Source organism: Rhipicephalus sanguineus, chromosome 10 (assembly GCF_013339695.2).
Source record: "Rhipicephalus sanguineus isolate Rsan-2018 chromosome 10, BIME_Rsan_1.4, whole genome shotgun sequence".
In the NCBI taxonomy this organism is placed as follows: Eukaryota; Metazoa; Arthropoda; class Arachnida; order Ixodida; family Ixodidae; genus Rhipicephalus; species Rhipicephalus sanguineus.
Window position 1 is genome coordinate 109,587,045 of NC_051185.1, and position 72,089 is coordinate 109,659,133.

Genomic DNA, 72,089 nt, shown 5'->3' on the forward strand with positions numbered 1-72,089 from the left:
TTCGGGGGCCTCGCTGTGAAGGGCGGTTCGCCATCGCTCAGCAAGGCGCCCCGCTTCAGAGGGTTTTTCAGGTGTCCTCATCCTTTCTCGTAGTGTATCTACATTTTTGTTGCATTCCCAAAGTACATGGACCATATCGGCCCGTCTGTTCTCGCACCACGGGCAGCCAGGCGACGGGTGTAGCTCGGGCCACAGGAGGTGCAGGTGGTAGGGGTTGGTGAAAGTAGCCGTCTGCAGCCGCCTCAGGTCAACCGCCTGTGACCTGTCCAGACGCACGTGGGGTTCCGGATATATCTTGCGGTCTTTCCTATAGTGCCCAAGCACCTCGTGGTACGTGTCCGGAAACTCTTCGGCATAGCAGTCAGCGTACATCTGGTCCCTTGCTCTTTGCGCCACGACTTCGGTTGCCGCAACAACGGAGGTGGTGGTGGTGTCAATAGCGGCGGCGCCGGAGCCGGTGGCCTCCCACCGCCGTTCCTCCACCGGAGTCCCTCAACACAATGGCGGCACCTGCTCCCTGGGTGACCGCGTCGCGGCGGGGTAAGTTGCCTCGCGACGAGGTGGGCGCGCTCATTGTGGTTGGGCATGGTGCCGGTTGGGTCTTTGGCCATTGGCATTGCTGCTGTTGCTTTACGGCTGCTGGTGTAAATAGCTGCAATGTCCCCCATGTGTGCGGGGAACCACTTGAGGGCTTTGTCCGTAAGCGTGCCGACCTAAGTCCCCCAGCCCTGCGGTTAGCATGCGAGCCACCTCCTCGGACACCCAGCCTTTGGTTGTAGTTGCGAATCGCTGATTTGAATCGCTGATAATCAACGTGTCTTCCGCACCTCCATGGAGTACCGCGAGGGCTGTGGCCATCTCTTCCGCAGCTTCGGCCGACCGCAGCCTCGCAGATGCCGTGACCCGGACATTTTCCTTCGTATCCACGACCGCCTGCACTAAGCCGCGCAAGGCTTGAAACAGCGAAACTGGACGATTCTGAAGACTAATTTGGTTGCTTCTAGGTTGCTTCTAGGCATTACTTAGGTGATGCAGGTCCTTTGCAGGTCGCTTCTAGGTGGTTGCTAGGCTTTAGCTAGGTTTTTTTCTCCATTGAGTCTCAGCGCAGAGACGTTCGAGTTGAACCACAGACAGTCACAGATACGACACGCGTGTCCAATCTCCGGAGACAGAACCTCGCACTGAAACCAAGCGTTCGCACCCCTCATAGAACTATGGGCACGTCGTCGTTGGCCAGGACTTCTATCACTTCGGGGTCTTCTCGCCGCCGCCGTTTCGTTTCCCGTTCCCTAGTATTCTTTCGTTGTACGTACTCGGGGTATTCGGCTCGCCGCCACCGCTTCGCAGCCATTAATTGTTGGGCTAACTGTTGCCTTCTTCGTTTTAGTGGACCAGCGGTGAGTAGTGGGATTTACCCAATTTCTGTGGCACATACACGTTTACGATGATGATATTTTTTTGATAGGCCGCACGGTGGCACATACCCGTTGGATGACATTTTTCTTCATTTTTAGTGAATCAGTGGCGAGCAGTGGGGCTTCACCAATTTCTGTGGCGCATACCCGTTTATGATGATGATTGTTTTGTGATACGAGATACAAGGAACGATTTGCTAAAGGGCTTCGCTGTTAAAACCCTATAGGGACTTTAGGTACACTGAGAGGCGCAGAGAGTTGATTTATGTCACAAGAATAAACCAGAAAAAACCTAAACTAAATTACTACCTGAAGTGACTTCACGTTCAGATACTTGGCACATTTTTCGCAACGCTGCTGGGCTTCTCAAAAGTATTTCACGCAAGTCTAAGACACGGGGTGCCTTTTCAGAATGATGACAATTAGATTAATAATTTTGTTCGGTCAAGTCTATAACGCTTGACGCTTCTTCACAACGCTGACAAAGCGTCGTCAAGCAGCCGCGATGTTATTCACACTCGCACCGACAAGCTAATTGACACCAGTGAATTTCTGTAGCAATTTTAACAGCGGAGCAGCTTCAGCTTTTTGTCGCGCCGAGTGGTGTTAGCAAAAGCTGTGCCTAGCTAGGAAGTCGCCCCGCGTTGCCTAATAACTAAATGGCACAGCTGCGCCTTGCTTCGCCTAGCTCCGAGAACGCTCAGCACTGCCGCGCTAAGCTGCTACGATTGCGCACCTGCTCCGTCTAGCCACTGCGTCACTTGGGTGGGCTAACAACTACCTGGCAAAGCGTCATCCTTCTTGGCCTAGCCGAGTTATGGTTTCGCGCCGCTATTCCTGGCTACCGCGCACCTACTCCGCCTTGTCACGCCGACATTGTGTGCCCGCCGAGAGACCATGTGACTTCGCCAGATTTCCCCTCGCAGGAGAAGCCGCAGCCATGACGGCGTGGTAGCAGAACAAGCATTGATGGGAACCATATGATTGCGGTACTACGGACGAGCGAACGGGAAAAAGATAGAGAGAAACAAACATTGCAAGAGACACAGAGAGAGAAAGAGAAAAGGAAATATAAGAAAATAGAAAGAAAGAAAGAAAGAAAGAAAGAAATATAAAAAAGTCAGTTTCGCCTCAAGGGCGAAGCAACGAATGCGATAGCAAGAAGTTGGAATGTCACATGGAAGAACGGCAAGCAGCTAGAAACTTTCTGCGCGCTGCTTTTCCTGCTGACGCAGGAAAAGAGAATACGCAAGGCAAGTGTGAACTACCAACTGTCCCAGCTCGACACTTGCAGCGCGTTGCTCAAACACAAAGAAGGACGCACGAAGAGAACGCATAAGTATACACAGGGCGAGCGCGAACTGTCACAGTTGTTGCTTCAACTAGCCCCTATTTTGGCTCGTCTAGTCAGCAATTCCCTTCTTTCGCAAACGCAGCCGCTGCAGTGAGCAAAGTCACATTCGTGCAGTCTGTAGCTTCAATGCAAACTTTGCGGTGAAATCACTAGACGTACGAAACTCTCCCTCAAGAGATAAGCGCGCGAACACGGTCGACCACGCCCTGTATGTAAAAGTACAAGTAGGAGGCGCACATCCCAACTCCGGCGATCACTAGAGAGTTTTAGAATTGGTGACTCAAGCAATTTGCGAGCCGCCATGGCGCATGCACAGAACGCAAGCCACTCTCGGATTCTTGGGCTCGCGTTGTCCCAAGACTCTGCAGCACCTTCTTTTGGGCGGTCAAAAAACCGGAGAGCGCGCGAGCTCAAGAGAACAAAATAAAAACGGCGCTTGGCAGTGGCACTTGAAGCACTGGCTCGCGTTCCCTGCGGACGTCGATTGTGGTCATTAACATATAACTTCATTTTGGTCTAGTTGGTACATATTCCTGAAGCTAAAAGTACAGCGCAAACATTCTTTGTCCTTCTTACTTACTTATTTCCTTTTCTCTCCCTGCACCCATCTGAATATGATTTCATGTCTTCGCGTATCTAATACACTATCTTCATTGTTACACGTTTTGGTTTAGAGCTGCTATTGTGTGCGAATGTGCGGTAAGGTTGCCTTGGACTTATATATATGCATTGGCACATGAAACAATAAAGGAGTTGTTCAGCGTTTGTGTCGTACGTTTCTTTGCTTCGTGGGTGTATTGTGCGTTCGCGCTGTAATTTTAGCCTCAGGATTCTGGTCACGATGTAACATATATGCTGTGATTCTGGTTCAGCCGTCTCGTTTCTTTTTTCCTATGGCACAAGCCTACAAGAGCCAAAGCGTTCCCACAAGATCGCGCCACCACGAGCCGCGGGACGCTCTTCTCTTTCCCTGGTGGACTGGCCCCCAGTGGCACGGCGCTACAAGCCCAAAATGGCAAACTAGTGTGGGTCGCCAGCGATACGAGGCAAACGCAGCGCGGGCAACGATGCAGCATGGCCCGCGTCTCCCATAATTTTAATTTCGCCACGTGTGGAGTCCCGTGCGTTTCACACAACGCCGCGCGTGTTTGTATTATGCCGTTAGTATCCTGGAGAACGAATGACGCATCGCGTAATTGTCAAAGCAGCGCACTGCGGAGCGAGGGGTCGCTGGTTAGTACCCCAGGTCGCACGCTTCGAAACTTTTATCTTCTGAAATATCTTTTTTGTGGATTTTATTTATATGTACACATATATACGGGACATGACGGCGACGGCGACAGCAAAAATAAGCTGAGAGTGTCTATATAATTGCTATCGCAGTAAAAAGAAAGGAATGCCATGTATACTATTGTGTAGCAAGGCACTGGGAAAGGAAAGTGAGGGTGAGGAGGAGGGAAAGGAGGAGGGTAAGGCCACCAGCTCCTCTGAGTCCACAGTCTTCGCACCACATCGCGTAGCTCCTCCAACTTTAGGGGCGAAGCTCCTTAGGGTGTGGGTCGTTCCCTCCTCTGTAGTAGTATGTATGTAGGCAGCTCTAGTTTAATGAATTGCTCACTAGATAGCGTTTCATGTGCTTCTTAGAGCTCTAGTTTAATTAATTGCTTACTATATGGCGTTTCATGTATTTCTTAGAGTTGCTGTTTAAAGATGACATATGGCGCTTGTATAATGCGAAGGCGCATGTCATTGGACGCCTGCGATTGTAAAAGGTGCTCGCTCTTGGCGCGCTTTCTCTCTCGCTCGGAATCGCCGGATGGAGGCACACAAGGCTGCGGAAGCGGCGAGCGCGCAAGGCGGCGGCAGCGCGCGCTCGCAGACAGAATCCGGCCGTGCGACAACGACAGGCCGAAGCGTGTCGTCAGGCTGCGCGTTCACGCCACCAAGATCCGGCCGTACGTGAAAGAGAGGCCGAAGCGTGTCGTCAGGCTGCTCGGCGACGCCGGGAAAACCCCGCTGTGCTAGAACGAGAGGCCGAAGCGACACGGCAGCAGCGCGAAGAGGATCTCCAGAACGTCAGGGATCGGGAAGCGGCGAGAAAACGCGCCTATCGGCAGGCAGACCCCGATGCTGTGAGAGCTCGTGAAGTGTCTTCAAAACGCATCAGGCGAGCTCAGTCCGAAGGTGCCGATGCGCGGTTTAAGCGAGACGTTCTAGACGTTACGTTGGGACACAGTTGCAGTGTGTGCGACAGATTATGGTTCTCCAATAATCTCCTAACGGTAGTCCAGACTGCAATTTCACGGTTTACCGATCATTCCCTCCGGAGCTTCGCCCCACTCATCATCATTCAACCCGTGGATATGTTCTGACTTTTTTTTAAGGTTTACCCCTCGGCTTTGTTATATGGTCGTTTTAGGTAGGTGAAACACTTTATTGTTGAACTACAAGTAAATAGCGTGGGCTTCAGCCTGCCTAGGCATCTGCCACGAGCCCTTGGGCTCTGGCGGCGTCGTCGGCCCCCTAGTGTGCCCACATTGATCATTCATTCGATTATACAATCGGAGTCAAGTTTTTCGCTGTCGAGGACTTCGCTGCTATCGTCTCGGATGATGCGGCTGTCGTTGATGATCGGCCATGGTTCCCATGGCTTTCCGTCTTTGAGTCTAGGTACAGTCCTGAAAGTGAACACAACACAACAGCACGCTGACACATCTGATATTAGAGTTCAGACTTGCGACTTATTGCGTTTTACGGATTACCTCTTTCCTGCACGGCCCTAGCAAAGCAGAACATAGCGTACTAGATAAGGCCGACCTCTCCGCCAGTCCCTTCAGTTCAATTTATTGCCTCAAACGCACTCTCTCTTTCTTTTTTTGGGGGGGGGGGCAGAGACAGGGGGGACTGCATAAGGGTTATATTTAGGTTAATAAGCGATGAAGAGTGTTTTAGCACCGGAGGTTATGAACAACGCCGTCTTCAAAAGCAGATGAAGTTGTCCGGCGGAAGGTCGTTCATGTCACAACCCGGGGTAGGTCCTTCGTCATGTAGGTTTTTTTTATGATAACGGTGCCCGAGTACCCAGATATTGCATTCCAAGAACTGTTACCTTCCCACCATTACGACCCGAGAGCGGGGACCAAAAGCAAGCTACTGTGCGAGGCACGTCATCGCTTTGCTTTCACTTGAGCATCCGTTTCAAAGCCTCTTTTCTTTCAGACTCAGCCAATGCAGAGAAGGGTTGCGGGCGCTACGATGAAGTTCGGATCCCTCTTGGCATGATATAACACCATACACTGATGTTATACTACGCCGATTTTGGTACATACCCGCTAACAAAATGGTTAGCGAAATTAGCATGCACAAGCCAACACTTAGCAATCCTTACTACACACTGGCGACGACTAACCAGCATTAACAAGCACAAGCCACCACCAAACAACATAGGCCAATTGTAGTCAACCCTAGCTAATATTCAAAAGCACTATCCAGTCCTAGCTGACAACTAATCAACATTATGGTGTGGTCATTAAGAGTAACTGACTGGATTCCAAGAGAAGGCAAACGCGCGAGATGGAGACAGAAAGTTAGGTGGGCAGATGAGATTAAGAAGTTTGCGGGTATAACATGGCAGCAGCAAGGACAAGACCGGGTTGATTGGCCGAACATATGGAAGAGGCCTTTGTCCAGCTGTGGGCGTAGTCGAGCTGATGATGCTGGTATTGATTATGGTGGTGTGGCAGTGAACAGCTTGTCAACTCTATCACTATAGAACACTAGCCGATAGTTGGCCAACCAGTGTTGGCTCCACACGAGTAAATGCGGCACAGGTCGTGGCATATGTCATATTATTTGTGTTACGTCACACACATTGACATGTCCCATGACTAGGTCGCTGCATTGATATCTTAAAATACATGCCATTCATGCCATACAGCACATCGCCTGCATGTCAAGATATTCATTAATTTATATTATTTAATTACGGCCGTAACTTATGTCTCCAGCCATCTTAACATATCTGCCGCCCCAGAAAATTATGAAGGCAGCAAGCAAATTTTCAATTTCCTTTATGTTTGAGGGTTTGCAGCCACATTTCTTGGAACACGTTGTATACTAGAACGTGCGTGCATCCATGGCAGCAATTTTTAATGAACTTCTCAATTATAGGAGAGAAGTGGTCGGTAAATGCATAAATTAAGCCCTTTCTGCGAAGAGCCCATCGCCGCCTTGAGATTTCGAAAAAAGCTGCATCTGGTAATTATTGCGGAGTAAGGAAATTCGACCAAGTCCACCGACGAAACCGAAACCTAAGGCCAATGAGCGAAATTAGCAGACGACCAGAATGACGTCACTGCTTACGGCGACGATTGCAGTTGTGTTAGTTCTACATTCGTTAACGTACGTACGCCATGGGTGCTATACTATCAAGCGCAGCCCACGCACACACGAAGCGAAGTCGATCGATGGCTGATAAGTTACGCTCGATAATTTTGCACGTCTCGGAGGAATATGGTCGTTGCGCTCTTCCACGTTTCGGTTTTACCGGCGACATTGTTCAGTTGTCATCCTTTCGGCAAATTTACCAGTGGCAGCTTTTTGGAAATCTCAAAGCGGCAATCTGTTCTTGGCACGAAGGCTTCCAATTCTTCCATTTGACCCGATCACTTGTCTACACTAATTAGAAAGTGAATTACTTGTTGTTTAATTACTTGCTTTAATTGATGTCTGTGCCCATATTACCCATTCTGCCGCTATAGAAAAAATGATTATGAAGGCTGCGAGCAAATATTCCATTTCCTTAATTTTTGGGAAGTTCGGGGCACATTCCTCGAAATATTCTGTATACCACGTTACTGAAACAACTACGGCAGCTTCACGACGTACGTATCATGTCATTTGGTTTGTTTATATCAGGGAGAATACCTGTCAGTCGTATTTGTCATGCACGCACGTGATGCACAATCTGGTATAAATCTAGGTATGCAACGATCACCATGGCAACACGAGAGCTGCTTGTTATGTGTGTCATAACATGAATGGTATGTTTGTCTCGATATGCACGTCTTAACCTATGAATAATGTTATTCACGTGCTCATGTCATGTAATGCACTTTTGTGCATACCAAGTTAAAGGGACACTAAAGGCAAATATTAAGTCGACGTTGATTGTTGAAATAGCGGTCCAGAAACCTCGTAGTGCTACTTTTATGCCAAGAAAGTGCTTATATTGAAATAAAATCACGTTTTAGTGGTCCGCATCACCCGCCTGAAATCAGTCTTTCACACGTCACTGCTGCCGTGCCCAACGTTGCCCGCCTTTACTGCGCGGCGGCGTGCACTGGCGGCGTGCACCATTCGGGCATCCGGCAACATCCCATGCATGCGGTATTTTGTCGAACGTTCTGTCAGAGCGACTTTCACAAGCGCGCAAAACACACGCGGCAGTACGCGATACCGAAACTACCACTGAGACGCAACCGCGTGAGCGAAGCAGGGCGCCGGGCGAAGCGCAGTTCGGCGAAAACGGAACCTTTGAACCACGCGCGCCGTTCCCCATGGCAACGCCAAAGAGGTTTTTTTCTATGAATCAAACAGAAACGAACAAACAGCATTTTATTACGTCTCTTGATGCACGGACAGACAGACAGACAGACAACGAACTTTATTGGAAGATTCTTTTTTTATTGCTGCTAGCTTGATTACTAGTGATTAATTGTAGGCAGACTCTCATACGTCATCGGGAGCATTTTGCAAATGTGCCGCTCGTGGCGCTCATCGTGTGACACATTTAGTTTAATTTCTCGGTAAGTAGGGCACTGCTGTTGATAATATTGCCATTTTAGACGTTGTCATACATTGAGCTTTCACTCTGACATAAATTGTTATTTGCCTTTCGTGTCCCTTTAACGAAACGACGACGAGAGTACCGAGATTTAGGTGAACGGATAGATAGATAGATAGATAGATAGATAGATAGATAGATAGATAGATAGATAGATAGATAGATAGATAGATAGATAGATAGATAGATAGATAGATAGATAGATAGATAGATTTAGACACAAAACTCGATGCCTCACAGGCCACAGTCTTCGTTTCAATGGGGTCCCTCACACCGTAGAACCCGCTTATCCATCCATGCATCGAGAGGTTTATGTTTTCAATTTAACCGGGGAGGAAGGGGAGAGGGACACAGCCGCGGGATTGTGCGCCGAGGGATTCCCATACAAAATTTGTCTGTCGTTTTAGCACCAAATTTGGAGGTTTGGCTGTCCAAGGTTCATTCAGCAATATGCGCCTACACGTCTAGTCAAGGCCTTCAGCAGGGTCAACTAGTGAAGCCCTTGACTATTTAAAAAAAAAAACCCATTTTAATCACTTACTTTTGGTAAAACAACCCCCTCCTGCCAGAATTTCGGGGCAGGGGAGGGGGGGGAGGTGTCCCCCCCTCCCCTACCCGCTCTCCCCCCCTGGGTACGGGGCCGAGTAGGATACTGTAAATTTACCATGTTCCAGCATGTCTCCGCTGTGTAACTATTCATATTCGCACCAGGGACGTTACAAAGCTTTTCTGTGGTACATTACCCGTGAGAAATGAATCTGGCGACGTCGTCGATGCCCAGTAGTGGCTCGAACAGCGGTCGGCCGCCTCCGTTGACGACGTAGTGGTAGCCCCTGTCCGTGGCTCGTTGAGCAATCGTACGTGTAGCGCAGGCGGACATTATCGAGTTGAGGTAGCGCAACAGCCGTGCGTCGGTGTCGTTGCTTAACCGCTTCAAGAGAACGTCCAGGGTGAAGGGATCGCGTCCTATTATATACGCGATCGTGTAAATGCGGAGCGCTGTGGCTGTCTCCCCGTTGCCGCTTGCGTTCGCCCGAGGTTTCACATATTCCTCCAAGAATCCTTTAGTCTGCGAAGTTGCACAAAAGGGAAGAGCACATAATAAGCGAGCACAGAATTTGAAGAGGACATACCGCGAACGAGATTCATTTCGCTAGTGATATAGAAGTCAACACACCGAATCACGTGTGAAGGCATAAGCGATGAATGATGATGACTTAGCTCTACTTTTGTAGAACGAAGCTGTATATGGGTCATTTTTTCGAATTTATTCGGGTCCACCGTCAGGAAACCCTCAGGGTACAGTTCACGAACTAATGTGTCAAAATACCCAAGCAAAACTGACGCCGCGCCCTGTTGGGGGTGCGTGCCTCGATGGTCCTCCTCCACCGCCGCTCGCTGGCACGGGGGAGAAGCAGCACCATGTGTTAGAATTACTGTATATGCTTCCTACTGGAGCAGAGTTGCGCATAGGTCCGCCATCTTGCCCGCCGAAGCGTCCACGTTAAGCAGGAAAGCCACTCCTGTCAAATGGAGGAGCCGGCGCGGCTCAGCAGCTCCGTGTGTTTTTCGCGCGCTCATAACGCGTCGCTGACGCAAACACTTTCGCTTCGAAGAAATAAAAGGAAAACTCAAAGAAACGATGAATTTAGATTAAACTGCTGCTATAACTCGTTCGATGGATGTCACTATCGGAATCAATATTTTGTTTTATTTGTTTTAAATATCAAATAGGAAAACTCCGACAGACACGATTCTAGATAAATTAAGTTAAACAAATTGCTCGTTTCACGTAGCTTTTAGCGCAGCACTTCGAAAGAGAAAGTAGGTGGCACGAGAAAAGAATGAGTGGTGATAGAACAAGTGTTAAAATTACATCACTCTGTGTTTTACAAATAGCGCAACCTAAGGAGAATTTTAAGCAGACCTAGGTAGGTGTGACATAAAATGAATATTAGGTAAGAAAACTTTGATATTACACAGTGCTCGCACTGTGTTATGCTGTTTTGGCAGACCAGTGAGGTGAATATTCAAACATTTTTTATCTTTCGGTCCCGTTCGATTTTTGCCAGCGGCTATGTTAAGTGGGCGAGAAGCCATACATAACGTGTTTGTTATCGCCTACTCTTGTCACAAAAATATTACTATGAGAGTTTTGTTGTGCCGCAAAGGCACAAGAGAAACGACGTACAGCGAACATAGACAATACAAAAGACAACACCAACGAAAAACATTCATTACTCTGCCGATCGCCGGACTGCTTGGGACAGCAGTGGGGCGGCGATGAAGCAGCGGTGGTGGCACTGCGGTCGCCAGCACATGGGCAGCCGTGAAGTTGGCTTTCCCTCAAAAGGTTGCTTTTTGCGCACGTGAGCGCGCTCGGCGAATGGGGGCGCAAGCGGCGAGTTCTATCAAATGCGAAATTCTGCTACCTAAAGGTAGCATATACAGACACTGGATGGATGGATGGATGGATGGATGGATGGATGGATGGATGGACGGACGGACGGACGGACGGACGGAAGCATGGATGGATGGATGGATGGATGGATGTTATGAGCGTCCCGTTTATAACGGGGCGGTGACAAGTGTGCCACCAGACTCGCGAAATAAAAAAAAACGTTTTCTTTTTTTTTCATGTTGGCCAATTGCCTCTACTTCCATCAAATCTATCTCACTACATAAAAAACACGTAAATTGACCGCCCAGTTCTCTGCCCTTTACGGCAGAATGTCTTAATTTTCCCTTTGCTTATTTTTGTCCTTTCTCTCTAATGTTCGGCCACCAGTACTCTAACCGTCTCTTACTTATCTCAATCGCGGGTGTGATCAACTTTCCATTGTTGTCCCTAAAACCCAAGGCTTCATGTAGGCTCGTTCCCAAACGTACACCTGGGTGGATATCGCCACACTCAATCAGAACATGCTCCACTGTTTCCTTATCTTCCCCAGAACATGTGCATTGTTCTTCTTTACTGGATCTCGCTTAATAACTACGCGTTCTAAGGCAACCCGATCTCGCATAAAACAGTAAAGCGCTTCCCCTTGAATTATCGTAAAATGCCTCCCTCATTATTTCATTTTTACCCTTTCGGTACTTACTCAGAGCCGGTTTTTTCTCCATAGCTGCCGTCCAGTAAGTCGTCTCCGCCTCTCTGAATTTTCGCTTAACGCTCTCTGGTGGCATATTGCTTACACTACCAGCCGTATATTTACTAGTGAGCCACCTAGTTCTTTTTCCCCACCGTGTGTCCACGCTCTTCCTATACAAATACCGGAACATCTTGTCTGCCCATCTTATTTCTTCCATATTCCTTAGCCTTTCTTCAAACCTCATTTTGCTTTGAGCTTCCCTCACCTCAAAACCTGTCCATCCCATATCGCCCTTTACAGCCTCATTTGTTGTCTTGCCGGGAGCACGCAACGCGAGGCGTCCCACGGTCGTTTGATTTACATCCATTACCGATTGCACCTCTGCCCTCATGCACACCACTGAGTTCCCAAAAGTAAGCCCCGGAACCATTACACCCTTCCACAGACCTCGAAGCACCTCGTACCTATTGTATCCCCACAACGCTCTGTGCTTCAATATTGCAACATTCCTCTTTCCTTTTGCCGCCGAGGCTTTTCCCTGTACCTCCATGTATCTATCACTCATTTACGCATACTTCGAGGTACTTGTATTCGCTTGCCCTCGGTATTTCTTGGCCTTGTATTGACACCGCCTGATCACAGGGATCAGGCGGTGTCAATACAAGGCCAAGCCACTGTATATTATTTCCCTGTCCTGTCATCTGCCAGCCGTTGTATATCACCTCGACTGTCCGCAAATAAACCAATATCGTCCGCACCAAATAAACCAGGAAGCTTGTGCTCTATCATCACGCCGCCCTGTTTGTGTGACAGGTTATAACCAACATTGCTACCTACTAGCGCCTTTTCCATACTCACCATGTACAGCATGAATAACAGCGGGGACAAAGGACAGCCCTGTCTAAGCCCCTTGCTGATATTGACACGGGGTCATGACGTTGACGAAGGCAGCATTCGAAGGTTAAACTCTTTATTTGGCCGAACTTGCGGCCGGGAAACGGAAAGTCAAACTACAGCAATACACACTGTACGCTGATAGTGATGAGAACGGTGAAAAACTGCTCGTCGTTGGGACGCGCCGTCTTTTATACATCACGCATCGAACTTTCGAGCCTTATCACTGGTGGTCGCGTAAGCTCTGGAATAATCTTTACTATTCGCGTCATGCGCGCAACCTTCACACAATGACCTACTACAATCTGGAATGTTCCCAGACATTCTGGCGTGGCTTGCGCAAGGCAATAGTAACACGTGTAAGGGGGCGGTAACATAAAACACAGAAAGAAATCTGAGCGTGTGGCATTGCCCCCCTCTGAAAAGGCATCGTCCCGATGCTTGTAACAGAACATGGAAGGTGGAAAAAAAGTTCATGCACAAAGAAAGTACAATAAAGCAAGAAAGTGCAATAAGCAATAAGTACAAGCAAAAAAAGCTATATTAAAGGAAAAGGTGCAGTCCTCAGGTTCGCTAACGCGCATAAAACGGCTTAAGGCGCACGACATGGACGACTTCAGGTCGTGCACGGCGCCGTTGAGAGTTCGTAATGCCGTCCGGGATAACTTCGTAGTCTAGGGCGCCGAGACGTCGGGTCACCTTATATGGCCCGAAGTATAGTCGAAAAAGCTTCTCGCTCAGTCCCCGTCGACGTATCTGCGTCCAGACCCACACGCGGTCACAGGGTTGGTAGTCCATGTGGCGTAGTCGAAGATTATAGTGACGGCTGTCGACCCTCTGCTGTTTCTTGATGCGCAGGCGGGCGAGCCGTCGAGCTTCTTCGGCGCGTTGCGAATAAGTGGCGACGTCGAAATTGTCTTCGTCGGTGGTAGTTGGCAGCATTGCGTCGAGCGTCGTTGCCGGGCTTCTTCCGTAGAGCAACTGGTACGGTGATAGCTGAATCCTTTCGTGCACTGCCGTATTGTATGCGACGGTCACGTATGGAAGGATGGCATTCACGTCTTGTGCTCGACATTGAAGTACATGGCCAGCATGTCGGCGATGGTCTTATTTAGACGCTCGGTGAGGCCGTTGTTCTGTGGGTGGGACGTGGTGGTCCGGCGGTGGCTAGTCTGGCTGTACCTCAAGATCGCCTGAGTTATGTCAGCAGTAAAGGCCGTACCTCTATCGGTGATAAGTACCTCTGAGGCGCCATGACAAAGGACGATGTTCTCAATGGAAAACTTGGCTACCTCGGTGGCACTGCCTTTAGGCAGAGCCCTTGCTTCGGCGTAGGGCGTGGGTAGTCAGCAGCTACGGCGATCCATTTATTTCCGGAAGTCGACATTGGCAACGACCCCAGTAGGTCCATCCCGATTAGCTGGAATGGTTGGCGAGGAGGCTCGATTGGCTGACGAAAGCCTGCTGGTATTGTCGGTGGTGTCTTCCGTCACTGACAGCCTCGGCATCTGCTTACGTAGCGAGCGACGCCGGCGGCAAGGCGTGGCCAGTAGTACTTTTCCTGTATTCTTGCGAGCGTGCCGGAAACACCGAGGTGTCCAGCCGTCGGATCGTCGTGTAGGGCCTGGAGGACTCCTGAGGATAATGCTGAGGGCACCAGGAGAAGGTAGTTGGATCGAAGTGGCGAGAAGTTGTTCTTCAGGAGAACCGGCCATTTCGCAAGAAAAACGACGCCAGTTCTCCCTTGAATACCTTCGGAACAACGGCACGCCTGCCCTCGATGTATTCCACAAGGCCCTTCAGTTCTGGGTCCGCTCGCTGCCGTTCGGCGAAGTCGTCAGCACTAATGGTTTCCAAGAAACAGTCATCCTCCTGGTGGTCCTGTGGCAGTGGGTCGACGGGGGCGCGAGACAGGCAGTCAGGGTCGGAGTGTTTTCTTCCGGACTTGTAAACGACGGTTATGTCGAATTATTAAGTCTTAGGCTCCACCGTGCCAGGCGACCTGAAGGGTCCTTTAAGTTAGCTAGCCAGCACAAGGGGTGGTGGTCGCTCACAACTTTGAAACGTCCGCCGTAAAGATAGGGGCGAAACTTTGATGCAGCCCAGACGATGGTAAGGCACTCCTTTGCTGTTGTGGAATAGTTGGCTTCCGCCTTGGACAGCGACTGGCTAGCAGAGCCGATAACCTTTTCCAGTCCGTCACTCCTCTGCACAAGGACGGCGCCGAGTCCTACGCTGCTTGCGTCGGTGTGGATTTCCATATCGGTGTATTCATCGAAATGCGCGAGTATCGGAGGCGTCCGCAGGCGTCGTTTCAGTTTCTTGAAGTGCCTCGACTTGCGCCGTTCCCTACTTGAATTCCACGTCGGTCTTCGTCAGCTGAGTTAGTGGCTGGGCGATCCGCGAAAATTTCTTTACACAGCGTCTGTAATAGGCGCACAAGCCGAGAAATCGGCGTAAGGCCTTCCTGTCGGTGGGCGGCGGGGAGGCAGTGATGGCAGCTGTTTTCCGCGGGTCAGGACGAACGCCATCCCTGCTGATAACGTGACCCAAGAACAAGAGCTCCTCGTACGCGAAGCCGCACTTTTCAGGCTTCAAAGTGAAGCCGGAGGTCTTGATTGCTTGAAGTACAGCTTCAAGGCGCCGGAGGTGTTCGTCGAAGCTTGAGGCAAACACAACGACGTCGTCCAAGTACACGAGGCACGTCTGTCACTTCAAGCCAGCCAGCACTGTGTCCATAACACGTTCGAAAGTCGAAGGTGCCGAGCAAAGACCAAAGGGCATGATCTTGAACTCGAACAGGACCTCTGGTGTTATAAAGGCCGTCTTTTCTGGGTCTCTCTCGACGACTTCGATTTGCCAGTAGCCGGTCTTGAGGTCCATCGACGAAAAGTACTTCGCGTTGTCGAGTCGATCCAGGCCGTCGTCCATCCGTGGAAGAGGTTACACGTCCTTCTTCGTGATTTTGTTCAGGCGACGATAATCGACGCAGAAACGCAGGATTCCATCATTATTCCTGACTAACACTACGGGAGACGCCCACCGACTCTTGGAAGGCTGGACAATGTCGTCACAGCATTTCGTCGACTTGTTTCTTCACGGCCTCCCGTTCTCGCGTCGAAACCCGGTAGGGTCTCTGACGGAGTGGTCGAGCATTTTCTTCCGTTATGGTGCGGTGTTTAGCCAGGGGCGTTTGCCGGACCCGCGATGACGACGAGAAACAGTCTTTGTATTCCTTCAGAAGGCATGGGAGTTGTTGCTGTTGACGAGCGGGAAGGCCCGGGGTGGGGTGGGGTGGTGTTGCGTCGGGCTGCTGCAGCATAACTCATGGCTTCCGGCTGAGGTTGCAGCGGTGCAGCAACCCCCAGCGAATGCTGAAGTTCTTCACGAACGATATCGGCTATCGAATCCACCGGAGGTTGCGATCTGGGGAACATCTTCTGCAACTCCTCACGCACGACCGCTCTGATGGTCTCGCGCAGGTCGTTTGCTACCAGCGCTTGAACATCCCCGTAGCTCGACGGGGGCATGAGGCGGTTATATTGCCTCGTGCGGACTTCTGGCGCCTTTTCGATTGTGGCGGCCTCCGAAACAAGTTCCGAGACCGTCTTCGGCGGTTTGCGCACAAGTCCGGCGAAAAGTTCTTCCTTCACTCCCCGCATCAGGAAGCGAACCTTCTTTTATTCGGACAAGGCGGGGTTGGCATGGCGAAATAAGCGAGTCATTTCTTCGGTATACAGCGCAATGTTCTCGTTGGGGAGCTGTACACGGGTCTCCAGAAGGGTTTCAGCTCTTTCTTCCCGAATGACGCTCGTGAAGGTGTTCAAAAATTCGGTGCGGAAGAGGTCCCATGATGTTAGCGTGGAGTCGTGGACTCTCGATTGTCGAACCAGGTCATTGCGCTATGTTCAAGGGCGTAGTAGACATGGCGTACCTTGTCGTCGCAGTCCCAGTTGTTGAACGTGGAGACCCGGTCGTATGCCTCCAGCAAGCTCGTGGGTCAGGGTTGGCGTCGATGTTCCCTGGACGGCTTGAGCTTGGCTCATGGCAGGAGGGGGGGCGTTTGGTACATGGACCGGGAAGCACCTACACCAGATCTCACGGGGTCGTGACGCCGACGAAGGCAGCAGTCGGCGTGTCCAAGGTTAACCTCTTTATTTGGCTGAACTTGTGGCCGGGAAACGGAAAGTCAAATTACAGCAATACACACTGTACGCTGATAGCGGCGAACACAGCGTCGGCCGTCGAAAAAGTGCTCATCGCTGGGACGCGCCGTCTTTTATACATCACGCATCGAACTTCCCAGCCTTATCACTGGTGGTCGCGCAAAGTCTGGAATAATCTTGACTCTTCGCGTCATGGGCGCAATCTTCACACAATGATCTACTACATTCTGGAATGCTCCCAGACATTCTGGCGGGCCTTGCTGAAGGCAACAGTAACACGTGTAAGGGGGCGTAACATAAATCACAGAAAGAAGTGAGAGCGTGTGGCAATATCAACGTTCTCTTTGCTGCATATTCCTTCCCATTCAGTGCAAACTATTTTCTCGTTATATCTGCCTTAAAAGCTGTATACAGTCGTCGTCTATGTGCATTCCTTTGAATATACCGCACAAGATTTCCTGAAAAACCACGTCTAGAAAAGCCACGTACAAGGGCCTATTTTCCATTTTAGATATTTCTATACACAGTGATAACAAACAGGTTATGGTCTGTGGAGCACACATAAGAAAACGACTCGACACGTCCGTCTAGCGCCGAAGCCTAAAACCAACTAACTTTTTCTTTATTTTTCTGCGCCCCTCGTGCCAGCCTTGCTGCCGCGCCGCACGAGGTCACGTCCGACCTCTTCTTTCTTCACTGTGCCATCCCGTCGATGTCGGTGGCGCTACATAGCTCCTTCCCCAAGAGAGCAGCATGGTCTGCGAACGAAACCAGCACTGCCAGGAAACTGTGGATTGAAGTAGTGTCCGCAGCGACGGGAACGGAGACATGTGGAACTGGATTGAGCCAGGCGACTGTGGGAGTCGTCTCACAGTAGGCTGGCTTCAGGCGCTCCAGTGCGATGGTGTCAGGTTTGCCATGAACATCTACGACATATGTCGACTCGCGTTTCTCCAGTACCGGAAAGGGCCCGAGGTAGTGTGTGTGTAGAGCAGGCCGAATAGGTCCAAAGCGCACGAAAACGTGGGTTGCATTGGTCAGGTCGGATGTAATGTATGGTGTGCGGTCTGGAGGAGGACGCGTCGGGCAGGGTTTAAGATCCCGGAAGAGGTCCCTAAGAAGGTGTACGTATTCGTGAGTAGACAGAGCTGCCGAGGGTGGTTCTGAGGAGAAGAAGTCGCTGGGCAGACGGAGCGGAGTGCCGTAGACGAGCTCCGCGCTCGAGCACCCGAAGTCCGATTTCAAAGCGCAGCGGATACCCAGAAGTATCAGTGGCAGATGTTGAACCCATTGCGATGGCGTGCCATGGGCCATCAGTGCTGCCTTGAGCTGTCGATGAAAGCGTTCCACGAGGCCATTGGTCTGGGGGTGGTAGGCAGCCGTGCGAAGACGATGCGTGCCAAGCAAGCGTAGGAGTTCGTGAAAGAGGGCAGACTCGAATTGCTGTCCTGTGTCAGTCACGATCTTGGTAGGGCATCCGAAGCGGGCAACCCATGTTGTGACGAATGCTGCTGCGACGGTTGCAGCAGAGCTGTCTGGAAGCGGGGTCGCTTCTCGCCAACGAGTAAATCGGTCGACAGCTGTGAGCAGGTAGCGAAATCCGTCACACGGTGGTAGTGGTCCGACGATGTCGATGTGGACAATATCGAAACGATGGTCAGGCTGGAGAAACTGGCGTGTTGGGGGAACAGGGTACCTGTGGACTTTGGCACGTTGGCAGGGTGTACATGCACGTACCCAGTCGCCTACGTCTGCGTTCATCCGGGGCCATACGTAACGCGATGAAACAAGGCGTTGCGAGGCACGAACGCCGGGGTGAGCGAGCTGGTGCAGCGTGTCGAAAAGCTGCTTGCGTAACGTGCGAGGGACAAATGGTCTGGGTGTGCCTGTAGAAGTGTGACAGACGAGGTTGGCGCCATCAAGCAGGATATCGTGCTGTTTTAGATGAGCGCAGTTGTATGAGCTCGGGATCGTTAGCTTGGTGTGCTGCGAGCGTCGGCACATCGAGTGGCGTAGGAGTTGCAGGTGATGTCACGGCGTCCACCCGGCTGAGAGTGTGAGCAGGTATGTTCTGGTCGCCGCTAACGTGTCGGATGTCGGTAGAGAATTCAGATATAAACAAGAGATGGCGGATTTCTCGTGGCGTGTGCGTCGATGACTCTCTGCAAAGCGCATATGTCAACGGCTTGTGGTCCGTGAAAATTGTAAATGGTCGACCTTCGACGATATGGCGAAAGTGTCGGATGGCGAGGTAAATTCCAAGTAACTCTCGACCAGGGGTGCTGTAACGAGCTTGTGTTGGGCTGAGTTTCTTGGAGAAAAAGGCTAATGGTTGCAATGAGTTGTCAACACGCTGCTGGAGAACCGCTCCCACGGCTGTGCTAGACGCGTCACTCATGAGGGCTAGAGATGCCGTGGGGTTGGGGTGGGCAAGAAAGGCAGCGTTGGCGAGCGCGCCCTTGATCTTGATAAAGGCGTCTTCAGCAGTGGAGACCCAAGGGAGTAAGGACGTCTTGTTCTTGCTGGTAAGCAGACGGTCCAAAGCCGCCACTATATCGGCACAGTTCTTGATAAAGCGGCGGTAAAAGTTAACCATGCCGAGGAATTGCCGCAGCTTCGTGATCGTTGTGGGCCTAGGGAAGCTCTGAACTGCTTCGATTTTTGATGAAAGTGGGCGGATGCCACTGGTGTCCAGGTGATGTCCCAGAAAGACTAAGCTAGTGACACCAAACTCGCTTTTCGAGGCGTTGATGACGATGCCGTGGTCAGATAGTCGTTGTAGCAGACAACGAAGGTGTAAATGCTCTTCCACAGATTTGCTGGCCACCAACAAGTCGTCGACGTAGGCGAAAACAGAGGGTAGACCACGCGTGACTGTTTCAATGAACGTTGAAAGGACTGAGCGGCATTCCTGAGACCGAACGGCATTCGCAAAAACTCGAAGAGTCCGAATGGTGTTGTAATAGCCGTCTTCGGTACGTCTGATTCGGCCATGGGAATTTGGTGGTAGGCGCGGACAAGGTCAATCTTCGAAAAGATGTTGGCGCCGTGCAGAGCGGCAGTGAAATCCTGTATGTTGGGTAACGGGTACCGATCCGGAATTGTGTTAGTGTTCAGAGATCGGTAGTCTCCGCATGGCCTCCAGTCACCCGATTTCTTGGGCACCATGTGGAGTGGAGCTGCCCAGTTACTTGCGGACAGGCGAATAATTCCCATTCCAGCATATGTTCAAATTCTGCACATGCAGCCTTGAGTTTGTCCGGAGCAAGTCGACGTGGCCGGAAGAAAGCAGGAGGTCCGACAGTAACGATGTGATGACGTACGTCGTGGCACACTGGTTTTTCCAATAGGCGGTGCGGTGATGTCAGGGAATTCTCGTAGCAAAGCCGCGAAGGGTTCATTGGAAACCGTAGCACAAGAGAGGGCTAAATCTGTGGTTCCCGGCGCAGCAATGCCTTTCACCGAGAGGTAAGTTGTCGCGTCTAGGAGACGTTGTCGCTTGACGTCGACAATGAGGCCATGGTCGGTGAGGAAATCAGCCCCGATAATGGCAGAAGGAACGGCGGCGACCATGAACAGCCAGCGGAACGGTCTTCGTAGTCCCAGGTTGAGGGTGAGCGACCGTTGTCGAAATACTGGAATCCGCGTTCCATTCACAGCTTGCAAGTACAGCATGGGAGTAGCGGTGCGATCCATTCGTGTAGCAGGGAGAATGCTGACCTGTGCGCCTGTGTCAATTAGGAAGCGTTGCCCAGTGACCTTGTCGTTGACATAGAAGAGGCGACATGGGGTAGGCCCGTGACCGCTTGTTGCCGCTAGCGGTCGGCCGGACGGTTTTTCCGACCAGGTGCAAGGGAGGAGGCAGCGACGCGCGCGAGCGCCAAAACGGCGGTGGTACCAGCAGATGTCAGACTGCTGTGATGCACTGTTGCGCTGGCTCTCAATGGATGGGAAACGTCGATAAGATAGAGAACGGCGACGTCGACGTGAAGGAGGAGAAGCGCTCCTACGAGTAGTGGCAACCAGAAGTTTCTCCAGTCTGTCGCATAACTCAGCGACGGGAAATGATGGTGATTCTGGCTCGGACCGCTTTGTCAGTGAAGGGCTGACGGCGTGCGATGCTGAAGCCGGAATCGCAGCTGCAACCACTGGAAGTGGATTCGCAACTTCCATGACCTTGTCAGCCAATGTAGCGAGCTCTGACAAATTCTGGGTTGAAGCAGTTGCCAGCACCATCTGGACTTTAGTGGGCAAGCGCTGAAGAAACAGCTCACGGACAAAGGTGCTGTCCGTAGTGGAAACGCGTGGGCCGAGCAGATTAAGGAATCGACGCAGTAGCTGGCTTGGCCGTTGATTGCGGAGTTGTTCGATTGAGAGTAGCTGTTGCAACCGTGTGCGTTCCGACATTGCCGTGCGGTCCAGTATACCAGCCTTAATTACGTCGTAAGGCGACTCTGGTAGGTCGTGCGCGAACGAATGGAGAAGGTCGGAAATCTCGTCGATGACGGCCGCTGGAAGCGCGTCGACCACGAGGAGGTACTTGCGAGTCTGGGACGTAATCCGCGAGAGTTAAAAACGGGCCTCTGCTTGGATGAACCACGCCGAGGGATTCCGTTCCCAGAACTCTGGCAGTCAGATGGTGTTCGAAATAACCGCAGCGGTTGAAGAGGTCTCGGCGTTGGCCGAGTTGGTCGAGGCTTGCTGGCGTTCATTGCCGGTGGTTGACATGGCTCCACGTGTTTTTGTTTCGTGTTGCACGTTATGATCAGGCACAAGTTGCTACTCGATCCAAACGTCCGGGTCACCACTTTGTGGAGCACACATAAGAAAACGACTCGACACGTCCGTCTAGCGCCGAAGCCTAAAACCAACTAACTTTTTCTTTATTTTTCTGCGCCCCTCGCGCCAGCCTTGCTGCCGCGGCGCACGAGGTCACGTCCGACCTCTTCTTTCTTCACTGTGCAATCCCGTCGATGTCGGTGGCGCTACAGGTCTCACCGCCTGTCGACTCCAAGTCCATTCTGAAGTTCTCCCGAAATATTGTTATGTTCTGGCCACGTTTCCATTTTCATTTTTGCTGCTTGCATCGCCAACCTGTATAGTACCGACGTAATTGTGAGCGGTCTATACGAGCGAATGTTATCAATATCGCCCTTGCCTTTATAGATTAAATTCATTCTATTTTCTACCTTTTACCAAGCGACGATTTCGATGTGATGACGCCATCACGTGACGTCACTTTACAGTGACGTCACAAATTCTGTCGATCTGCGGCGTCATGATGACGTCATATGGTGACGTCCCCACGTGATGATTTCTGCATCACTCGTGTGATGCCGCAGACGACCAATTTTTGTGTTTGATGAGGCATCAAGGCTTTCTCCTTATAAATGCGGCAGCACAACGCTCTGACAATGCGTGGGGTAATCCGCCTTTTTCATTTTTCTATTCTGCCCTCTGCCGTTTTGGTAGGCTTTTAGTAGGGGCCGGGCCAACCGGTATTGCGAGAACTAAAGCGTCCGAGATGAACAGCCGCATCGCGACTTTTCCGCTAGAGGAAGGGCGCATGCGCCGTGGCATCGTGAAAGAGGCGGTTTGCAAGAGGGGAGTTGCGAACCTTTCAAAAATATGCATGGATAATAATAATAATAATATCTCGGGTTTAACGTCCCAAAACCACGATATCATTATGAGAGACGCCGTAGTGGAGGGCTCCGGAAATTTCGACCACCTGGGGTTCTTTAACGTGCACCTAAATCTAAGTACACGGGCCTCAAACATTTTCGCCTCCATCGAAAATGCAGCCGCCGCGGCCGGGATTCGATCCCGCGACCTTCGGGTCAGCAGTCGAGCGCCATAACCACTAGACCACCGTGGCGGGGCAAAATATGCATGGAATATTATAAAATATTTAGAACTACGGTAACGGCGTGGAGAATCGCGCGGTCTGCCGAAAGAACCGGTGCTTGGGTGATAAGGAAAACAAATTCTGAATGCTCTTTCGAAGCAATACCCCTGAACCTGAATATTTCCCGTTTTTCTCATCTCACGCAATGTACCGATTTATTTATCGAGTCAGTATTGCTAGCCAAAATGGGGCAGGGGGGTGGTAAAATAAAACAAGGGCGCCCTTGCACGAGATGGAAAGTAACCTCGAGATGAGCTTAAAGAGCTCGAACTAAGCAGATGTGAATGACGCTGATATACTCATGGTGTGACAATGAGTTGTAAGTAACTCAATGGTACTTGAGCAACAAGCAGCGCACATAGCGTGTATTATATGCGACTAAAAGCAAATAGCAAACATTTACTAAAATGAAGCGTGGGGCCTGAGATTAAGTCTGGTCTCGATATTCAAATATTTTAAATGCGAAGCACTTATTAGCGAACCCTAAGCACATTGAGCGTTTCTATCTATCTATCTATCTATCTATCTATCTATCTATCTATCTATCTATCTATCTATCTATCTATCTATCTATCTATCTATCTATCTATCTATCTATCTATCTATCTATCTATCTATCTATCTATCTATCTATCTATCTATCTATCTATCTATCTATCTATCTATCTATCTATCTATCTATCTATCTATCTATCTATCTATCTATCTATCTATCTAACATCCTACGTCTGGGTAATCTCGTGATCGCCTCCTTAACTTGGCGTAGATCAAAATTGGCATGGGAGCGTAAGAGGATTTGACGAATACGACTGTCTGGCCGCGACATGAATTACGTGTGGAAATCCTGTCGCGTACGTCATCACACCCTTTCCTCCAGACGCGTGTGGCGCATACCCGTTTACCACGGGCCGCGGGGTACGGGTCTGACAGTTTATATGTACCCAGGAATGACAGTTTATATGTACCCAGGAATGGCGAGAAATACATTGGTAATTTAAATGCGAGAGCGTTAAGAAAAACCGCAATCGTCAGCGTTGACTCCACGAGTGTAAATAATAGAAATTAGGATCTCAGCAGGAATCGAACCCAATCGTTCTGTGCGGCGGTCAGGTATGCTACCACAGAGTCACGCCTGGTATAGAAACTGCTTTTGAGAAAAAAACATCCTATGGAGGCGTAATGTCGGTGCAACGCCAATTGTGGTTGTGGTGCTCGCTATGTAATTTTATAACGGAGCAATAAATATTACATATGTACACATATGATACAGGTGTCATGTCAGGCGTCTGTTCTTCAAGTGTTGGCTCTTCTATATTCAAGCGTTGCTCGACCCCGGACGAGTACGCTAACGAAAGTTACCTATGACGTTCGCATCATCGCACCGTAAAGTGCACTTCGCTGCGATAATAGTTGCGCATGTGCTGTAACGTGACTGGTGACGTTACGTCGGACCATAAGTTACCCTTTGAACGCCAGTGGCATATCCCACGCGTTGTGGGAATCGATTTCATGAGAAGCAGTCAGCTAGTACTTCTGTGCTGTATTCTATGACTTTGAGCCAAGCGTCACTACGTCGATCGACGTGTTTTTGTAAGTGTAGTAGCTGTGTGCACAACACTTGGCTCAAAGCCCAAAAATGTAGCATAAAAGTACTCGCTGACTGCTTCGCAGGAAACCAATTCCCACAAGGCGTGGAATCTGTCGATTTTTTTTAAAATATAGGAATGCTTTTATCACATAATTTACAAACCAGTTTTATTGAAATTGAAAAAGAAAGAGAAAGGTCAAATGGAATGTATACGTCGATTTTAGTCCCTCTATGTCAAAAACAAATCTCGCTATTTCGTAAGACTCAGCTACTACATCTTTTCAAGTGCTGAAACATGATACATTTGTTTACACTGTACGTGGAACAATGCGATGTCTATGTGAATTAAGCGGACCTTATATTCTGAAAGTACTGGCATCATTCACAACGATGTGCCGCATATCATATTTTGTTCGACTTAGTTTAAATGTGCACGCGTTACATGGCCACGGTATTGGGATAATGAACGTGCAATAACTTTAGGTTCGCAAGCTGTTAAATAGATGCTGTAGCAAACCTGTTCAACGTCAGCGCCGGCGACGACCTCCTTTATGTCGGGAAGCTTCTTCCCGTGCGGCCCAATAGTAAGGAACATCGGGTCCCACAACGGTGCGAAGCGCAGGTCCATCTTTGCGGCCGCACCAAGCAGTGCGTCTAGTTTAGCGTCCGAGAAGCAATTCAACCATTTGCTTTTGTCCTTGAGGTCACAGCCCAGCTTATTGGCCAGTTCCTTCGATGGATCCATCGGTCCCTGCGGTCACACACGGAAACATGAATGCACGGTGTATACCAATTACCTACTCCGATTGGAATCGACTGTCACAACCAGCTACTGCTATCACCGATAATTCACGCTTTCAAGGGACACTAATGTGAAACAACTTTCGTTGACAAAGTGTACTCAGACAAATCTGATGCCGTTAATTTCACCGTCATATTGTTACGGGGAGACGACAGAAGAAGGCTGTATTTACAATTTGACACAATCACAGTGATCGGGGTAACAACCAAGATGGCGAAACAGGAACGAACCCATCCTCCTCTTCTTCGTCCTATAGGTAAGCGGCACATAACATTACCCTCCTTGGTGAACGCACCGACTCGGTGCACCCGGGCAAAGACGGTCGCGAGAATGGTCACTATACACACGCGTCGGTGGGGTCCGGTTTATGACAGAGCTTCAGACGGACTACGTGAACCATGTCGGTGCGGCGCTGAGTCGATGAGGACGAGGACAATGGCTCGATTTCATACGTCACGTCGGTCACTTGGCGGCATATACGGTGTGGTCCGGTGTACATGAATAGTAGCTTTACAGAAAGCCCAACACGGCTTCAGGAAGTAAGTGGGCGTTTCTGTGACGGCGATCGTAGCGAGATTGTTGGCGCGCTTGCGATTCGGTTAACCGAACGCGTGCACCTTGAGGTCCATGGTCGGTGCGGGCAATAGCTTCTTCAGCGTACTCAGTAGGTAGGTACATGGAAGGAGGCATCATCGTGTGCATAGACAACGTTGGATTTCTGCCGAATGAGGGAAAGGTGATTAACCAGCAGTCTCGTGCCGGGATGTGTTATACGCGAACGTGACAAAAGGCAACGTTGTATCCCAATCTTGATGGTTGGCCGACACGAACATTGCTAGCATGCCCGTAATGGTTCGGTTAATCCGCTCCGTCAAGCCATTGTTCTGTGGATGATAGGCCGTGGTTACCTTATGTTTGGTCGAGCAAGACGTCAGGATGTCATTGATGACCCTGGAAAGAAACTGTCTGCCAGGGTCGGCTAAGAGCTGGCGCAGTGTCCCATTGAAGGATGACGTTATGGTGCAAGAAGTCTGCTACGTCGGTCGCGCCGCTGGTTGGAAGTGCGCGAGTAATTGCAAACCGTGTAGCAACGTCCGTGGCAACGGCGATCCATCGATGTCCCGAGATAAACGTAGGAAACGGACCAAGCAAGTCGAGGCCGACACGATGAAACGGCTCATATGGGACGTCGAGTGATTAAAGAGGGCCAGAAGGCGGGAGTGTTGACTTCTTCCGGCGTTGACAAAGGTCGCACGAGGTCACGCAACGGCGTACCGAGCTATACATTCCTGGCCAGTAAAAACGACAGCGTGTACGATCGTAGGTGCGGGAATATCCGAGGTACCCCGCTGTCGGCACATCGCGAAGCTAGGCCAGCACAGTCGAACGAAGGTGTGTGCCGGAATCACAAGCAAGAGGTCAGGACCATCAAGTATCCAACTGCGACGAAGCAAGGTCCCATCACGTAGCACGAAGAGAGGAAGGGAGGAGTCAGGAGTCGTTGGGTTGAGGCTTTCAATTATCTTGCGGAGAATCAGGTCACGGCGTTGCTGAGCAGAGATATTAAAGAGGTCAGGTCAGTTATTGCGAGCACAGATAGAATGGTATTGTTCGCCGAAGGTTCTGGTGGGTCTACGGGATAACGGGACAGGCAGTCGGCGTCCTGATGCATGCGGCCAGACTTGTAGACGACAGTGTACGTGTACTCTTGAAGTCGTAATGCCGAACGACCAAGATGACGAGTCGGATCCTTCTGAGAACGTGACGAGTGGGATTCAGCAGAGAACGTGGTGATTACTGACAACGGTGAAGGGTCTGCCGTACAGAAAAAGACGAAATTTCTGGACAGGCCAAACAAGAACGAGACACCCTCTCTCTCTTATTGGATAATCCCGTTGAGCTACGGAAAGAAGGCGGCTGGTGTAGGCAATAAGACAATCCTGACAACGTTGATTTTGGCCGAGAACAGCGCTGCTTCCATGACCACTGGCATCGGTACGTACTTCGGTGGGTGCACAGTCGTCGAAACGAGCCAACACAGGGGCCGATGTGAGTAGGTCGACGAGATGAGAAAACGCCGACGGTTGGGCAGGACTCCAAGAGATGGGGACGTCCTTTTTAAGAAGGCATGTGAGGAGATGCTCAATCGTTGCAAAATTTTTAACAAAGCGGCGAAGCTGCGAGCATAGGACAAAAAACGAGCGAACGTCCTTGGAAGAACGTGGAGTGGGAGGTTCGTAACGGCGGCAATTTTTGCAGGGTCAGGCCGTGTACCTGCAGCGTCAAGATGGCCAAGCACGGTGATCTCAGGGTGCCCAAAGCGGTATTTTGAAGAGCTGAGCTGAAGACCTGCGGTGCGAAAGACTTGCAAAATAGCCGACAAGCGTTGCAGGTGACTTGTCAACGTAGGTGAGAAAACGACGACATTGTCGGGATAGCAGAGGCATGTGGACCATTTGAAACCTCGAAGTAGGGAGTCCATCACGCGCTCAAATGTTGCGGGCGCGTTACACAACCCAAAGGGCATGACTTTAAACTGGTAGAGCCCATCTGGTGTAATAAAGCCCGTCTTCTCCCGATCATTTTCATCGACAGCAATTTGCCAATAGCCTGAGCGAAGGTCAATGGAAGAAAAGTATAGTGCGCCATGAAGAGAATCAAGGGCGTCGTCTATTCGCGGCAAAGGACGTCTTTCTTGGTGATCTTGTCAAGCTGTCGATATTCGACTAAGATCCGGCAGGTGTTGTCTTTCTTCTTTTCAAGAGCCACAGAGGACGCCCAAGGACTCGAAGATGGCTCGATGATGTCCTTAGCGAGCATCTTGACGACTTCCGTTTGAATGACGCCGCGCTCGGTGGCAGAGCCACGGTAAGGACTTCGACAAACGGCCGTTGCGTCCAGGAATCAATACAGTGTGTTGCCAGAGATGTTTGCCCAAGCTGGGGCAAAGCGAAATCGAAAACGTCGCGGTATGACGCCAACAAAAGGCGTAGTTCCATGATTTGAGAAAGTGAAAGGTCCAGGGCAATCATGTCGTCGAACGGGTCATGATGTGTTGCGCTACCAGCAGGGCTTCCTGAAGCCGTTTGTGGAGTATCAATGGCCAGAGCCACCGGGTCATGTGCGTCTAAAGGTGATATAGTGCCCAGCGTGATACCTTCGGGACGCACTTGTGCGCAACGTCCAAAGTTGAGTACAGGTATGCATGCTCGGTTCGCAGAAACAGTCACAAGTGAGTGAGGCAGAGCTACACGTCGTGTCAGAAGAACATCCAAGGAAGGGGTAATCAGGTAGTCGCCATCACGTACAGGAGGGTCTGGGGTAAATGAGACGTAAGTAGCTGTACCTGGGCGCAAGCGAATCAACTGGACTGTTAACACATAAGCGTTGTGACGACGCAATGGTGAGGTCAGGCATAGCAGGAAGCTCTAACTGTAAAAGACGAGAGGAGCAGTCGATAAGGGCAGAATGCGTGCTCAGAAAGTCGTGGGCGAGGATGAGGTCATGGGGGCGCTCATCCAGAACAGCTAAGAGAACTGAGGTCTTGTAGTAATCGAAGTTCACACGCGCAGTACACATTCCGAGAACGAAAGGCGTACCGTCATCGGCTGCACGAACAGGCGATGAAGCGGGCGTAAGAACCTTGCGGAGACGACTGATAATTGGGCGCCGGTGTCGATGAGCGCCGAAACAGGCCCGCCGTCTACTTCTACGTCCAAAAGGTTTTGTCGGATAGCCAGAGTAAACAGAGGATTTCCAGGTCGGTAGGCCAATGCAACATCACCTCCGGGAGCTGCACTGGTCAATTTTCCGAGGAGGGACGGCGAGGGTACGGCGAAGGTGTGCGGCGGGGTAAAGGTGATCGAAAACGTCGCTGGTTCGGGATGATGGCGAGCGGTCGTAACGCGGGGCCGAGGTTTGGCGTTAAGGTTCGTAGGGTCTTCGCGTTCGTGAAAAGGTGAGGATCGAGTGTCCTCTGCACGGTACGTTGCACGAGGAGACGATGGCCGACGATAGCGACAATAGCGAGAAATATGGCCTACCCCGTTGCAGTTGAAGCATATTGGCCTGTCATCTCCTGTGCGCACTGGTTCGGATCACGGAACCTTGAATATGTCGGTTGTGGGCGGTAGGATAGAACAGTGCTGACCGCGGGACGACTTAGGGCATATCTGGGCTGGATACCTGCGTTCGCCAGTTCTTCGCGCGCGACGACACTGTCGGGCGGGTCTCCTCTTAAGAACGGACCTGCGGTGCAGGTGGGGATGCTGCCTCGATCTCTCGCCGCACAAGGCGCAGGAAGTTTTCGGTACTGGGCGGCGGCTGGAGCTCGACGTCTTCGCACGACGGCGTTGCGGCGGCGTTAGGGAGCCGAGCAAATGTCTGCGTGGCTCGACGACTCTTCGCTTCTTCAAAGCGCCGGCACTCCCTGATGATGTCGATGGTGGAGCAGTCCTTGTAGACTAGTAAGTGAAAGGCGTCATCGGCGATGCCTTTAAGAATGTGGCTGACTTTGTCAGTTTCGGGCATTTGGTCGTCAACTTGCCGGCATCAGGCTAAGACATCTTGGATGTACACCATGTACGCCTCCGTCGAGGTTTGTGTACGGCACGAAAGTTCTTTCTGGGTGGCTCGTTGTCGTGCAATAGGCTTTCCGAAAAGGTCTCGTTTTTTTGCATACATCCCAACTGGTCAGTTCCTCCTCGTGCGTGTCGAACCACACACTGGCCGTTCCACTGAGGTAGTAACTGATGTTTGCCAGCATCAAAGTGGGATCCCACCGGTTAGTCTTGCTGGGGCGCTCGTAGTCGGCCAGCCACTTTTCGACGTGCACGTTATCAGTTCTGCAGAAGGTGCCAGGGTATCGGACATGGGTCACAATGACGTTGCTGGGTTCAGTTGGCGTAGTGGGGGCTGGATCAACGGGGCTGCTTGTCGTCATGATGGATTGCCCAAGGAGACGCCCGCTGCGAAGTTCCGTGATGTGCATCGAATATACCCCGCACCTCCACCAAAGATGTTATGGGGAGACGACAGAAGAAGGCTGTATTTAAATGTTGACACAATCACAGTGATCGGGTGGCGAAACCAAGATGGCGAAACACGAACGAACACGTCCTCCTCCTCTTCGTCCTCTACGTAAGCGGTGTGCTTATTATAAAGGAGAAAATCAAGGTCAAATTTCATTTTTGAATTTCACGCCGAAATCTCCGCGCGTGACGTCACGGATTTCAAAATCTATTTTTCGCATTTTGGCGATAATGACTCGACAGAATTTCTTGACACTCGGTATGTTAAGTCTATGCCCCCCTCAGAGGACAGTGTACTTAATTTTTTTTATTAGGAACTACGTATAACCTAGTAGACGTCTTCAATATCTATGACATCGCGGCGTTTGGTACAGGAATTTCAAGGTGGCGTCGCCACCCACATTTTCTTTTCGCGCGTTTTCTCGCTTACCAAGCGTCTTCTCGCGGTAAGAGCTGTGTTTGTGGTATTGTGAAATGGTAATTTACTAATACGCCAAACATCGTTCTTCCCTTTAGTATAGCTTTGAGGTTTCTTTGAAAAACATGTTTGACATTGTTTGATCCTGCTTTTTGATTTATTTGTCATGTTTTTTTTCGTCACAGGCTTCTTTATTGTTTTTCGTTATTGAACAATAATTACATTCACTATCCTTACCGCTACATTCTTTGCTGTTGACATATTCGATAATTCATCTGTTTTGTATAATTCAGTAGATTGATCAACTTTCGTTCTTCTATTTGTATCGAGTGTTCTTTCCCATTTTAATCTGTAACTTGCCCCTCCCATCTTGAACGAATATTAGCGCGACAAAAAAACGAGGACGAGAATAGAAAACACAGACTACGGCGCTGACTCGCAACTAAATTTTATTCCGAAAAGAAACAGAATAAATAGCATCTGGAAAACCTAAGACAAGAAACAACCATCGCGCATGCTCAATGTGACAAAACGAACAACAAAAGGCTATGTGGCTGATGAGACGTGGACGTGACGCAAGCTATCCGTGAGGTATGATACTTCTGCATCTGATAGTGCTAACGAAGACTGACTGATACAACTATCACCTTCCAGTGACATTTAAAGCCCCTCCGTGATCTCCCGTGAGCGCTGGTCTCTGTGACAATTCAGGATTTCCGTTTTAGAGGCACTGGATCTTGACCAGCAATGTCCCGTCGGTGGGAGATTTCTCTTGTGCGTAGATGACCAATAAAGATTCGCAGCATGCACGTTTACTAAAAGCGGACTGCGGGTCTCTGTGTCTAATCTCTCTTCTCTCTCTGTCTCTCATTGCCCATTAGCAGTGATATTGTTGTGGGAAACACCGGCGCACCCTGCATGCTTCGCCCCTCCACAGATTTCACGTTAGTGGAGCTGAAACACCCTTCCCTACATGCTTCGCCTCTCCCCAGATTTTTTTGCAAAACGTTTTTCCTGACTGCTATCTGATGCAGATAGCTGCAGAAACTTATAATTATATGGTCTTGCGTGCCGAAAGCATGATATATTTATGAGGCACGGCGCAGTCGGGCACTCCGCGTGAACTCTAACTACCTGAGGTCCTGCAATGCGCCTACATCGAAATGCAGCCGGCGAGGCCGGAAATCGAACCTAACTCCTCGAGCTTAACAGCGCGACACCTTAGCTGCTATGCTGCCGCTGTTAGTCAGTGCCGCAGAAGCACAGGCACAGATACTTATTTATGACGTTGCGTCGATGTAGTTTAATATCGTTACTGTCATACTTTATACGTGTTCCCGAGACTACTTTCTATTAAGCATATGGTTTGTATGGGCACAGAAAACGATATAATACTCACAAGACTAATTTTCGTTAACCATAAAGAGTCGTCTGTGGGATGCGAAATGCTGAAGGCGCATTTCGATTCAACGTCAGACTGCGCTGGTGGGCGGCGTTGCTGCACGCAAAACGCAAATCCGATGCTAGGAGCGTGAGGTGAATAGTAACCGAGTAACTTAGGCGTAGCGCTGCGACGCATGAGGCAGCGATTCACACAAACTGCGTTTTGGTGCAGGCATAGGCGTACAAAGGGAAGGGGGTCGCGGCCACTGCCCTAATCATCTACGGCTGGGGGCGGAGGGGGGTGGGACATTTACTCAGTCGGCCCTGCTCTGTCATTATTCATTGTACCCAGTTATGGCGCCACAGGTTTTGACTGTAATGGCGTGATGACCCCTGATGTCGCATTCGAAGGATTGTTTACCTTGCACATTTAACCCCGAATATTCAGAAACGAAAAGCAGGCCGTAGTGAGAAGCCCATCATGTCTTGAGAAGCTTGTTTCTACCGGGCGAAAGGGGAGGGGGGGGGAGAGCTGTGAAATTTGGCACCCCCTAGTGGACAACCCTGCGCTTGCATATGGCTAGGGGCAAAATGCGAAAACGTTCGCTTAGTTCCGTGAAAGCCCACGATGAAGAAACTGGCGTAGCCACAATGTCATCGCAGAGGCTTTGCACTGATAGGGCGTGGTCAATCGGCCATTCCTAGGTGCGACAATCAGACTGCGCGAGGCGAAATTGTGACCACGTTGATAATGGCTTCGTGCCAGCTTACATCGTTCGCAGGCACCGCCGATGTATACACGGAGCCCTCGATGACAGCGCGGGCTACGGAGACATTGAGTCTACCGGCAGCCTGCACGAGCATGTAGGCGCCTGAGCCGTTGCCGACAAGCATCAGCGCGGAAGGGTCAGCGCCGAAAGCAGCAGCATTCTCCAACGCCCACTCCACGGCGACCATCATGTCTTCTTCGGCGACGTCTGGGGTGAGACCTTGCATTATCCGCGAATGCAGAAAGCCCAGGACACCCAAGCGCACGTTAGGTGCCACCACCACTGCGCCAACTGCAGGCACAAGAAGCGTCACGCTTGAGTACTTCGTGGGAAGTAAAGAGACATTCAGTGTACGCGTCTCACACCGAAATGAGAACCATTCTGCTGAAAGGTGGTCTTGCTTCAGTTCACCTGCTGTGTGATTATTACTAACCTTTCTATTCTCTATGTAAGGTGGCCATCGTATCTCAGTTAGTTTATGACCGCTTTAATAAACTCGCGCGGAAATTCCGTACTGTGTGAATTGTCCTTGCACCTAAGTAGCTTTAGTTTAAGATAACAATACATCATTTTATGCTAGAGAATAAAAAGTGAAAACAAAGCGAACGCATAACGAGCGCTGGCATTTTGCTGTTAAGCATCGTTTAGTTTTCTGAAAGGAGATGACAAACGCAGCAATGTTTGCGTATAGCGAGCGATTGCGCGTTTGATGTGAGGGTGCTAGAACATGCTATAAGCAGAGCAAGGCGATGACGACGATGGCAACTATATTGTGGCGTCCATCGCGACGGAATCATGAATATGTATAAGGTGTAGTTGGGCGATGAAACGTCAGAGCTTGATCCATTAGCCCGTTCGGACGCCACCACTGTAAATGCGTTGAACTGATGCAACATTAGACAGTTTTAGTGTAGCGTTAGTGGGATAGCGGGAGTTAAGGGAATAGCGTTACCGTGCCGCAAACGTTGGTTGCAGAAAGCGTGTTTTAGTTTAGCGGGATAGTGGGGACAGCGTTTACGTGCCCAAGCTGGGACGGTGGCGCCACCTAGCGAAGGGTGAATGCGTTAAAAAATGAAAAGAACAAAACCGAGAATGCTCGCCTGTGTCCCCGCACGCAGCAATATTATGACATCTTGGTTGAAGCGACGTTTATTAGACCCAAGGCCTCGGAAGAGAATGGGCCGAGCGCGCACACACCCGATGATGATGACCATGACACACGGTGACGATGAGGACAGATAGACAAATGAATGATGATGATTATGATAATGCACAGATGAGAAAGGAGCACATAACTAGTCCCCACAATATTACTACTTTTTTAGCGACAATAAAAGTACATAAATATGAAGTACGCACCAAAAGCGAAAACGTTCATGTTGCAGACTTGTTTACACCGGTATTTAGTTAGGCCCAGGGACGTTAGAAATGGGAAGCGATCTCAAAAACTACGCTAAGTTATCCATAATACTCTGTCGTCGAAGCTAGCTGAAGGAAAGCGAAGTCATTTCGCACTGTCCTTTGCTACGAAAGAAGGGGATCCATCCACATCAACGCTCAATTCAGTTCGAAGCGGGCGTTCAAAACCACCGCCATGTTTTACGTACACTATGTTAACCACGCAAACACGGTAACGTTAAATCTGAAAAACAGCGTGCGTACGGTAAACGCGACGGGTCGTTTAGCGTACTGCGCATGCGCATTTCGATCCCGCTATTCCGCTAAGCCGGCTATTCCGCTAAGCCCTACAAACTATAACTGTCTGTTATTTCAAGGCACTCAATATTCTATTTTTAAAAAATATGATCTATGCGTGACATAAACGTCTAAACATGCTGCTCGCAGACCTGTGCTGCGCCTTTCGTCACATCAGTGAGCGTTCGTGGTTGTTAAGGGGGATGCTTGTTAACCCAATTGGTAAGTTGTTGTTTAGTGCAATATTTCCGTCCCATATTACCGACCACCTTCGTGCAGTTCGCCATTATCAAAGCTTCGGCTTTCATGCGAAACTTGCACTTTTTAAGAAAACATCGACTGCTTTTGCACATCCTTGCGCTTCGCACACTAGATTCGGCCATATGCGCTGCGCGATGTTCCTGCTGTTTGTGTCCTTGGCGTCTGATATTTCCAACGCCATGTTGGGCGTCGCCTCTGTGCCTGAAGTCTGCTGTTTCGTGCGTGGGCGTGTCGCGATTTGCTAAAAGTACTACCACCGCACGATACAAACTGTACTGCGAGATGGCTGATTTGAGCTCCTTGACGTGTCATCTTTGTCCTAGTCTACAGAAATAAGCGGAGCCCGCACCAATCAGAGCTTCTATCAGATTTCAAAGGTTGACCATCCACACCTGCTCAAGAAAACACGAAATGGCCAGTCCACTCAATATTGTCATGTGGTCGTGACGTTGACGAAGGCAGCAGTCGGTGTGTTCGTGACGAAAACTCTTTATTTGGGCGAACCAGTGCCCAGAAAATGAAAGGGGTAAAGTACAAGCAATTCAAGCTGTACACCGATAGCGGTGAGCACATCGTGGTCATCGAGTAAATTGATCTGCGGTTAGGCGCGTTATTATGATCTGCGGAATGCAGCTGTGGCTTTTGCCTCAACGAAATTGCACTCAGTCGAGATCTCTCGGACTGAATCCGGCGAGTTGGTATGAGTGAGAGTTAGCCCAAGGCTGCGTATAAGTTTGTTGGCCTGTAGGAGCGATCATCAGAACAATGCAGAATGATTAAACGACAGAACGTAATGACATAATTGCAGTCGTTAGGCATATGTGAGAGACCTGCCAATGTGTTTTTAAGCATTCGGTATCAATTATGTGCGACTTCAAGCCATAGAACAGGACTTTTTCTTCAAAGATTTCACGCCACTGGACAAAGCTATCTGATGTGTGTTCATTTAGATGGTACGGTCTCTACAAGGCCATTGACCGTTCTTTTCTTCTCTTTTCTATTGCTCACATCCGTACCTTTCACTTGCTTCCCTATTCCTTCTGAACAAACTAAGTCCACGTTACCTTTCGCTGCCAGGTCGGCCCATTGGGGCACATTGTTGGTACTCTTTTGGAACCAATGGCCCGTCGCCGCTAGCAACAGAGGCATCGTGCCGTTGCCGAGAGTAGTTCCGTTATCGATGGTAATGTCGAGAGTAGTGCGATTGTCGAGAGTAGTAGGCTTAATGGGTGCCCAGACGTTGAGGTGCAGGCAGTCCTCGCTGCCCAGCACTCGGCCGTTCACCCACTGGGCGCACGGTGCGCGGGGCTGCGCGGCGAGCACTTTTTCGCAGTTGTCGGAGCTGTTGAGAGGAATTGGCTTGGCGAATCGACGTTGGTCCTCGGAGGCGCGGGCGTACGGCACACCGAGCCAGCCGGTTACGTTCACACCCTCGCCTGTGGACACGGTGGTGCCTACCAGCCGGCCCGAGGTGGTCGTCACCTATACCAGCACAAACCGGTGGCAAACTCTCGTGAATATTAAATCATGGCATCAGTCATAATTATCATGATTTAGTACGTATGTTTACATACAGTGGCATTAAAGGGGCCCTGCACCCATATTTTACCCTCCGATTTTTACATCTGAACGCGTTCCTTGTATCGTCCTGAGATGAATGCAAAAAGAATTTTGGAGATAGACGCACGGAAACGGAAGTTATTGAACTTACAAATTCAAAATAAAAGCAGACGACAGAAATTGGCGCACCCTTTCGTATTTCACTCGCACAGTGACGTGTCACTGGAGTTTTGTCTGCTTCCAATCAAAACGCGACTTACATTTTGCCATACCGGAACCCCGCAGCACATGGTGGCCTTCTAGTCGCAAGTGGGCGCCCCCCCCCCTTGGCGGCTTCTGTGCCGCACAAGTTAGCAGATGACTGTATCAATGTATACCATCAACCAGCAGTTGATGGTAGGTACGCACACACCTAGGCACCTCGAGCACATGGAAAATCTGTGTAAGGCAGAAATGCAAAGCACAGTGTATTGATGAAGGCTGCGCCAGCTGCGCCTTGAGTAGGCCGTTCGGCAGCGCCATCTGTGTCGCATTTTCTGATGAGTTAAAATCGATGCACAAATTGGTGTCCTTTTCGCAGCTGTAACGAGCATTAAACACATTAAAATGAGTAAATTCCACATACTGAGTGTGTCGCAAGCGTGTACTATATATTATTTATTTCCCACCAATCAAAACGAAGAGCATAAGTCACGCACGCTACCTCACTTCCTGTAACAGAAATTGTCGTTGTGCGACGCTGCCATCGGCGCGGAAACCAATTTCGGAAGCAAATTAAAATATCAAACGCTTCGTTCTCGCCGCTTTCATTGGTGCCACAGCAGTCATCAAGACCCATAGAAAGCAAACGGCCGATAAAAACAACGTGCGTAATTGAGGGTGCAGGGCCCCTTTAATATGGAGTATCAGCTCCCGAACATTACCCTATGAATCATTGCTTATAATATTGCTTCGATTTACTTTCGACTAATGTGCTCAACTTTTACCTATTGTTGCACTTAAAAACACTGCAGTGCCACGTCTTCCAAAATTATGTTGTCTAAGTTAACAACAGAGGCCGTGAGGCGTGAACAGCGTGAGCGTAACCTCATGTTGCTGTAGGGAGTATGCACTGAAACTGAGCCGCAATGTGCCGCTGCGGTGCCCCGAGCCGGGCGCCATTTTTCACGTTGTGATGCAGCAGCCGCCCATGCTTGCTACTGTGCTTGCTGCGTTTATGTGATAGGTGTTGTGGGGTGTTTCCTGGCCTTCCGTGTCCTCGTGTGGTGCATTTTCAATACTCCGCTGTTGAAACTGTCTACTATTGCGTGTTCCATGGACTTGTAAAAGTGCCCAGACCGCAGCACGTTGTTGCGCGTCGAGCTACGATGGTCCACTGCGGTTGCTCCAACCGCACAAGAAACAAGCCCTTCGACGAGAACTTTCAACGGGTAGCAGGGGCGTAGCCAGAAATTTTTTTCGGGGGGGGGGGGTTCAACCATACTTTATATAAGTTCGTGCGTGTGTTTGTATGTGTGCGTGTATATATACGCAAGCAAAACTGAAAAATTTCGGGGGGGGGTTTGATCCCCCCAATCCCCCCCTTGGCTACGCCCCTGATGGGTAGGCAACGGGTGAAACTGGGACAGTGTGAGAAGACAACGGAGCTGTCATCAAGGCGCAGAGCTCTATGACTGAGCAGAATTCGTCGCGCAGACCTGGACAAGTCGGCGACTCATTAACGAGTTTGCGGGGCGCATTTCATCACAGGTGAGCGCGGTAGTAGCATAAATTATAGCTTTTTCGTGTTATTTTTTACGTGCTGCGCTGCAATGTACCGCCCATTTCAGGACGATCAGCTTGTTTCATGGACGAAGTAAACCCCGACTGGGTGCCGAACCTCTGGCTCGGCTACAAGTCCACAACGCACGCTAAAAGAAGGGCGAGCGACAGGTGCGATTTTTTTACGCGGTTAAGCAAGTGATTGGTACCTAATTTATTCCAGGTACAAGCGAATCAAGCAAAGGAGGAGCGCTAGTACACCCAACGTGTTGCACTTATATCAACGAGAGGAGAGCGCCAGCACAAAGGCGGTGCCCTTCGCGGCACCAACGGGGCAGAGGAGATTTCTGAGGGTACGAAGGCGTTGCTTAATGTTCATTTCTTCTTGCTTTCATTTCGCTTGGTTTTTACATTGGACCAACCCTTAGCTTTGCTTTAGTAGACCCTGCGTAGTGCGTCTGCGCAGTTGAACATACACGAGCCAGCACACATTACTCCAGTCCGCAACATTAAATGAAGGGGATGAAGAAGAAGAAGAAGAATGTTTTTATTTTCATTGAAATGATTTACAAAAATTGCTGCGAGAACATCCGGATCCGTAGCCGATATGGCTAGTTAAGGATCCGTTAAAGACATTGCATATTGTGGTTTATTTAGCGAGTACAATGTTGATATATAAGATTCAATCACAATCACATTTTACAATACGATCATGCAGAAAAAAAAAAAATAAAAAAGAACAGAGTCAATGTGTATGTACACAGAGTTATTAGTTCGGTATCAATATGGTGACTGGTAACTCCCCGATAGGAAGAGTTTTCTGAGTGATTGCGTCATATTTGGCAGGCATTTAATTAGGGTAGGGATACTGTTCCAGATTTTTGCACCAATAAAGGATACTGTTCGACGGCCGTAAACATTGTGGACTATCGGCAGGTTAAGATTTAGTTGTTCCGCCTGTCGAGTGTGACCTCTAGGTTTTATTAAGACTGATGAGTGAAGGGGCACATTTTTATTCATTATTTTGTGTACTAATGTTGCGCTTTTGTATTGCCTAGCCATATTAAAAGGCATTATGTTGAGATTTCTGAAAATTTCAGTCGATGGTGCATTCTTGGGTGCTGATGCAATGGTTCGTACAGCTCTCTTTTGCAAAATGTTAACGACGGAGCAATATGAAGCATATGTGTAGCTCCATGATTCAATGCAATAGGTTAGGTGAGAGTGAAAACGTTAAAGTATAATATACGGAGTGTGTGTAAGTTGAAGTAGTTCCTAGCTTTAAACAATGTAAAGCATGCAAAGCTTAGTTTTCTACACAAATTGTCTATATGTGATGTCCAGTGGAATGAAGGGTCTAGAGTCACGCCAAGGTAAGTATACGCGTTTACCTTGTCAATACGTGTTTCCCCAATGTACAGACCACATGTTTCAGGTATCACTTTTCGGTTAGAGGCGAAAACAACGTACTTGGTTTTTTTTGTGTTTAATAATAAATTGTTTTGTTTAAAACCACTGAGAAGTTGCTTGCAGTTCTTTATTGGCGAGTGATTCGGCTTCCTGAAGGGAGTGACGTGCTATAAGTAAGGCGGTATCATCTGCATATAGAGCTGCTTGCATATGGGTTAAGGATAGAGGGTAATCATTAATAAAGAGGGAGAACAAAATCGGTCCAAGTACTGAACCTTGCGGCACACCTGTTTCAACGAGTTTCCTGTTTGACTTGTTACCGAGTATTTGTACATACTGAGTCCGTTGCGACAAATAACTGCGAAAGAACTTTGAAGATATTCCTCTAAATCCATAGCGTTCGAGTTTGTTTAGCAATATACTGTGGTCCACGGAATCAAAAGCTTTTTTTATATCTAGGAAGACACCTATGACGAACTGGTTATCGTTTAATGCTCGGTTTACTGTTTCTGCCACAAAGCTTACCGCAGTAGCCGTACTGTGTTCTTTTCTAAAGCCATGTTGATTCGGAGTTAGGATACCGTATTTTGTAATAAAGTCCATCATTCTTTTGGCAACAAGCTTCTCAAAAAGAGTGTTCACGCAGGATAGAATCGTTATTGGGCGGTAATTTGCTATGTCGTCAGGGCATTCGCCTTTGTGGATTGGTGTCACCCTCCCTATCTTAAGCTGCTCGGGGTATACGCCTGTCGTGAAGGACTGGTTGAAAATAACAGCCAGAGGTATGGATAAGGTTTCAATGTTGTCCTTCAATATTTTAACTGGTATTTCATCATGTCCCATGGCTTTGTTTGATGACATCTGACGTACAATTGCAATAATTTCAGCTTCAGTAATTTCTCGGAAAAAGAAAGTATTCTTGTGAACAGTAGGGAATGGTGAGTTATATCTTGCGTTTTTACAGGTTGCCGACTGCTTTCCTATGGTTACGAAGTAATCATTAAATAGTTCTGCTAGTTCCGTTCCATTACAACCTACTATATTTAAGTTTGGTAAAACAGGTTGTTGGGGCTCCGGATTTACAACTGCCTTTATTATACGCCATATTTCTTTTGCGTTACCGTTAGCTTTCGTGATAAGGTTACTGTAATATTCCTTTTTTCGTTTTCTCATCATCGACAACGACAGATTGCGCGCGTTTCTGTATAATTCTTTATAATAACAGTTATCTCTATTTTGCTTCATTTTGGTCAGCCAATGTTCTCTTAATTTAATAACTTTGAGTATTTCTTCGTTCATCCAAGGGCAAACTGGTGTAGACAGGTACGCTGATCTGCGAGATTTACACTGTACTTTTATGCATCGTGATTGCAAGAGTGATGAAAAATTTGCGTAGGCTGCGTTCACATCCGTATCGCTTGAATCTAAAATTGCGTTTCCTGGATTGCCCGTGTACTCTTTTTGTAATCGATTCTAAATGGCTGTGCGGTACTTCGTTTCGCTGCCTCTAGATAAGCGCCAGAAACATAAATAAAAGTTGGGAAGTGGTCTGCCACGTTTTCTGATATCACGCCGGCAGTGATAGCTTCACTATCAATGTTTGACAAAATGTGGTCAATTGTTGTGGATGACGTTGGTGTAACTCGTGTTGGGGCTAAAATATGATTTATAAAGCCATAACTTAAAGCTAAGTGCTGATACTCCGCGCTTGTTCGTTTGCTTGTGTCTATATTAAAATCGCCACAAAGGACGACTTGCTTTTTCCCACTTGTAAAATGTTGTAAAGTATGTTCTAATTTGTCAAGAAAGGGCTGAATCTTCGCATCTGGTGGCCTGTACAAGACGCCCACGATGACGTTATTCGGCATTTCAACGAACAACATCTCTAGTTCTCCTAAATTTGTTTCCGTATTTTTTTCTAGCTTTTTAAAGGTTATATGTGATGATATGTACAGCGCCACGCCGCCGCCTCGGGAATGTGATTGTCTTGGAAGGGACACAAATTGATAACCAGTAATGTTTATGAATTCTCCGTCTTTCAACCATGTCTCGGATAGGGCTATAACATCGTATTTAACACTTTGTCGACTAATAAGTGCTATCATTTCGTCATAATTTTGGTTCAGACTTCGTACGTTGCAGTGTAAGAGGCGCAGCGTTGTGGAGCTGCCATATTTAATCGTATTAGGCGTAACGGTGTCCATGAGCATGCAGTTACTCAGAGTAAAAGTATTCAGTCAAATTAGACGATCTTGGACAGGTCCCCACAGGAAGCTATGTGAACCACGCTAGCATTTTCTGCTTTCCTAGCCAGTATTTCGGACTGAGGAACATACACAAACTTCCATCCCTTTTCTTTCTTTTGGCAATTGTCATGCCTAGCAATGCTTTGTACTCTGGACATAGATTCTAGTTGACGTAGACAGGACTGGTGCCAGGAAAGCCGATTTCATTGGTAAAGAACTTTTTCTTCTTTGCTGCTTGGAGTACTTTGTCCCGTGCTGCTCTAGATGAGAATTTAACGACTATGTTCTTTTTTTTCTTTCTCCTTTGTGGGCACACGATGCACTACGTCAATGTCACTGGGTGCGATCTGTGTTCCAACTTTGTTACCGATTCTCTGAACCACCTCAACCAGTGACTCGTCAGGTAGTTGGGGAATACCTTTGATTTCCAGATTATTATTCCTGCTGTACTGCTTAAGCTCAGCAAGTTCTTTCTGTGTAGCAGAAAGTGCCTGTTCTAGTTCGACTTTTTGTTTCTTTAAGGTGACATGCTCTTTCTTTAAGACTGCTAGTTCCTCCTTTGTTGCACGCATTTCTTCAAAGGCCGCATTCATATATTGTACGCTTTCCTTGAGGCTATCAATTTCTTTCTTCTGATTTGCATTCACTTCACAAACATATCGAAAGAGTTCTTTGATTGTGGTCGGCATCTTTTCACCCATTGTGAACAGCGAGCGATCCAAACTTGAAGGAAAAAGTAAATATAAAAAGAACACTACACACCTGCAAGTATTTGCGAAAGCGATTGAGCTTTTCGTCGAGGCGTTGTTGCCTGGATCGCTCGCTGTTCTAACAGGGACGGTTTGGCGCTTGTAGAATTTATAGGTTCCGGCCCGAGCTGGCGGTGGTCAGCGCAGGCGCAGATGCGGATTGGATGGGTGCTGCGGTGATGTCCGGTGCCGAGGGTTCCAGGATAAGCAATCGTTCGCTGCAGCTTGCGTCAGATACTGTGCGATACCCTGTTCCTCGGCCGGTGTCTTGACGGGGTGCCAATCTGCAAGTATTTGCGAAAGCGATTGAGCTTTTCGTCGAGGCGTTGTTGCCTGGATCGCTCGCTGGCACCCACAAGTGAACTCCTCCTAGGGGGCAGGGAGGCTGTGAACCTATACGCTGTGTTTTGAATATGTTTGTTCTTGGCGCGGGGGTGTGGAGAGACGCCGCTCCTGCCTTGAGCGCACTGGAGCATAAATAGTGAAATGCAATGCTCCACAGTCTCACAGGATGGGGATCGTGTTGGGTACAACCTGAAGTGTGCGTTCTTGCTTCCTCACAAATTACGGCATGCATTTCTTCTGCAGGTGACGAAGACTTCCCCTCTTCAGAAAGACCGGCTATGCAACACCTTGCAGGCCATGGGAGTAAGCTTAACGAAAGCTTACTTTCTTACTTAAGCGAGTATGAGACTGTGGAGCATTGCATTTCACTATTTATGCTCCAGTGCGCTCAAGGCAGGAGCGGCGTCTCTCCACACCCCCGCGCCAAGAACAAACATATTCAAAACACAGCGTATAGGTTCACAGCCTCCCTGCCCCCTAGGAGGAGTTCACTTGTGGGTGCCCCCCCCCCCCCCCCCCAGTAAAAATATCCTGGCGCTACCCCAGTCTCAAGGCCGTTTCAACTTCTGCCTGTGAATTCTCAAAGCCGAACAGATGCTGCATTCGAAACTGCTGACAATGAAGGTACGTGCAAATGCAGCACAAAATGATTTGCAAATGGAGAATTCATTTAGTCAGACCATTCAGACCAGTGCCTGCAAAGAAACTTTGTTGTTGCGTGAGTGCCACCAAATATTTCCCTTCCCAAGTAGATTGTTTCCCTTGTACTTGTTTTCACTGCGCAGCTGCTGAAGAAATCCACCCGCAAGTGGATCTGCAGAATAATAAAGCATCTGCAATTGAACAACACAGTTTTCTCTCTGGGGCTTCCAAATTTCATTTCCCTCAATGCCTTTCTGATTTTGGCGCAAGTGCTCTGAACACATGTAAAGACATTAATGTCCTTTGTTTCAGAAATAATCCCATAATGTGGAAGTAAGTTTGAAATACATAACGAAAATTTCAGTGTTAGTATCGATGAAAAATTCGTGAACAAGGGGAGCCGATGTTGGAGCCGATGTTTCGACAAGCAGACTTGTCTGAAGAGAATTGCGCTTGTCAAAACACCGGCTCCAGCGACACCACGCGTTCACGAATTTCTCTCTTCAAACTTCCACCTTCCCCTGAACGTCTGCCATTGTTGGTATGGGTGTGACAGTGTGCGGTACAGGACAACCATCAAGGGTGTGAAAAATTATGCATGCACTTTTTCCTGCAGTGGCGGGCTAATTGTATAACAAACAATTCGGTCTGACAAGTGCATTCAAGCTGCCATTTTATTTGTCATAAGTAGGGGTATGGGAATATTCGACATTCGAATCGAATAATACCTAATCGAATAAGTCGATTTTCCGTTTTCCGATATCTCCTTTTTCAAGCATGAAGTAGGACCATTTTAGTAAGCAGGGAGTACTTCACGCGCTTCTAGCAATGTTGTTGCAAACTGGAAGTATCTATGTACCTGGTGCTTGAGTGGATGCAGGAATTTTGTGTTTGAATTGAGTGCTTAGAGCGTGAAGTGCTAGTAGTGCTCGTTCCTCGAGGTGACAACAATATCTACTGAAGGAATGTATGGCTCCACAAAATCAGGAGCAAGACATTTGTGCCCACATAGAACACCTGGCTATGCGAAGTAAGTGATTTTGCAGTGTTTATAACTTCAATACGCATTTCGCCTGGCCGGCGTGCTTTTGTTCGTGCATCTGCATAAACCATTATCTCAGCAATGCTATTATTGTTTCGGCAATCTTTATGCTGTAGATTCATGCGTAGTGATCATTGTAGAGTCACGCCCCGTATTTCTCACAATAAATAGCTGGGGACCCCAGTACATCTGCGTTTGTTTATCTCACCGGGGTGGCATAAACACTAAAAAGCTCACAAGGAAAGGACCATTGCGGACTACGTTTTTGCCACTCCTTGCCATGTTTTGCCGCACTGCTATCCGCGAGGTCGATCAAGGATTTTTCGTTGAAGCATTCCGCGTGATATCTTGAATGTTTTAGACGAGTTTGAGTAAATAATACTGCAAGACACCGGGTGGAAAAAAAATTGGCGAAGCTTGCACTAAGCCGCGCAAGACTTGAAACAGCGAAACTGGACGATTCTGAAGACTAATCTGGTTGCTTCTAGGTCGTTCCTAGGCTTTATCTAGGTGATGCTAGGTTGTTTCTACCATGAGTCTCAGCGCAGAGAGGTTCGACTTAAACCACAGACAGTCACAGACACGACACGGATGTCGAAACTGCAGAGACAGAACCTCGCGCTGAAAGCAAGCGTTCGCACCTATCATAGATCTACAGGCACGTCTTCGTTGGCATAGGCCTTCCATCGCTTCGAGCTCTTCTTGCAGCCGCCATTGCATTGCAGTAAAAGGGGGACGGCTTTGAATAAATGCATTTCTTTAAAAACAGATAAACATTACAATGGGCGAGACACTGGGCATGCTATATTTCCCAGATCTTGAAATGTACTCTGGTTGCTAATATTCCACACATGCTGTACAACTCTATCGCCTAAGTAAACCTATAAGAATACATTAAAAACTGAGTAAGCTTAGTTAAAAATACCGAGTAACCGTACGAATACTTCCGAACGCTTACAAACGCAATGAAACTAATAATAGCGCGTATTTTGCACTGCGTACTATAGGTACCCAATGAGGTATCCTAAATTAGAAGTAAGCTCCCAACATGCCTGTTTTTTCTTTTTTCGAACTAGAAAACAGGCACTATTAGCTCCCCGAAATATCACCTCTACTTCAAGTTAAGCTGAATTTCAGAACGGGCAAAGAACGAAAAAATAAATGCCCTGCACGACAGCTGCAGTGAGAACTGCTCAGAAGTTGCTTCGAAAACGAAAGCGTTTGATTTCAACGTTTAACGTGGTCCGGGCTCGTTCAAGTCCCTGTAGTTTGATATTTGCTGAGCATCTTGGGCCCCAGATGTTAACATTTAGCGGGTCAAGCGCGCACTCAATTTGGTTTCAGGTGTCTGCAAGGTACACGGGAGCAAGCGGCGCCTTGTCTGCTAGCACTGCTCCTTGGACCCCTCGAGAAGGCGCGCGTGTAGTTGTCGCTATATTTCAAAAACAGAGGAGCCTAAAGTTGAACTAGAGGACTAGGTTCAATTCCATAGAGTTCTGAACAGTCATTATTGCCCGGTAACATGAATAACGGTCTCAAACTGCATTCGAAAGCGAAATTTGAGGTTAAATGTTGTCATATAAGCGCCGATTTTGAAAATAGGCATTTATAGGCACTTACATACGACCTTAGGTACAAACGCCGAAAATACGTATTTTTAGGCACAATAACCATACTACTAAAGTCCTTCTTAACCTCTAATGCATGCTTATATATCACAGTGGGGCAATAGGATCGCAAGGAACAAAATAGCCATTTGCCTAAAATCTGGTCTCTAGTGATCACCGTACTCACCACTACGACGTCGGTTGGTAGGTCCAGCAGGGGCGGACAGCCATCGACGTGTAAGCCCGCGCTGTCACCCCTTGCGGATTCTCCGAGGCGCGAGCCAAGAAAAGCCACACCGGCGCCGACTAACACTAGAACTGCGACGCAGGCCACGATCGGCAGGACGACACTGCATTCAGTGCAGCTTGTACAATATAGCGGTCGTCCTATAGGCACGCATATGAATTTTCTAATTGAGCGAACATGAATTAAATCTGGAGGCTCTTGTGGAATAACCAGCACGGGCGAAATCTGAACGGATGGTAGCGTGTTCATTTGGGCTGGTTCGTGCATGTTGTCAAGCTGCAGAATATTGAACAGCGTGAACACAGGATGAACAAGACACCGACACGACGGAGCCCATAGCACTGTTTGACGAGACGTCAACGCGTGCTTGCGGTACGTCTTCTATGCATTTTCACGTCATCATCTTTCTGCGGCAACGTTTTACAGGGAAAGCTGTTATTAGATCACAACAAGGGCCGTTTTTGGCGCCGTAGTTGTGCTCCGCCGCCGCCGGTGTCCGTAACCACTATTGCTCGAAATAAGAAAAAAAAAACGAAATAAGAAAAAATTTCCACGATGGAACAAGGCTCGAACCTGGGCCTTCTGCGTGGGAGCGGAGTATCATACCTCAGAGCCATGCCGGTGCTTGAAACTGCTTTGCAAAAAGACCCTATACAGGCTTTGTGTCATCAGGCATCACAGTAAAATAACAACCAAGTGTCACACAACACGAATTCTGTAACCAGGCGTCACACAATGAGAATTGCGCAACGAGTGGGTTGTTGAATGCTTCCAACCCATTACAAAGGGCTCTGCCACAATTCTTCATCGTCATTAGCCACAGCGTCAACAAAGTGCACAAAATGCCTTACAGGTGTTTAGCAAGTACCACGGTTCTGCGCAGAATGACAAAATATTGCGTAGTGGCTGCTTCCTTACTTCACAAAAATTTTGATTTATAGCGTAGTGGGTTCCTCGCAAGTGCACTTCTATTGGTTGCCAAGGACGCCCATAAGGCTTCCATGATTCATTTCCTCAGGGTCTCAACAAAGTTAATTCTCTCTCTCTATCTCTTTCTCACGTTAGCGTATGTTATAAGGCGTGGTGGGAGAGCGAAATAACGACCGGCCGTCACACAATGCGAATTACGTAACTAGTGGGTCATTTAAAGCTTCCAACCATTACAAAAGGCTCAGTCATAATTCTTCATCGTCATCAGCCGTCGCATCTAGAAATTGCATATAATGCCTTACAGATGGTACCTCGCTTCTCCGCAGAATGACGAGTAATGTCGTGGTGGGTGCTTTCCAACTTCACAAAAATTATGATTTGTGGCGTAGTGGGTACGTTGCTAGTGTACTTGTATTAGTAACCACAAGAGAGTTTACAACGGGCTCTAGAAATGCCACTCTTCGAGCTTTCGCTGTGACTGTGCTGCGCTTTCCGCGCAGGCCTGGCGTTTTGTTTTCAAAAGAAACATTCATTTGGCAGTCAGCGCTCTTGTTTTATTTGTTCGTTTGTCTCCTTCTTCTAGTCTCGCAGTTTCATCATGAGATGTGAAAAAATGGTGGTGATGGTACACAGATATGCAGAGTATAGAACTGGTATACCGAGCTGCAAAGAGCTCAGCATTTCAAACATGAGTGAGTGGTACCGATATAAGGGAGGATGTCAGCTACAGGACGTATTCATTTGCGTATGTCAGTCAGGACGCGACTAAAATATTTAGCAGCTGATTCTCAGCAATGTTACCATTGGCGCACAGCATGTTGAAGTAAAAGAGTGAAAGATATATGGCTGCGAAAACAGTGAACTAGCGGTTAGAAATAACGCCCAATAATAGAAGCGAACCGGCACGTGAAAGAACTTCTTTGAAAGTACTGATGTTTATCAGTCAAGCAGAATGCAGCTGATAACTACAGTTGCTTGTAATAGACAGGATCTCCGTGTGACACAGGCCAACATATTTATTTCCAGGCGTTTAAAGCCACGTTTTTCTTTTCCCAAGTTGAAATACCCTGGCGTATCTTTGCGTATTTACTTTTTCTCTTTTGTTCATTAGCAACGTACACAAAACGTGGAGTCCATACTCACCTGCTCGGTTTCCTACGCTCGTTCACGGGAACGGCTGCCGCCTCGTGCGAGGACGCAGGCTGTAGCTTGGCCTGCGAGCGTACCGGTCCATATAAGGCACAAAGCTTGCAGGAAGCGCGCTGAGCTATCCCTTCCTTTCCTTAAATATAGGTGTGTGCTTAGGCGTGCGCAGGCTTCTCCATTAGAGGAGGCCGAGTTTCACCATAGCCCCCCCCCCCCCCCGACCAACCCCCACTTGCTGGTCGAGTCGAAAAGACAAGCTTTGCAATCGATGCAAACATCATAACGAATCAATGATGTGCTTTTCACAACGGCCTGTTCGTTGTCCCCGGCTTACTGGGGGTAAAAGGTGGGAAGCAGTAAACAGTGCTTGGAATGCACTATCAGAGCTCTTCGGCCGCCACGAAGAAGATGGCTTTCGCCTCTGAGTCGTCTTAAGCGAATGCATAAGCGACTCCGTGAGTTTTGCCTAAGCGCCTGATGTCCAGGACTAGTTGATCTTGCGCGCGCGGTGACTTCAGGGGCTGCAGTGCGTCTCGCGAGTTGAAATTTGCCAATGAAGAAAGTACCTTACTAATGGAAAAACTACTACATTTATCAAGGAAAGGCAAACACATGCTCTCTGCACATAATGTATACCTGTGCGGCGCTACACAGAGCTGTCGTGTGCCACCGTTACGCTTGTTTAGTTAATTTCAGAAGAAGTTATCAAGCAGCAAAATATGCAGTTAATAGATGTGTATAAGCCACCGGAAAAAAATTCTGTGCTCTAGAAGAAGATACACGAACTCACCCTTAATGCTCTTTTATGCAATTTTTTCATTGCTGTGATTTTTCCGGATTCTATTTGCGAAAAGGAATAGCCGGTGCTATATAAAGTGTTAACATCATCTACACAAAAATTAATTAAAACAAAAGGTATTAAGAGCTAGACGGCTCGTGCAAATGCTTACAGCGCGCTGCCTGGCAAGCAAGCGCTACCTCCGTAAAAGGGCGTCTGCTATGCAGGACCAAGGTAGGTGGCACCACGTTCAAAAAGACAGTGCGAAGGAGAGGGTGACCGAGAGGAACGAGAGCGGAGGAGGAGAGTGTAGCTGCTTTCCGAATTTGGGGGGTTATAGCGCGCTCGCTCACGATCACACTGAAAGTGAGCCGCGCGTTCGGAGAGAAAAAAAAAGCGCTCAAGCTCACGAGGCGCACGTAACGTCCCTTCTTTCCCCCGCGCCCTTCTTAGCTCCGAGCGCGCTCGTCGGGACGAGAGAAGACAGAAAGCAATTACAGCGTGTGACAAGTATCTGTAACACCGCTCGTACTTGACAGATTTTAAAAATTTCTTGCGGCGGTGAGGCAATAAACTCATTTAATGAAGCCAATCAATGGCTACTTGGAAAAGTGTTGCAGGGCCCCTTTAAGCTAAATAAAGAACGACGTCATGAGACAGCATGATGCCATTAGGGCTGCCAGTGTTGCTTTCGCATGATGAATGCATCAGTGCCATAGTCAACCCCAGAAGTCCTTTAGACATGGCCAGAGGATTTTAGGCCTAACTTGGTAAAGCTGCCAATAACAAACAACTTCATAGATCTATTTCACAAAACACGGGCATCGGCCTTCAGGAAGTTGCGGGATTTAACGCTGTATTTCTAACAGTTCTTATTGATTCTCCGACTCATAAGGTATATAATATTTAACTTATTCCAACACTTCCATAACTTAAGAAGATATGACCACCACGAGCTTACTCAACGCTTTCCGGTGTTTCTTCTCGCGGCGGAGACTTTCTTCGGTGATATATTCACACAGCGCCTTAGTATTAAACAAGAGCGAGAGAAAGATTTCTAGAGTGTGGCAAAAGGCTAAAAAGAATAAAACAAGGAAAATACCAGTTATAAACGCCAACACAACTATGAAAAGAAATAGCAAAACAGCCCCGAACGAGACAAAATCACAAACGTCTTTCTTAAGAGATATGCTGAGCTAACATTACATTATCCAACAGTCATCTATGAAAGCTCTCTAACCAGTTGTACTCTACCAAATTACTGGAACGTCGCAAAAATTATTCCAGTGCACAAGTCAGTAAATGAAAATAAACCTCTCAACTTTCGGCCCATCTCACTTACTTGCACTTGCTCTAAACTGCTTGGGGATATTATCCTTGAACACGTGAATACTTTCCTCGAGCAAAATAGCATTCTATCGCCAGTGCAGCATGGGTTCCGGCAGTGGTTATCCACAGTCGCTCAGCTAGTTGAGCTATTTCTAGACATCTCCATTAGTATATTTAACCAATACTAAAGATACCTTATTTTTCTTCATATTTCAAAAGCTTTTGCTTGCGTGTGAGATAAAAAAGTAATGCTCGAATTAGAACAAACATTAGGTAAGGGGCCTAATAGTGGATGGATAAAGTAATACCCATCGAAGCAGACGGAATTTGTACAAATGAGACATGCCTATTCTAAATTATCTAGTGCCACATCCGGAATGCCCCAGGGTAGCCTTTTAGCTCTTGCACTAATTCTAATCTTTATTCATGATTTGCCCACCGACATAAGCGTCAACACAAGACTCTTTTTGCTGGTGACTGCATACTCTACAAAGAAATTACTGTTCCAAGAGACGCCCCGCCACGGTGGTCTAGTGGTTATGGCGCTCGACTGCTGACCCGGAAGTCGCGGGATGGAATCCCGGCCGCGGCGGCTGCATTTCCGATGGAGGCGAAAATGTTTGAGGCCTGTGTACTTAGATTTATGTGCAAGTTAAAATAACCCCAGGTGGTCGAAATTTCCGGAGCCCTCCACTACGGCGTCCCTCATAATCATAGCGTGGTTTTGGGACGTTAAACCCCAGATATTATTATGTTCCAAGAGACCACATAACTCTAAACAATGCTATGAAAACAGTCGCCGCATAATGTACGAACTGGCAAATGAGCATTAATATTAAAGAAAAACGCTTTCTTTTGCGAGTAACAAGGAAACATCACGCACACGAGTTTCCTTATGCCATAAAAAGGGCCGTAAACCGGGTGGGGGCAGTCGCCCCCACAGATTCAATACCAGTGGGAACAAGCCCCACACCCAAAGGTGTTGCAACACCTCCTCCCTCGCCTGCTTCTCCCCTGGTACCACCCGTGAGGCTACAGACTCATTTGGCTAGTGAAAGGGTGCTACCTTACTTCACGATCTGGAAGCCAGTGACTTCATTCTGGCACTCTACTTGTCGGTGATTTTTCTGTGTAAAGAGCACTGCATGTTTTCTTCTGGTTCAACGTATCTTCCGTCCTGAAGTATATCTCGAGGAAGTAAAGGTTGGGGCTCTATTTTGCAGCTCTTGCAGGAGAACGTCTCAGCGGCACGACTTTAGGATGCCTATCGCTCTCTCCCTCTTTTCTTGCTACTATCAAAGCTTATGAAAAGCAATAACATAAAAGGACGGTGTAAGAATGTTTCCACATAAGCAAGACTTTAACTATGAACCTATCCGAGGATGTAGGGTGTGTTGTGGGGTCTGACCTCCCTTTATCTGCGTTCTTGCGTGTGTTTGTATGTCTGCGCGTATATATATACACATAAAAAATGAAATAATAATTTCAAGGCGGTGGGGGCTGAACCCCTCCTCCCAAACCCCCTACTGGCTTGGCCACTGAACTTATCGCTCGAAATGTTCGCTTTCTTCCGGATCCGCCCAGACCTCCTTGGTTCTTAACACATAATGACCGTAATGAAAAATAGGAAAGTGAAAGCGCGGCCCACTGTATTGTTGCTGAAGGGCTGCGATCGCGTTCCTTATCAACTCATCAGGCATGTCACCCCCAAGCATACGGCGAGCTCTCATGGGCAGACACCGGGAAGAATTGACTATTTATATTGTTGAGGTGTTTATTAGACGGCAGTCGGCAACGATGCTCAATGGCGACAGTCAAGGAAGAACACAGGCTTAGAGCGCGAGCGGGAGGAGCCAAAGAGGACGACCCACTAGAAGGCTATAGAGAGCGCAACCCATTACTCATCTCAAAGGCTTCGCTACAATTACCCCGGGTACGAAAAGGGAGCCGTCCGGCGACCTAACAGCTCGTCACTATGAGTGGGTCATAGTAGGCCTTGAGGCGCTCCACGTTGACTATGTCGCGCCCTCGACGGCGCATGTCCGAAGATGGTTCGATGGGTTCGATCACGTAGTTGACCGGGGATGTGCGCTCGACGACCCGATAGGGGCCTTCGTATTTCGGCAGTAGTTTTGAAGAGAGGCCAGTTGCAGTGGTAGGGACCGAGAGCCATACGAGCGCTCCAGGGAGGAACGTGGACTCAGAAGTGGTAGTGCCACCGCGAATGCTCTTCTGCCGCTCTTGTTCCTGCGTTGTAAAAGTCTTGGCAAGCTCGCGACACTCTTCCGCAAGCCTGGCTGTGTCAGAAATCGGCGCACACTCAGTTGAATCCGGCTTGTATGGGAGTATCGTGTCGATGGTGTGCGACGGGTGCCTTCCGTACAATAAGAAGGGTGAAAAACCAGTTGTGCTTTGAGGGGCGGTATTATAGGCGTAGGTGACGAAGGGCAGAATGACATCCCAATTTGTGTGATCGGCGGCGACGTACATTGAGACCATGTCGCCGAGCGTGCGGTTAAAGCGTTCGGTTAGACCATTCGTCTGCGGGTGGTAAGCAATAGTTTTGCGGTGAACAGCATGGCACTCTTTGAGAATGGCTTCGACGACTTCCGACAAGAAGACACGGCCTCGATCGCTGAGAAGCTCCTGGGGTGGACCGTGACGCAGCATGAATCGGTGTAGCAGGAAGGAGGCAACATCGCGTGCTGTAGCCGCTGGGAGGGCGGCGGTTTCGGCGTATCGCGTTAGATGGTCAACAGCGACGATGGCCCAGCGGTTACCAGCCGATGTCAGAGGAAGTGGTCCGTACAAGTCGATGCCCACGCGCCCGAACGGACGGTTAGGGCAAGGTAATGTTTGTAGATGTGCGGGTGACACGTGCGTTGAAGGTTTTCGGCGTTGGCAATCGAAGCAGGAGCGAACGAACTTCTGCACGTAGCGGTACATCCCTCGCCAGAAGTATCGTTGTCGAATGCGGTGGTAAGTTTTGGATACCCCAGAGTGCGCGCATTGCCGGTCAGAGTGGAAGGACTCACATATTTCAGAACGCAGACTGCGGGGTATCACAAGTAGCCACTGGCGGCCATCGGCGTTGTAATTGCGTCGGTGCAGTAGGTCGTCACGAATGGCGAAATGGTGGGCTTGACGACGCAACGCGCGAGTGGTTGGTGTTGCCGACGGATCAGTGAGCAAGTCTATCAGCGAGGCGATCCATTTATCCTTGCGCTGTTTGGTAGCGATGGTGTGAACGAGGATGGAAGAAACAACAATGTTACGTGACGAGCAGGGGGCATTGTCGTCAGGCAAGGGGGACTGCGAGAGGGCGTCGGCGTCAGCATGCTGGCGTCCGTTGCGGTACAGCACGCGGATATTGTAGTCCTGTAGGTGAAGTGCCCAGCGGGCGAGGCGGCCTGAGGGATCCTTCAATGACGACAACCAGCATAGTGCATGATGGTCGGTGATGGCATCAAATGGGTGACCATACAAATAGGGTCGGAACTTCGTAAGGGCCCATATGATCGCTAGGCATTCCTTTTCGGTGACGGTGTAATTGGTCTCGGCTTTAGTAAGCGTACGACTTGCATATGCCACGACATATTCAGGGAACCCTGGTTTGCGCTGCGTAAGGACAGCGCCAAGACCAACACCGCTGGCGTCTGTGTGTACCTCTGTAGGGGCCGTAGGGTCGTAGTGGCGTAGTATGGGAGGCGACGTCAACAAACGACGGAGCTTTGCAAAAGCGTCGTCGCACTCTGACGACCACGAATGGAGGGGCCCGTTACTTCCGAGGAGCTTCGTCAGCGGCGATACGATAGTCGCGAAGTTTCGAATGAAGCACCGAAAGTAGGAACACAGTCCTACGAAACTGCGCAGTTCTTTGACGGACGTAGATTTCGGGAACTCGGTCACGGCCCGAAGCTTCGCTGGATCGGGGAGAATTCCGTCCTTGGACACGACGTAGCCGAGTATTGTAAGCTGCCGTGCTGCAAATTGGCACTTCTTTAGATTCAGTTGCAGACCAGCGTTGCTCAAACGCGACAACACATGCCGGAGGCGTTGAAGATGTGTGGAGAAGTCTGGAGCGAAAACGACGACGTCGTCGAGGTAGCACAAGCACGTGTGCCATTTCAGGTTGCGCAGAATAGTATCCATCATGCGCTCGAAGGTGGCGGGCGCATTACACAGCCCAAACGGCATGACGTTGAATTCGTACAAGCCGTCGGGCGTGACAATATATATATACGCTGTTCTGCAAGGTTTCTTCCTTGTATGTTCTTTTTCAAACCACAGACACGTCCCCCGACTGCATTTTCGAATCAAATTGCGTTCCCCTCTCCTCATTTTCTCTCTGTATCGCTGCTTTCGCAACATGTTCCCCAATCAGCGTGCGTTGGATGCGACATGCCTATGAGGCATGACGTTCCCGAAGTAATTTTTGAAAAGGCTTCGAGGCGTGGGTGTCCTCACTGGAAAGGGGGGGGAGGGTGGGTCATGTGTGAACTCAGTGACACAGAATTAACATTTGCGTTCCTAGTCTGCAGACAAAGTCACCTTCTCGGAAGTGCTTGCTGCAAGCACGTGCGCGGGACTTCGGTTCATTCCCTTTCCAAGCTTTATGAGCCATGTGTCGTTATGTTGGTTACCTTTGAGGTAAAACCGTAAATGTGAAATTACACCCTGCTTCTTTACAAGCGTGGTGCATTAATTGTGGCCCACAGCACCAGAGCACCATGCCGCCGAAAACATTGGTCACGCTTTCCAAGCTCTTGTTCTTTCTAGACGCCAGTGCAAACGAATTGGTTGTGAAACAATCTGATAGAAGTGGGAAACTCAAAGAAAAAACGCGCTCGGGCGGCCGGCTTCCCTTCGTCAGAACAAGGTTTCGTGAAGCAAGGTGGTCCAACTTAGCACGTCACAACGACTGCAGCGCCCGTATCTCCAGTGGTGGCCTCATGCACAATAACACTAAAGACTAGAGCTGTAATGACAGATTATCATATGGCGATCGCATTCATGACAGTTTACTGTAAACTAAGCTTTAACCAGCGAGAAAACAGCGAAAAACTGTAGGACATATGTACTAACGGCCCTTCAAGTTTCTCGTAGTGATCACAAACGCAGTCCGGCCGCGTTTCGTCAAGAGCTATTCATCGTGATATCCCCTTCATTGGTTTTTTTTATTTTGCTTCTGCCGGTGAGCGCGGTGCTAATAACAGCAGCCGGGTGTAGTTTGACCCCAGTGCTGTTGACGTCGTTCATACGAGCGAGCTTCGCAGCAATTTTGCGTCGGATTTCACACGTGCTCTGCCACTGTCCTGCAGCGAACTATTGTGATTCGATGGTTTTGATCACATGGTGAAGTTTTCCTCACTGGCACCCTCGCACATGCTCTTCGGATGCGTGCCGCATTCTTAGGGCGGATTGAGTAGCTCTGCATGCCCCTGCTCTCATTAATGTGCAGCGCCTCTCCTCACTGCACGACGTCTCTGCTCCTGTTCTCCCGCCATAATCCATTATTAAAAACACAAAATGAAATACGGGTGTGCATAAACAGTATTCGGCAATCGGACGCCTCGTATGTCGTCGACCAAAGCGAGGCTTCGCTTTCCGTCGGTTGCTCCTGCAGACATCGTACACAGAAAGAGCTGCCGCAAGAGCACGGGGAATCACTTAGGACTCACTGAAATGCAATCCTGCCTCGGTAGCGAGTTCTTCGCTGCGAGGTTCAAAGTCTGAAAGCATATCGATCGTGCCAATCACGAAAGCCGCAGCCATTTGCACACGTGTTAACGTATCATGGCGCCTCCTAATCCGCTTAGAGCAATGATATTCGTGACCACAACGCGTCGGCATCGAGTCTGGGGCGAAATAAATTGAGTAAGAGATATTCGGTCTTTGCTTACAAATATCACCACTAAATATTCATCTGTTCACACCCAACAAAAACCGCACGCATTCTTGAACCCCCCTGTTTATTCTAGCTGAACTTCATATTTCTCGTTAGTGTCCCTTCAAGGTCCCTATAAGTGGCTGTGCGTATCGGACGCCCAAGCGGGAAAGTTACACGAGAAAACACTTATACGCACATGTTTTACCCATTACCTCGGGAGAGATGGCGGATCAAGAACATCGACTTCACTGACGGCTTGAATGACGCGGTGAGCTACCACGATACTTCCTTTTCTGTTAATAGCCTCAAGGTTTCGTGTTTGATATTCCACGTAAACGTGTTATGGTGGCTACATGAGATGGCATCGGCGTCATCTAGTCGATATAGACTCCGAATGAGGCACGAAACAGAGAAAATAGGCTGAGGGCGCTGCGAGCGAACTAGAGAGGGAGTGTCTAATCTCGCGACAGCCGAGAAAGTTTCAGAAAATAATTTGACCGGGCATTCGCGTGATAGTGGTACTCGGAAACCGCGTCCTGATTCGTGATAAATTTTCCCAGAAAGCATGAGTAGTGCACACGCACAAACACTATTCGTGACGTCGACGAAGACAGCAGTCAGCGTGTCCAACATGAAACTCTTTATTTGGCCGAACTTGTGGCCGGGAAACTGAAAGTCAAACTACAGCAATACACACTGTACACTGACAGCGGCGAACAGAGCGGCGGCCGTCGGAAAACTGCTCATGGCTGGGACGCGCCGTCTTTTATACATCACGCATCGAACTTTCCCGTCTTATCACTGGTGGTCGTGCAAGCTCTAGAATAATCTAGACTATTCGCGTCCTGCGCGCAATCTTAACAAAGCGATCTTTTACAATCGCGAAGCTTCTCGAGCACTGCGGCGTGGTCAGCGTCGAGCGTTGCTAACCATCTCTGTTGGTCAAACCCGAATGCATCAAAATAAAACACGCCAGTAATGATGGCGCAACATGTTTAGAAACCATTTTCACGTGCGACATGCGGCCCCGTACAGCGTTACTCGCTAATGGGCTATTACTGCGGCAAAGCAGTCAGGAAGGTTCGGTGCATACTACCGCGGAGTGGCGTTCATTTCATACGTCGATTCTACTTCACGCAGTTTTCTACAGCAGGCACAGGATTTCCAACGCATCATTCATGCACGGTCTAAACCTTTCACACCGCGGAAAAAAATGAGGTGGCGAGCATTTGGCAATTCCATGATTTGAAAAAGTATTTTGGTTTTATATACATTTCAGTGTTCCTTATTTAGTGCGCTGCGACGAAAACGGCACGGGGCGTGCGTCCATACGTTCTATCTTTCGCTACGATAGCAGACGGGTGTACCCTCCTCCGGCAGTCTTTAATCGCACAATCCGCCATCTATAGTTCGTGGGTATTGTGAATACACTTTACGCCTAATATGCAGGCAAACCTAATAGTACAAAATTTGTTATATAAGCTTTTTCAAGCCGAGAACGAATCGAGTCGATAAAGATATTCAATTTGCATTTCAGAAGCAAAATACTTCGATGCATTTGTCCAATAAGAAAAACCAGGTGGTTTGCTTTCACTGCTAACATAGACGTTTTTAAACGCAAATAAATTGGGACGAGAAGTACTTTAAATGCTTACTCGCGAATCCAGTCTCCATGATAACTTACCAAATGGGGATAAACAGATACAGAAAAAATCGTAACCATGTTCAATTAAACAGCCGCTATTTACGCTGTCGACCGTCGCGTACCGATGTAACTGCCCACTTCCAGTGAAATCACTGCCGAGTTTTTCAGTGCTTTTCTTGAATAAAAAGAAAAATAGTTTTGTAGTAGTAATGAAGCATATGGAGTTGAGCCGATAAATTCAGCACTGGGCGAAGACTTGAAGCACCACCTGGTTAGAATTAATTTCAGACCGTCGCTGCACACGACAAAATAAGTGACATTTGTTCCATTAAATATCTTGGTACTCGTGGGTATTCTTGGTATTCTTGGTATTCGCAAGACCCACGAACTGTAGATGCCGCGCTGTGTGGTTAAAGATGGCGCCCGGACGAGTGTCAACCCGCCTACTAGCATAGGGAAAGATATGATGGTCGGACGCACACCCCGTGCTGCTTTGATTGGATGAACTCATGAACTGAACCGAAATTAATATGAGACCGAAATACTTTTCAAATTATGAAAAATGCTAAATGCTCGCCACCTCATTATTTGCCAGGGTGTGGAGGTTATATTTCAGACTTCCCCAGGGTACTTCGCGGCGTATTTTCACGAAAACGTCGCGTCCAGAGGGTCCGGTTTGTACACATATGCAGGAAACATGCAAAGTCCTAGTGTTTCTTTCCTGTCGCCGCGTAACAATCAATCAGGCTACCACAGCCGAACGAAGGAGCGGCTGCCAAAGCTGCCAGTTTGTCGTTTGCTGACCCTCCTCCCGGTGGTTCTCCTAACATCCGGTTGGTGGGTGACAGCCTACGGGCATTGCAAATTCTGGTATAAAGGCACTAATCTCCCACATGGCACCATTACTAACAATGATTTGGTCTACGTTATCATACACACCTGTGCGTGGTATGTATGATAACATAGACCAAATTCGACGAAAAACATGCTTACCTTTTCGGAACCAGTGGACTTGCAAGCATCCGCAATCAGATCCCAACCTTTGGTCGGTGGCGAAGCTTTCCCGACTAATGGCTCAAAGCCACCAGCCTTATTGTCGGACGACGTCGCTTTTGTACCGCTGTCTTGACCACTAACCTTGCCAGTAGACTTCCCAGGCATCATGTGGTAGGATTGAGCCCCACTTACTGGTGCACTGCGACACAAGTGCCTTGTGTGACATATGTGAGTGGACAGGTTCGCCGGTTGAAGCGTTGAATCAACGGAACAAGATAATGCTGACCCAAGAGATGGAGAAACATACGCGTTGCTCGTCTCCTTCTTTTTGCAGCGCTTGTTTACTTATTCAGTAATGCGAAATAAACTAACCGAACAATTATCTATTCGAGACCACTAAAGCGCATGCAGCAGTGATGCAGTGATCGCTTTCTGGACTAAGTTGCCACCAGATGAAAAAAATTGAAGACAGTTCCACGCCTGTGAGATCTGAAGAAATAGCGGAGCTTGGTCGCCCTGCGCTGTCGTTGCGCCTCCGAGTGATTCGTCCGCACCTGCAGGTTTGCTGCTTGTCTCTGGTGTCGAGCCTCCATTTCCTCCTTCCGAATCTCGGCGTCTGCTGCTCTTCGAGGCGTACAGCTTGCGCTTCCGCAGCGCGCACCGAAGCATTATCAGGTGACGTTCAAAAGCGAGCGCGCGCTCATCAACCCCCAACATTCTCACAACCTCGCGCGCGCTCATTGGCCCACTCAGCCCAGCGCTCCCCTTATCAAGCACTACCGATGATGATGATGATAAATTGTGGTCATGCCATCTGTAGCGGGTATGCAGCACTCAAGTGCCTTAGCCAGAAAAAAAGTAAGATAAAAAAGGCGCGGAGGAAAAAAGTGATAGACACACACACAAGTGAATTAATACGCTCGCAACAGCCGGCCGATGTCTCATGGTAGACTGGCTACATTGTCTGCCTGAACGTCTACCTCTTGTGAGGCAGAACGCCATCTGTCGGCCGAGCGGGGAACCTGCGGGAGCAACAGCTGTGTGCTCTGCGTGACAACGGACATCACTTGTCAGCGGACATGGCTGGTCCCTAAACAGCTCCACTGTTTAAACAGGCGCGAGAGAAGTTGTGAAGCAGGAACAAGCTGCCCTAGACAGTCGTCACTTGTGGGAAGCGAACTGAAGCCTGAAGTGCTTCAGTTCAGTTTGGGGGAGTGAAGTCCTCCCCCAAAAGAAAGAAACTGCGGACACTGTATGAATACAGTGAATCTACGGTGCGCTTGAATGGGGCAGCGTGTCGTCTTCCCAATAAATCATTGGAAGAACTAGTGTCGCTCTTGCGATGACACCACCAGAAGAGCACCAAGATGGACCAGTGTGCCTAGAGCCTGAAATTTAACCATGTAGTGCGAAGCTTTCTGAATTTACTGAGGAGAATTTTCGCATAACAGAATTGAAACAAAAATTATTTGCAAAACTTAAATACCTTAAATTCAATATTTAAACTTAAATTGGACCAGGTTCTATGCCGTCTCAGCTTGCACATATTGCATCGTGGATCAGTGTCCAAGATCGTCTACATGCTTACTGTTTTCATTGCAGAAGGCATGAAAGGCACTTCTCTATTCATCCCATGCACTTGTACGCCTGTCTAGCTATCAGAGTAACTTGAAGTTATGCGACGAAACAGATGAGGTGGTGCGAAAGGATAACATTAAGAGCGTTAGGTCGACTCTGAGCACCCCTCACCGGCATTAGCCAGAAAAGCAGTCTGCGTGTTTTACGCTCGAAAAACAAATCCTTTATGAGGATTGCTGCTCCATTTCTTTGGGCATTTTACTCCTCAAATAGGCGCTAATGTTAAGGAAGGCAGTTAAACGCTCCGTCATTTATTCGCCCTGTTGGACGTAACCGAAGCAAACAAGCCCGTAATTCCAATCGCTCTGCAAGCACCACAATGTGTCAGGCTTCCGTAACAACAAGCGTGTCATTCACGCGCAAAAATACACTTTCGCGACATGCGAAAGACAAGGGAGTGGTCGACGAGTTTTCTGCAGGCATGCACTACAATACTCCGTTTTATACGTCAGATGTAACACTGTGGAAGCTATGCAAGGCGTTCGGTCAGGTAAATATGTGTGGGATGTCGTATCGACGGAAGGACGAATCCTAACATAAAAACGTAACAGCTGTTTATTCAACTAGCGGCAGCATCGGGCGAACATTCTGACGTTATGGTCGTCTGGGTGCCGGAGCAATGATAATATTGCGAGCTTGGCAGCCTGGTTTTGTAGCCACTGCCGGTGACGTATGCCTCGGGTGACGCTGCAGTGGCGCTGTGGCTTATTGGAATGCAGTGCAGCGTGCAGCCGTGTCACACCGAGCTGAATGATAGCGAGGTGGAGGCTGCGTTAAATTATGCGCAGAGCGTGTCGCCACATCCCCCCTCCGCCCCGCGGAGCGGAAGCCCTCAGGGCTTGTAGAAATCTGGGAAGCGTACCCGACTTCCATGGCGTGTCGCGACAGAAGCGGGCTGCGATGTCGGCGGTTGTTGACAGACGCCTGTGGATGGACTGGCATTTCTTGTTTCGTCGGAAGCGATATATGCTGGCTTCAGCCGGTCAATAGAAACACGGACGTCGTTGCCGTTCACGCGTAGGGTAAGGTTCCTGTCGTCGCGATGGACGGCCAGGTAGGGTCCACTGTAGGACGGCTAGAAAGGTCCCCGGACGGTGTCGTCGTGGAGAAAAGCGTGAGTGCACGTTGCCAGATCTTTGAAAACGAAAGATCCAGGCTTACAGTGGTGAGCTGCAGGTGACGGGCGCAGGGCAGCGATGGTGCGTCGGAGCCGGGCGACGAAGTCAGTGGGATCTGAAGTCGCAGTGTTAGATGGCAGCGCAGCGAGAAATTCGCCTGGGAGACGGAGTGGTTCCGCGTAGACGAGCTCTGCGGGTGTAGCCTGAATGTCCAGCTTGAAGGCGGCTGAATTTCCGCTTGATGGCCTAGGGTGACGGCTGGGATGGCCTCGAGCCAGGCTGAGTCCTGATGCACGTGATGGCTGCTGAACACCGCAAAGCCACTAAGATGGCTTTGTGGTATGATGGCTGCTGAACGCCACAAAGGTGGAAGCACTCTATCATCTCGTTGGCGCCGGGGTGGTAACTAGAGGTTCTCAAGAGCTCATACCCGATGAGTTGCGGTGGCCCGAGCAGCCTCAAAAGATGCGATTCGAACTGTCTTTCTTGGTCGGTGGTGACGTGGCGAGGGGAACCGAAACAAGCAATCCACCCGGTGAAGAAGGCCGAAGCGACTTCTTCTGGGGTGATTCCTTCGAAGGGCCATGCCTCAGGCCATCGAGAATACCGATCGATGGCGGTGAGGCAGTAGCGATAGGGTCCAGCTGGGGGGAAGGGTCCTATAATGATGTCGAGATGGACGTGCTGAAACCGACCATAGGGCTGACAGAATGCTCCGAGCGGTGATGTGGCGTGCCTGGTGACTTTAGCATGTAGGCATTGAATGCAGGAGCGCGCCCAGGTGCGGCAATCCCCATGCATGGAGGGCCAGACATAGCGGTCAGCCACGAGGCGTGTAGATTCACGTATGCCGGGATGGCTGAGATTGGGCAGCTAGTTGCAAAGGCCACGGCGATGAGACAGGGGCACAGAGAGCCTGGTTCGTCCTGTCGACATGTCGCAGTAGACAGTGGTTGTCGACCCAGGTATGGGGAGCTGCTGCAGCTGTAGTGAGGACCCGCGCTTAACAATTCCTGCAGTCAGCGTCCGTAGACTGAGCCTGGGCGAGGACGTCAGCTGTTATCTGAGAAGAGGTGATAGCTGCCACACGTGAAAATGCGTCGGCGACCACGTCGTTTTTTCCGCTGATATGTCCGATGTCGGTGGTAAACTGGGCAATGGTTCTGCTGAACCGGCCGGAGTTTGTCGCGGCGCTAAGAGGCGTAGGTCAGAGGTTTGCGGTCGGTGTAGGTAGTGCAGTGCTGTGCTTCGAGAATGTGGAGAAAATGTTGTACTGCTTCGTACATCGCCAGAAGTTTTCTGTAGTAAGCTGACGAACTCGTCTGGGCGGTGGTCGTGGTTTCGTCCGAAGAACTGGTCGTAGAAGAGATCGTTTTCCAAGCGGAATGTTTCTTGGAGAAGAACACCAAGGACCGCCAGGTGCTGTCTATGAGTTACGTGAGGGCGGTGCCGACGGCGAAGCTGGAGGCGTCTGTGAAGAGTCCCAAGGGAGCGTCTGGCACAGGGTGGGAGAGAAGCGTGGCGGTGCAGAGAGCAGTTTTGAATTCTCGAAAAGTTGCGCTAAAGCCGGTCTCCACTTGACGAGTTGGTTTCCTCGGTGGCCAGTCAAGGCGCCATGATGGGGAGCCTGGTGGTCGGCGGCGTGCGGCAAGAAAGGCCTGTAAAGGTTCAGCGTGCCGAGGACACGGCGAAGGTCTTGGGTTGAGGTGGTGGGTTAAGGGTAATTATGCAGGTCTGAGATGCGTTGAAACAAGGCTCGAGTTCCCTCTGATGACACTTCGTGGCCGAGAAAACGGACGATGGAATCTCCGAGCGTGCTCTTTTGTACGTTGACGAGCAGGCCGTGGTCATTAAGGCGTTGAAACAGTAGACTAAGGTGTCCTAGGTGGTGTTCCTCGGTGTCACAGGAAAAGACCAATATGTCGCCAAGATAGACGAAGCAGAAGTCGAGGCCGCGGACGACCTCGTCGATGAAACGTGGAAAGGTTTGTCCAGCGTTCCTCTGGTCAAAGCTCATAAGAGAAACTCGTACAAGCCAAAGGGGGTAATGATTCCAGTTTTCGGGACGTCGTCTGGATTGACGGGTATCTGCGTGTAGGCATTCACCAAGTCTAACAAGGAGATGTTTCAGCCATGAATACGATCGGCGAAGTCGTGTACGTGGTGAACGGGGCACCTGTCCGGGATGGTGCGTGCGTTGAGGGCACGGTAGTTCCCACAGGGCCGCCAGCCTTCGGTCTTCATTCGGACCAGGTGAAGTGGCAAGGCCCACGGACCGTCGAAGCGGCGGGCGATCCCTTCGTGGAGCATGGCTTCGAACTCTGCTTGGGCTATAGGCATGCGATCTGGGGCAAGTCTGCGGGCGCAGCAGAAAAGCGGGGTCCTGGAGCGGTCCGGATGTAATGCACGGTGGTCTGCTGCACACTGCGTGGCATCCAGCTCGGGCGCCTCAATCCGGGGAATTCGGCGAAGATGGCGGGGTACGGCGAATGATTTTCAACGCTGAGTACTCTGATGCTTGGCTGGGGGTGGTCGTTCGCTGACCTGGTGAAGAATGCCCCATTGTCGCGTGGATGAGACAGACGTGGCGACACTCCGGAAGGAGGTTGTAGTGTGCCAAAATGTCTGATTCGATTATTGCCTCGGCGACGTCAGCGATGACGAAATTCCAATGGAAGTCACGGCGTAGGTTTTTAAGGTGGATGTGAAGGCGGAGCGAACCGTAAGTCTTGATTGCGGACCGGTTCGCCGTGCTGAGCTCGAAAGACGTAGGCGGATGAGGACCTTGAAGATAGACTCACGGGTAGCAGCAAATATCGGAACCGCTGTCGACAAGGAACCGCTGCTTTGTGATTTTGTCGGTGACGTAGTTGCGGTGGCCTGCAGGTTGGCAGCTCGCAGCCGTGCCTACAAGCTGCCGTTGGCGTTTTCTTTATATCCAGTGGAGCAGGGCGGTCAGCATTAAGGGGGTTTTGTCACCGAAGCATCGATGATAGTTACACCAGCCGTTCTCACCAGGATGCTGCGACGAGGCGTTGTTATAATAGCGTGGGCGCGTCGGCAGGTGTTCATCCAGGCATAGGCGTGCGCAGGGGCGGGGGGGGGCAAGGGGGCGAGAAGGGGGGCGCAAAGTCAGCCCTATACATTGTGGGGGGGGCGAAAGAGGGGCGCAAAGGCAGCCGCATACATTGACATAATAGGGAGGGGGGCGCTGCGACGAACCTTCGCCCCCCCTGAAGGGGAACCCTGCGCACGCTTATGCATCCAGGCGTCGTTGAATGGAGCTGAATTGTCGACCGATATCGTCGATACGACACGTAAGCTCTGTGGTGCTCAGCGATGTGGCGACAGCCTGGACGGCCGGCGAGAACTACGGCAAGGACACCTCGATGGCACGATCGGCGATCTCGGCAAGTTGCGTAAGGTGAGCCTGCAGAATTTCCTGGACGCGCGGTGGAAGTCATTGGAGCCAAAGTGCTCGGAGGAAATAATCCTGTACTTTCATGTTCCCCGCGAGAGCACGCATGTGGCGGAGGAACTGCGATGGTTTGCGCTCGGCTAGTTCCGCGGACTGAAGTTCTCACACCTTCTGGTCTTCTGAGAGTGACAGGCGGCGTGCGAGTTCGGTCTTGAGGTGTTCGTAAAGGTTGACAGTTGGTGGTTGGGCAAGGATATCCCGGACCTCGTTGAAGTAGCGGGCGTCCAGGTGGGCGACGACGTAGTCGTAGCGGGTTCGCTCTTGTGTGATGCGCGCAAGGGGGAATTGGGCCTCGATTTGGAAGAACTATACCTCGGGCGAGTCCGCCCAAAACGGCGGAAGCTTGATAGCGACACGCCGTATGGAGCACCGTGTGGAATGCCGTCTTCAGGGGTTGGCTGGTACCAGGTACTGACACAGGTCCTCAGCAGAGCCGGAAGGAAGTGCCAGAGTTCAGGAGGCGTCGCCAGGTTGCTTCTGCGCGGAATGTTGGCGCGGCCGTTCCTGAAGCTGTTGCTCTTGCTTTTGGTTCTGCTCCTGCTGTTTGCCGAGCTGCCTCTGGAGTAGTTACAGCTGTTGTTGTAGGGCCTCTTGTTGCGTTGCTGTCGTTGCGTTACTGTCCGTTTTCCGGGTTACCAGATGTGGGATGTCGTGCCGATGGAAGGACGAATCCCAACATGAAAACGCAACTACTGTTTATTAAACTAGCGCCCTCATAGGGCGACCATTCTGACGCTACGGTCGTCTGCGTAGCGGAGCACTGATAATCTTCCGAGATTGGCAGCCTGGTTTTGTAGCCACCGCCGATGACGTGCGCTTCGGGATACGCTGCGGTGGCGCTGTGGCTTATCGGAATGTAGTGCAGCGTGCAGCCGTGTCACGCCGAGCTGAATGATAGCGAGGTGGAGGCTGCGCGGAATTATGCGCACAGCGTGTCGCCACATGTGTAAGTGCGCGCGTCTCGTGGTTGAGCTCCGCGATATGTTCCGGCTGCGCACTTGGGAACTGATCGCGGAGGCCCTGACACGAAATTTAAGAGACGTTAATCGATCCAGAACTACCTGTTGACAACCGTATAGGTTGCGGTGTTTGTTTATTCCTAAGCTACGTAGCACCTTCATGTATTATTCATTTTAAAAATGAAAAAAAATAAATAACAATATGGACGGTACGTTCATTGAACTATTTCTTGTTTCGAACGCATTTACTGCAAGAAGTCTCGCCAGCTTGCATATATTTGCACCTGATGTATGAAACGGAGTACAAAGAATAAACAAGACAAGTATTTGAGGAGTATGTCTGCCGCGGAACAATAATTCACCGCCTGGACTGCTCGCGTTTCTTTTCTTGAAAGCGCGATCCTCGCCACTTTCCTATCAAGAATGCAATGTAACGCTGATAGCACACACGCTGTTCTTGACCGGGAAGTGCCGGGACCGGTGTGATAACGCAAAGAAAGCATGCGAGGTAGGTGATGAGTATAGTTCTGGGGCAGAAATACTCCCCAAATACTCCACTTTTTCTTAGATTGTAATGCGCCAACTGCTATAACCATCTCGGAGGCATCGTTTCTTGCAGCAACAGACGCCGGTTGCAGCAACAGACGGCGGGTGCAGCACCAGATGGCGACATAGAAGTCTGTGGTGCCCTAACACCGACTGCGATCATAGCAAAAAAGCTACGTTTTCGGCTCCAGATAACAGACTGCGCCGTTACAGCACACCATTAGTATCATTCCAGTGTTACCGACCGCGATATTACACTCTCCTTTAAAATTTAGGTTCTTATTGTTGCTCATAGGCTCAGATAACCAAAACTATTTTAACACGAAAGTGTTTTATGTCGGCGTCAACTATAACTTTACTGACATTATTTCCGTCGCGGAAGTGACGTCAGTAAAATGTACACGAAGAAGGCCAGGAGAAACGAAAGACAAGAAGAAAAAGTTTCGTGAATTTGGATGACCTGGGAGTCTAACCCACGACCTCTCGACCGTGCGTTTGGAAACCGGCTCTTAGGCATTGTAATTCACTGTATCAAAACCATACACGTGCCTGTGCTTTATGTATGAATTCAAGCACTGAACGGCGGAACGATCCGCGAATACAGCGGTCAAGGTCGGGTGGTTGGCCAGGCCTGAGGCCCGTTGCACGCAGGTGGCGAAGACGGCTTAAATGTAGGCCTGTACAAGTCCACAGCAAGCGTGTCGTAGTCTCATCGCGGATTGCGGCGTCACAAAATGGGCGCGATGCACCATATGAGCCCTGGTAATGTTGCGCAGGCAGCGTGGTCACAAACGGGCTAAGCGTATCGCCGACACGGAGCCTCCGCAACGTAACCTCGTCTAGGAGGGTTAAAACCACCAGGGAAGTCCGACCCACACGTATGTATCAGAGCACGAGCGGAACTTCAAAGGCTTTTTTTCCCAGAGAATCTGCCCGCGAGCGTGTTCAGCACAGCCGCACTCCTGGCAATGCGCAGCAATATGCGATTGGTCGTCGATACGTAAACCTGCATCAATCTCTCTTATTCTAACATTTGCACACCTTCCCGTCTGGCCTATGTGTGGCTGTGAACCTCATTTCAAGGCTTCAAAATCAGACAGCTCCAGCGATAATCCAGGCTTGGCATACGCATAATCAAAAAGAGTCATACATCAGCTCTTCCCATCTATCTTCTTGCAGCACATTGTACCTGAATGGGTAGAGCCTTTCTTTTTTCGGGGGGGGGGGGGGTTCCCTTGTTCTTTGTTATCTGTGTACCCAGGTGTGTGCATAAATATATGTTCTGCGCACGTGGATAAATATACTGTTGAGAGGTCGGCGCTTGTGTTTCGTGTGTTCCTTCGTGATTTCGTCTTACTTCGCGGCGTTGTTTTGTAATTGTGAAGCAGCACGACGAAAGAAACACGACGGAACACGACACAAATGCCATGTTGCTTCTTCCGTCCGTGTTTAAGCGTGCGCTATCCCACTCACGTCATGTAAAAAAAAGCCCAAGCTACTCTTTTCGATGTGAAAAAACTTATTTACGGGCACTTAGAGTTGCTTCTAATGCACAGCATCTCCGTGTGAGACAGGCCAACATATTTGTTACCAGGCTTATCAAGCGACTTTCTCATTTTCGTTTCAGAAGTTGGGATGACCGGGTGTATCTGTGTGTTTACGTTTTCCCTTTCGTTCATAGCAACGGACAAAAACGTGGACTCACCTCCTCGGTTTGCCATGTTCGCTGCCGGGAACGGATGGCGTCCCAGAGGACGCAGGCTTGAGCTTGGCCTGCGAGCATGCCAGTACAAACTAAGCTCGAGGATTGCGGGAAGCACGCTGAGCTAACATTTCTTTGACTTAATATAAACATGTGTGCATGCTCACTTGGGCGTCATAGTCATAATGACGGCTAAATCAGCTGCCACGGATAGGCAGCTACGAGCTCTACCGATACCAAATAACCTTGTACTAAAGAGACAACCAAATCCTGCCATAACATGATGTCATTAGGGGTGGCCGTGCCACTCTCCAGATATAAAAGCCTTAATGTCCTACACAACCCCAAAATGCCTGTGTTAACGCCCGAAATGACCTTTACGCCTAAGTTAAAAAACTGTAAACAAAGATTGTGTTAGGCTTACTCGAAAAAAGGGCATTAAACTTCTCCTACATAGATGCGAGACATATTCCCTCATTTATACCGGTTCCAATGGTTCCTCCTACTGATAGGGTACGTATTCTTTGCCTCACTCCAACTAGTGAGGCAAAGAATAGTGAAATTCCGGGGCAATCAAAGCAATACGCTCATACAAGCCCTATCCACTTCAAAGAAGTGCCATTAAATTATATCGCATTGTACAAGGAAGGTAGCTGCCACGTCCGGCACTTGCATTATCAGCGAACCGAATTAACTCCCAAAATAATCACTTTGAAAAACCGCAGCATGTGGTAAAGAGTTGCTGAGCGATACTTTTCTTCGCTCCTGTTATCTTATTGCCGGATTTGTTGTGATTCACTGTGAAGATGTCCTTTTTTTATGAAATTGCATAACGCGCCAGGTCTTTCTTGAATTATGAATTAGTTGTGCTGTATTTTTGCTGTTTGTTCTAATAGTGATGTGATGTTTCTGTGCTCGGGTACTCTCAGGTTAAGTTTACACTGCCTTTATTTCCATCATTTTGTCCTGGCTTGGCCGGACGTTTGCTTCCGGGCCGTCTTGGTTTGGCTGGCTACACTATATACCCCCTCCCCGCCCTGTCTTAAACGAAAACTTGCAGCCTAAGTTTTGGGAATACAAGAGGGAAAAAATTGCACAATAAAACTGAGGGCTGTTCCAGGTGAAAAACAAAACATCTGAGGTTTCACTCAAGGTGTGTAGCATAGCGACTTCATGGCGCTTGACTCTCCGATGGGGAGTCGTGCATGACTTCCTTGTTCTCAGTTGTTACTATCGTCTTCTTGAGATGCAGTGTTCTTCAGTTGTACTTGCTCTCCTTGCCCTTCAATGTTGCCACACAGCTGCATTCCATGGGAGCAAGAGATCCGCTCCTTCGTCACCTGATTCATGAGGCTTGGGTCCGCCCTGCATCTTCCTAAAAAAACTTGCGTTGTGCGTTATTTCTTTCCCCGTCTAGCTGCGGTGACATTGGACCCTTGAACCTCTGTGACAACGTATGGGTGAGTGTCACAAATTGGTGTGCGCTTATTCCGTCTCACCTGCTTGCACAATGCTTAGTCTCTTTGCTCCAGCGCATGTGGCTTAAAGTGGGCCTTTTGTCTGCATATGGTCACGTCGTCGTGACGTTGACGAAGGCAGCAGTCGGTATGTTCAAGACAAAAACCTTTATTTGGGCCAATATGTGCCCGGGAAACGGAACGCCAAACTGCTAGCAAGCAATACACGCTTGAAACTGATCGCGGCGAACAGAGCGTCGGCCGTCGATTAATCTGAACCGCGGAAAGGCGCGTCGGCATTTGCACATGCGGCATCGAACATTCGATTCTTATCGCTGGTGGCCGCGTTAGTTCGAGAATAAACTCAGCTGTTCGCGTTTGCGCGCTCAAGCCTAATGATGATACTAAAATACTATCGATTGTTCCCAGACATTCTGGCGCGGTTTGCGCTAGGCAGCAGCTACTCGTGCAATGGGCGGGTAACACAAAACATAGAAAGAAAGGAGCGTGTGTAGCAATATGATTTATATTCCAATATTGCATTGAGGTAATCTTGTCGCACTTCCTTGTCATCACGGACTTCAACCTCTGATGCAGTTCGCGATGGTGCTGTCTGCATCTTCGTACCGAAAAGTAGCTCTTATGAAGACATTCGCGTTGTTGTAACGTAGAGTTGTTCTGTAACACATCAGCAAACCATCGATGCCCTGGTCCCAATCTCTTCATTCAATATTTCATATTTTCATTGATTTAGTCAGTTTGTTGACAAAACGTTCTCCTTCGTCGTTTGCCTCAGGCCAAAGCGCTGTAATTCTGTGACGTGTGAATCCATACTCCACAGCAAACAGACTAAATTAGGTTGAAGTGAATGGTCGCCCATTATGTCTTTTCACTTAGCGAGGGACATTATTTTGACAAACATTCGGCGTATCACATGAACTGTTGAGCTCACACACGTTTATGATGCAACTTCTACCATGGCAACGCGCGAGCACTCATCAACGGGTACGGGTAGGTACTTGCCGTTAGGAAATGGACCAGCAAAGTCAAAGCTGCAGTTTTGCTCAAGGACCTTTCGCAAGGGGACTTCTTGCAGTCAAAGCAGGCCAGAGCACGGCTACACGTGAGAGCTTCCCTCAGCTTGTCGAGAGCTGCCTTGTGCACTGTATCAGATTGCAGCTTATCAGTGTGACTGTACGTCACACTCAGTCTGTCCTCCTTTGTTCCCTTTCCTTCTCTTCATATCGCTCGCTTTAAAAAGGGCTCGAAATAAACCACCGGTCTCTTTTGGTTGGCGCAGCTCTAGCCACCATGACTGCCTCCTTCTTTTAGAGACGCAATACATGGTGTCAGAAGTGCCAAAACCTCGCCAAAATGGATACCGTTAAGCCTCCAGAGCAGCTGCAGTTCGCAGGCAACATACGAAGAAATTGGCAGATGTTCAAGCAAAAATTGGAACTCTTCTTCGCGGCGACGCCCACCAAACCACCCAGGACAGAAGCCACCAAAACAGCAATCCTGCTCAGCATCGCCGGTGAAGAAGCCCTCGACATCTACAACAACTTCTCGTTCGCAGAAGGTGAGGGCAATGAAGACTACCAGATAGTGCTGAGGAAATTCGAGGAGTACTGTGTCGACGAGGGGAACGAGGTTTACGAGAGGCACGTTTTTCGCCTTCGCATGCAGAAGGAGGGAGAGCCGTTTGAGCATTATTTGCGAGAGCTAAAAAAACAGGCGAAGCTATGCAGTTTCGGCACGCTAGAAGAATCCATGATAAGAGATCAGGTTGTTTTTGGCACAAACAACCCGAAGATCAGGGAGAAGATGCTGCGAGAAAAGGGCTTAACCTTACAGAAGGCGGAGCAGATGTGTAAAGCTGCCGAGGTTTCAGCACTACAGAATGCTGCTTGGTCGAGTCAAACGCTTCAAATAGACTACGCCCACCGGGCAGAGCAGAACCAAAAAAGATTTCGGTGCCGACAGTGCAACAAGGAGCATGCGCAAAGGCAGTGTCCAGCATATGGCAAGGCATGCTTTGCTTGCAATAAGCCGAACCATTTTGCCATATGCTGCAAGCGGCGCCCGAGGCGACACATCGACCAAGTACAAGAAGTTGAGGCAGATGACGGATTTGACATTTTGGACATCGGTGTATACGGTGTAAGCGACGGGGAAAGCGCAGACTGGACGGTGAGCGGAAAAATAGGCGGCCAGGAAATCAGATTCAAAGTGGACACAGGTTCACAA

The 72,089-nt window shown here is 49.2% G+C and overlaps 1 protein-coding gene across 1 annotated transcript; it reads right to left on the reverse strand.

Moving 5' to 3' along the window:
- Window positions 1-15,779: 15,779 nt before the first annotated feature.
- LOC119406647 (uncharacterized) lies at window positions 15,780-59,109 on the reverse strand. The gene is made up of 8 exons (XM_037673379.2): window positions 58,942-59,109; window positions 48,304-48,374; window positions 36,559-36,619; window positions 35,686-36,103; window positions 32,695-32,956; window positions 29,746-29,908; window positions 24,780-25,013; window positions 15,780-16,184 (listed from the first exon to the last, which is right to left on the reverse strand). Exons 1-8 carry the CDS (start codon window positions 59,107-59,109, stop codon window positions 15,780-15,782), a joined length of 1,782 nt encoding a protein of 593 aa, XP_037529307.2.
- Window positions 59,110-72,089: the final 12,980 nt, after the last annotated feature.

What these genes read in the sequence shown, in the direction of transcription:
- LOC119406647 (XM_037673379.2), bottom strand. Translation starts at nt 59,109, where the DNA reads ATGCCTGGGAAGTCTACTGGCAAGGTTAGTGGTCAAGACAGCGGTACA. An exon ending in GAGCGTAGGAAACCGAGCAG is followed by an intron (nt 36,620 to 48,303) that starts GTGAGTATGGAC and finishes TGCCTTACACAG; the next exon opens with ATTTTCCATGTGCTCGAGGT. An exon ending in CCATCAACTGCTGGTTGATG is followed by an intron (nt 36,104 to 36,558) that starts GTATACATTGAT and finishes GTGCTGGTATAG; the next exon opens with GTGACGACCACCTCGGGCCG.